At 34.7% G+C, this 56,785-nt stretch overlaps 6 protein-coding genes across 13 annotated transcripts; 3 read left to right on the forward strand and 3 right to left on the reverse strand.

The window, feature by feature from the left end:
- The first annotated feature begins 1,353 nt into the window (after window positions 1-1,353).
- On the forward strand, window positions 1,354-21,743 carry LOC133315215 (1,4-alpha-glucan-branching enzyme 1, chloroplastic/amyloplastic-like). 4 transcript variants are annotated; one of them, XM_061516788.1, is made up of 14 exons: window positions 1,354-1,537; window positions 2,103-2,222; window positions 3,158-3,350; window positions 3,748-3,817; window positions 3,909-4,178; window positions 4,825-5,731; window positions 5,906-6,022; window positions 6,158-6,220; window positions 17,473-17,580; window positions 18,282-18,383; window positions 19,431-19,498; window positions 19,646-19,727; window positions 20,218-20,334; window positions 21,147-21,743. In XM_061516788.1, exons 1-14 carry the CDS (start codon window positions 1,472-1,474, stop codon window positions 21,453-21,455), a joined length of 2,592 nt encoding a protein of 863 aa, XP_061372772.1. In that variant the 5' UTR covers window positions 1,354-1,471; the 3' UTR covers window positions 21,456-21,743. The 4 variants fall into 4 exon arrangements, with proteins under 4 accessions (XP_061372772.1, XP_061372771.1, XP_061372773.1 ...); XM_061516787.1 differs by having other exon boundaries at window positions 1,355-1,537; window positions 3,140-3,350; XM_061516789.1 differs by lacking the exon at window positions 1,354-1,537 and adding an exon at window positions 1,584-1,906 and having other exon boundaries at window positions 3,140-3,350.
- Window positions 21,744-22,058: 315 nt separating this feature from the next.
- On the reverse strand, window positions 22,059-22,969 carry LOC133315268 (uncharacterized). Its single transcript, XM_061516863.1, has 2 exons — window positions 22,771-22,969; window positions 22,059-22,667 (listed from the first exon to the last, which is right to left on the reverse strand). The coding sequence occupies exons 1-2, from the start codon at window positions 22,877-22,879 to the stop codon at window positions 22,150-22,152; spliced, it is 627 nt and encodes a 208-aa protein (XP_061372847.1). The 5' UTR covers window positions 22,880-22,969; the 3' UTR covers window positions 22,059-22,149.
- A 4,806-nt stretch (window positions 22,970-27,775) lies between these two features.
- On the forward strand, window positions 27,776-33,977 carry LOC133315251 (metallocarboxypeptidase A-like protein TRV_02598). Of its 2 annotated transcripts, none has more exons than XM_061516839.1 (11): window positions 27,776-28,002; window positions 28,473-28,530; window positions 28,617-28,727; window positions 28,983-29,120; window positions 29,599-29,668; window positions 29,747-29,802; window positions 30,021-30,146; window positions 32,285-32,424; window positions 33,132-33,204; window positions 33,285-33,359; window positions 33,542-33,977. In XM_061516839.1, exons 1-11 carry the CDS (start codon window positions 27,851-27,853, stop codon window positions 33,857-33,859), a joined length of 1,317 nt encoding a protein of 438 aa, XP_061372823.1. In that variant the 5' UTR covers window positions 27,776-27,850; the 3' UTR covers window positions 33,860-33,977. The 2 variants fall into 2 exon arrangements, with proteins under 2 accessions (XP_061372823.1, XP_061372824.1); XM_061516840.1 differs by having other exon boundaries at window positions 27,938-28,002; window positions 28,473-28,534.
- A 136-nt stretch (window positions 33,978-34,113) lies between these two features.
- LOC133315250 (pentatricopeptide repeat-containing protein At5g42310, chloroplastic) lies at window positions 34,114-39,007 on the reverse strand. Its single transcript, XM_061516838.1, has 5 exons — window positions 37,207-39,007; window positions 36,549-36,701; window positions 36,378-36,449; window positions 35,752-35,940; window positions 34,114-34,545 (listed from the first exon to the last, which is right to left on the reverse strand). Exons 1-4 carry the CDS (start codon window positions 38,947-38,949, stop codon window positions 35,830-35,832), a joined length of 2,079 nt encoding a protein of 692 aa, XP_061372822.1. The 5' UTR covers window positions 38,950-39,007; the 3' UTR covers window positions 34,114-34,545; window positions 35,752-35,829.
- A 1,656-nt stretch (window positions 39,008-40,663) lies between these two features.
- On the forward strand, window positions 40,664-48,780 carry LOC133315228 (uncharacterized). The gene is made up of 21 exons (XM_061516809.1): window positions 40,664-40,810; window positions 40,900-40,970; window positions 41,053-41,130; window positions 41,242-41,373; window positions 41,852-41,902; window positions 42,002-42,130; window positions 42,250-42,372; window positions 42,489-42,566; window positions 42,830-42,919; window positions 42,994-43,116; window positions 44,093-44,176; window positions 44,723-44,821; window positions 44,974-45,168; window positions 45,860-45,935; window positions 46,192-46,295; window positions 46,377-46,636; window positions 46,768-46,854; window positions 46,939-47,169; window positions 47,386-47,464; window positions 47,606-47,669; window positions 48,315-48,780. The coding sequence occupies exons 1-21, from the start codon at window positions 40,720-40,722 to the stop codon at window positions 48,431-48,433; spliced, it is 2,364 nt and encodes a 787-aa protein (XP_061372793.1). The 5' UTR covers window positions 40,664-40,719; the 3' UTR covers window positions 48,434-48,780.
- A 1,271-nt stretch (window positions 48,781-50,051) lies between these two features.
- LOC133315246 (uncharacterized) lies at window positions 50,052-54,173 on the reverse strand. Of its 4 annotated transcripts, XM_061516829.1 has the most exons (8): window positions 53,807-54,169; window positions 53,350-53,439; window positions 53,145-53,225; window positions 52,415-52,546; window positions 51,746-51,964; window positions 51,256-51,348; window positions 50,428-50,575; window positions 50,056-50,329 (listed from the first exon to the last, which is right to left on the reverse strand). In XM_061516829.1, exons 1-8 carry the CDS (start codon window positions 54,062-54,064, stop codon window positions 50,304-50,306), a joined length of 1,047 nt encoding a protein of 348 aa, XP_061372813.1. In that variant the 5' UTR covers window positions 54,065-54,169; the 3' UTR covers window positions 50,056-50,303. The 4 variants fall into 4 exon arrangements, with proteins under 4 accessions (XP_061372815.1, XP_061372813.1, XP_061372814.1 ...); XM_061516831.1 differs by lacking the exon at window positions 51,256-51,348 and having other exon boundaries at window positions 50,052-50,329; window positions 53,807-54,173; XM_061516830.1 differs by having other exon boundaries at window positions 50,058-50,575; window positions 53,807-54,168.
- Between the last annotated feature and the right edge of the window lie 2,612 nt (window positions 54,174-56,785).

The following is a 56,785-nucleotide window of genomic DNA, read 5'->3' on the forward strand; positions in this document are numbered from 1 at the left end:
AATTTAGCTGAGTTTTATGAAGATAATCGTTAGAAAACATATTGTACAAATATCATTCTAGCATTGATGTCCCCCTTGAATTTTATGGACTCCTGACAAATAAAGAGAGACCAAGCAAAATACCTGTACAAAAATTTGTCTTCAGAAACAGTAAGTTGCACTAATCAAAGTCATTAACATAATAACATTATTCAATGCCTTCATGATTATCACTTGCGCAAATAAAGATTGTCTTCCAAGTTACAAGACCCAGACAAGATAACTACTATTACCATAACACTATTATCGAGAGTCGAACCAATTAAAATATGAAACCTTACCTTTAAAATATTAAAACTTTGTTATCAAAAAAAAAAAAATATTAAAACTTAAAAGAGATTAGTGTTTATAATATTATACGAGATAATTTTATTTCCTACACACGTAAAAATGTATGAGATCTATATATTTCTTCTTCTTCTTTTCACATAGCCCCACATAGATCTCACATATTTTTATGTGTATTTAGGAGATAAAATTATGAGCTTGATGTTTGTCATTTAGGAGAGAGATAGACACAAAATGAAAATCACGAGAGAGAGAAAGTGAGAGATTTTTTTTAATTTAAAATATCAATAAAAAAATTTATTCTATATCTATCTCTCTTTAAAAATGACATAACTTTACGTCATTTAAAATGACAAACACTTTTTCATAAAATTATTTCATATAATATGAGAAACTTAATCCCAAATTTAAAAGGTAGTTTTTGCATGCAAGTTTTACAAACTGCTATTTTTCCAGAAGAATAATAAAACTGCTATTTTTTATTGTTGAAAGGTTATGTTAAAAATAATTTCATTTAAGTGAAACTAACTTAATTATTGAAAGATGGATATTGATTTAGCCATTCTAAAAAAAATGACAGTAATTTAATTGCATGACAATAGAAATAAGAGATTGAACATTTTACACCAATATAAATTATATTTTAAATTTTAATTATTAATCACAGATTCTCATATGAATCTAACGATTCAGTTGAGTAATAAATCAAAATAGTTTGTAAACTAGATAAACTCAGTTTTTAATTATAAAAAATGAATATGAATATAATTATTAATAATAAAAAATACATTAATTTAATCTCTTAACTTTGTGCTTTATTAAAAAAATTGAATTGATGTAACCCCATGCTTTGAAGAGCTGCAAAGAGGAGGAGGACGCGTAAAATTTGAACATATGGAAATTCGTGCGCCGTTGCTTGCTTCTTCACGTGGCGGGGTATCATATGCTTTACTTGGCTCGGTTTCTTCTTTGTAGTTTAGCAATGAAAAGACGGTTAAGGTTAATAATTTGTGCCAAAGTAGGTCCCTGATTCTGCAAAAAGCTACTTAACACTAACACCCCTCTGTTCTTCAACACTCCTCTCTTTCTCTCTCTTTATGGAGATTTCTTCAAGTTGAAGTTGGCGAGCTTGAACTTTGGGGAGATGATAACCTCTTTGGGTCTTAATCCTCCACTTTCTGCCTCTTTAAGCATTGGCTGCACCACTCACGTAATTCATTAATTTCAACTTTTGGTTATCATTTCTGGTTTCTAGAAATTTCATGTCGTTTTCCCGGAAGCGGTTTTGATTTCAAGTAAACCAAACCCTAGATGGGTAACAGTTCTTTCCAGAAAAACTAGCGCGTGATATCATTAGCCTGAGATATACTGTGGGTTTTACTCTCAGACATCTCGTTACCTCAAGTTGTTGTTTTCTGGTCTTTAATAACTAGTGAGTAGTGAGTGAATCATCTTTTTTAGTTCTTTTATCGATTTATCGTAATGAGGTTCTGAACCGAATTCTAATTACCACAAGCACCACCCTATGTTTGTCAAAATCCGATATTGGTGACCGCATGTTCATGTTCAAAACCTGAGAGTAAGCAAAACTAAATTATTGGTGTTAGTGATTTAGACTTTGCAACTACTTGCTTTTGCTCTTGCTACATAATCTCTCTCTAAATTTCTTTTTTGTTTTTAAACTTTAGTGATCTGGACTATTAGGCTTGTTACTACTGTGTTTTGATTGCTTACATGTGCAATGCTTTATAATTTTCTATTTTTATTTCTGGCAGACCTCGAGAAATAAGCAGCATCTTCAAAGGCAAAAGCCTGTAGATCCGACTCTTGGCTGTAAGATCCCACATGGATGCAATGGGTTCAGTTTTGGATCAAGAAGATCAATATATGAGAGGGTATATTTGACTATGTTTGATGCCTCTTATTTAAAGAATTCGGTCAAGATTTCTTGAGAAACTTTTATGTGAATCTGCTGTCTTAAACGATATTCAGTGTCGTATGGAGTTCATGCATACGATGCATGGCCTCGAGATATAAATTAAGATTGCTTCATTATATGTATAGGGTGGCAAACTTTTGTTGGAATCACTTTTGTTTTAAATATAAGGTTCATTGTGTATGGCTCTGTGGGGTGCAGTTCCTAAATGTGATTATGGAGCCCAAGTTCATGTTTGGGTGAGCCATCTTCATTTAAAGTTCAAACATGAACATGTTAAAAGCAACAACTAACAAATTCAATGTGTATATGGTATTTGTTAGAATAGATATGATTAGATATGTTTCAGTAAAGAACTTTGGGATACACCACCCCAAAAGCTAGCTCAAAGGGTGGGAGTGCCCAAGGCCTTATAAACTCCACATTAGTACATTAGTTGGCTCATACAACCAATGTGGGACTATATATCTCAACACGCTCCCTCACACTTATTGGGCTTGTAGAGTGGATGGCAAGGTTTGAATCCGAGACACGAGGCTCTGATACCATCAGTAAAGAACTTTGGGATACACCACTCCAAAAGCTAGCTCAAAGGGTGGGAGTGCCCAAAGCCTTATAAACTCCACATTAGTTGACTCATACAACCAATGTGGGACTATATATCTCAACAATATTGAACTTTGCTCAACTTTCTTCTTGTATCTTCCCAGTTAGTAGTGAATGATCAAAGGGAATTAATGAAAATGACATGAAACATTTGAACTCTTGTCTGACTGACTTGCTATATTTTTAAAAGAAAATGAAAACTTGTGCATGTGTCATCTATATATGTGTTGCATGTGGATAAGTTGTTTCAGTGTGTTTTCCTTCAACTAGTGGAGCTCTGGTTTCAAGGGCATAGCTGTTATGACAGATGACAAGTCAACAATGTCATCCACTGAGGAAGACTTAGAAAATATTGGCATCTTGCGTGTTGATCCATCCCTAGAACCATACAAAGATCACTTCAAATATAGACTGAAGAGATATGTAGATCAGAAAAAGCTTATTGAAGAATATGAAGGAGGTCTTGAGGAATTTGCACAAGGTGATATATACTTGTTGGCATTGTCTCACTTCTGTTATCCTTTTCTACATATCTGTGAATACAAAATTGAGATGGCTGCTAAGATTTTGTGCATACTACAAACTATATGTCCATGATAAAATCAGGGGTTATTACCCAACTGATACTTGGCAGTGAGTGTCAGTGGTAGATAAATCACTTAAAATTATCTGGTATGCATAAGCAAACCTAGAATAATGTAAATTTGTGTGAACAATCAATTGTTTATGTTGGACACATCAGCTTCTTGTAAACAAATTCATTTACCTGTCAACTGGATTGATTTTTATTAAAATGCCTTAATAATCTGTTGGATTGATTCTAGTTACATCTTTAATATAATGTTTCCTTTTCTTTTCCCTTCCCCCTTCTCTCTTAGGTTATTTGAAATTTGGATTTAACAGAGAAGAAGGTGGCATTGTGTACCAGGAGTGGGCACCTGCTGCTCTGTGAGTTATCTCCAGGATACAAATTAGTCAACTTTGTTTGTCATTGTTTTATTTAGTTTTCTTTTCAGATTTTATACTTCTTTCAATGCAGGGAAGCACAACTTATTGGGGACTTTAATGGGTGGGATGGTTCCAACCACCTGATGGAAAAAAATCAATTTGGCGTTTGGAGTATTAAGATCCCTGATGCTGGTGGAAATCCAGCTATACCTCACAATTCAAGAGTGAAATTTAGATTTAGACACGGTGATGGAGTTTGGATTGACCGCATCCCTGCTTGGATTAAATATGCCACTGTTGATCCTACCAGATTTGCTGCGCCATATGATGGTGTCTACTGGGATCCACCACTTTTAGAGAGGTCCGTTGACTTATTATCTTCAATAAAGAATCAAGCATCGCATGTGAAGGATCAATACTAAAAGGGATTTTAAAGCATGCCTCATATTAACTGATTTTAAAATCATGTGAATTGTTTCTTGCATTTTTGGAAATTCTAATATTTTTATAGGAATGAATTGAACTCTTTTCAAAAGAAATATTTTAATTGAATTACAATTAATTATAAAGTTTGGATCAAAATATACATGATTATTTCAGTTGAATTATAAATGAACTCTCATCTTTGAGACATATATAAACTGCAAATGAAAGGTGAAATATGATTTATTATAAAATGAATTTAATTCGTTTGCTAATGTGTGTTATGATAGAATTCATGTACAACTGAAAGGAATTCCGAATTTTTTAAATTCTATGCACACTGCCATGTTTTGTTGCTCTTTTCTGTCTGATAAAAAAAAATCTGTTGTTCAGGGTTTTGTTTGCAAGAGAAAAAGCGGAGAATATCTATTGCATTATATGTAAACGTTGTAAATTGCTTAACCATGCCAATGATCCTACCATTTTTTAATCTATTTGTTATCTATATTTTCCTCAGTCCACTCTTGGTCAAGTTTGCATGAAATTATCTCAGTTTTGTGTTCACCCTCTTGCTTGTTTTGCAGGTATCAGTTTAAATATCCCCGTCCACCAAAGCCTAAAGCTCCACGGATATATGAGGCTCATGTGGGAATGAGTAGCTCTGAACCCCGCATAAACTCTTACAGGGAATTCGCAGATGATATTTTGCCCCGTATTCGGGCAAATAACTATAATACAGTGCAGCTGATGGCTGTGATGGAGCATTCCTATTATGCATCATTTGGATATCATGTAACAAATTTTTTTGCTGTGAGCAGTAGATCTGGAACCCCTGAAGATCTTAAATATCTGATAGATAAGGCCCATGGTCTAGGTTTGCAGGTTTTGATGGATGTTGTCCATAGTCATACGAGCAATAATGTTACTGATGGACTCAATGGCTTTGATGTTGGTCAAAGTTCACAAGAGTCTTATTTCCACACTGGAGATAGAGGCTATCATAAATTATGGGATAGTAGACTCTTTAACTATGCCAACTGGGAAGTTCTCCGTTTCCTTTTGTCTAATTTAAGATGGTGGCTTGAGGAGTTCAAATTTGATGGATTTCGATTTGATGGAGTAACATCAATGCTGTATCATCACCATGGAATCAACATTACGTTTACAGGGGATTATAATGAATATTTTAGTGAAGCTACAGATGTGGATGCTGTTGTCTATCTAATGCTGGCTAATTATCTGATCCATAGTATTTTGCCAGATGCAACTGTCATTGCTGAAGATGTTTCTGGCATGCCTGGACTTGGTCAACCTGTTTCTGATGGGGGAATTGGTTTCGACTATCGTCTAGCCATGGCTATCCCTGACAAGTGGATCGACTATGTGAAGAACAAGAAAGACAATGAATGGTCAATGAAGGAAATCTCTTCGAGTTTGACAAACAGGAGATACACTGAGAAATGTGTCTCTTATGCTGAAAGTCATGACCAGGTATGAGCATTGCCAATTTTTATTAAGTGTTACCTTTGTGATGGAAATACTATAAGAATTTAGGCAAAGTTATAATTTGTGAAAGCAAAATGATGGAAACTACAGTGGACAGGTAATCAAGAATTTTATCTTATGCCAGCACTATCAATGTTTTTAAGTTTTTGCCTTGTGCAGGCAATTGTTGGGGACAAGACTATTGCTTTTTTACTAATGGATGAAGAAATGTATACTGGCATGTCTTGTTTGACCGATACTTCTCCTACCATCGAGCGAGGGATTGCTCTTCACAAGGTTGTTTATCTGATCATAATGACTACTGGACTATATCACTCATATGGAAATTGAATCACAAAGCTGCTAATGCAATACATAATTATTGTTGCTTTATAATTTCCTTGTAGTTATTGTTATCTTAATGTTTTGCAGATGATACACTTCATAACCATGGCATTAGGCGGAGAGGGCTACCTTAATTTCATGGGCAATGAGGTATGCATACTGCTTCACTTTTCTGCCTGCAAACCTGCAACTCACTGTTATAGTATGGAGCACCCGATCTTTATACTTTTATTGAATCAAATGCAAATTGTTTATGAAAAAAGGGTTCCCCCTGAGGTTTTGATATATTCTTCATGATGCTGAAAGCTCATAGAAAAGTGGCTAAACAGAAAGTTGGGATTTTACAAAAGAGTAATCTTCTGATTCTCAATTTCTATTAACAAAATAACAAAATTCAACTCCTAGAATAAGGGTCATAAACACCCTTTTATAGACTAATTACAAATTGATTCAAAATTTAAAATCCTAAAATCCTAAAAATAAGGAAAATTCCTAAATTAAACATAACGACAACTGTTGTAAATATTAGGTCTTTTATTATTATTAGTATTTGTTGTATTGGGCCAAGCCCATTAGGTCAAGAATTAGGGTTTTTGGTCTCTATAAATAGAGACCTCTTTGTATCATATTATTTCACAATTCTAAAATATATCAGAATACCCTTTTTCAAGTTGGTATCAGAGCCTCAATCCAGAGGGCTCTGCTTCCGCGCCTACGAAACCTTTCTATTCTTTTTCACGTCTCTCGCTGCCATCAGCCGCCACCGGAAATTTTTTTCCGGGGACCTCTTGGACCGAGACGACCATTGCTTCACTGTTCCTCTTTCTTTTTCTTGTCTATTACACAACCAGAAGCAAACGTTCACATAATCAACGTACAGAACCACCGTACAGAACCTGTTCATCGCGATTGTAACCTTTTTCCGGTGGATTCTTCACTCCGAACAGCCACAGAAACCATCGCGCTCGCCGGACGACCTTCGCCTGAAAAACCCAGCACCATCGGAGGTCAGACGCGCCTCCACGCGCCGCCCTTGTCTCTGCGCGTGAATCCCACGCGCCACCAGCTTCACCGGCGCGTGACAGCGCGTGACGGTGGTTCTCGGCCGCGGACCACCACGGTTCTGATCGTCTCTCCAAGCCGGTTCTGGATCTGTGCTCTCTACTTTGATCGGACATCGTTTGGTATTTTTTTTTCAGAATTTCTTGGCTTCTTGGAGTTTGTTCTTTCACCAATTTCTTGCCTCCGACCAGATCTGATGTTTGGTATTTGTTCCTATTGAAAAGAAGTTTTTGTATATTGATATTGAATAAATTACATGAGTGAGTATTTATACAAGAAAGAATCGCTAAGAATGACTAAGCGATGACTAATCAATCCTATCACAATCCTAATCACAATCAATTCTAATCAATCACAATTAATCCTAATCAATCATAATCAATCCTAATCAATCATAATCAATCCTAATTAATAGGAAATAAAAACGGAAACATGTTTGAATTCTAATTTTCTACACTCCCCCTCAAGTTGGGAGGTAAATATTGATCATTCCCAACTTGCCAATCAAGTCTTCGAATGCTGGACGGTGTAGGCCCTTGGTAAGGACATCTGCCGTTTGCTCTTTGGTTGGAACATATATCAAATGCACACTTCCATCATCTAATTTTTCTTTGATGAAGTGACGATCAACTTCCACGTGCTTTGTTCGATCATGATGCACAGGATTTTGAGCAATGCTAACAGCTGCCTTGTTGTCACAATATAGTTTTATTGGTAGGGAATATGAAATCTTCAACTCTTGAAGAAGTCTTCTTAACCAGATTCCTTCACAAACTCCATGAGCTAAAGCTCGAAATTCTGCTTCAGCACTACTTCTTGCAACCACTGTTTGCTTTTTGCTTCTCCAAGTAACAAGATTTCCCCACACATAGGTGCAATAGCCTGAGGTAGATCTTCTGTCTACTGATGAGCCTGCCCAATCTGCATCAGTGTAGATTTCAATTGTCCTTTTATACCCCTTTTTAAAGAATAATCCTCTTCCTGGAGTATTCTTGAGGTATCTAAGCACCCTATAGACTGCACTAAGATGCTTCTCCTTGGGTGAGTGCATGAATTGACTAATCATACTCACCGCAAAGGCAATGTCAGGACGCGTATGAGATAAGTAGATTAGTTTACCAACCAATCGCTGATATTGTTCTTTATCCACCTCATTCCCATCTTCAATACCTAACTTGGTATTAGGTTCCACAGGTGTCTCAGCAGGTTTACACCCTAACATTCCTGTTTCCAACAAAAGATCTAGAACATATTTCTTTTGTGTTAGAGTGATGCCTGTTTTGCTCCTAGCAACTTCCATACCAAGGAAATATTTGAGAGTGCCAAGGTCTTTGAGTTCAAATTGAGCTGCTAGAAATTTCTTCAAGGTGTTCAATTCCTCAATATCATCACCTGTAAGAATTATATCATCTACATATACAATAAGAATAGCAATTTTACCATCCTTAGAGTGTTTGTGGAAGAGAGTATGATCAGTCTGTGCTTGAATGAAGCCTCTTCTTTTGACTGCTTGTGTGAATTTGTCGAACCATTCTCTGGGAGACTGTTTCAATCCATATAGAGACTTTTTTAGTTTACACACTGATTCATTTCCCCTTTCAAAACCAGGTGGAGGATCCATATAGACTTCTTCATGTAAGTCACCATTTAGGAATGCATTCTTCACATCTAACTGTTGCAGAGGCCAATCTAGATTGGCAGCAAGAGATAAGAGAACTCGGATGGTATTGACTTTAGCAACCGGAGCAAAAGTCTCATGATAATCTATCCCATGAGTCTGAGTGAAACCCTTTGCAACCAATCTTGCCTTGTATCTGTTGATGCTATTATCTGCATTGAATTTTATTGTAAACACCCATTTGCATCCTACTGCCTTTTTTCCTTTGGGTAGGGTCACTATCTCCCAAGTTCCATTTCTTTCTAAAGCATTCATTTCTTCAAAGACAGCATCCCTCCATTTTTTATCATTGAGAGCCTCATGTATATTTCTCGGTATCTTTGTACTATCCAACATAGTATTGAAAGCACGAAACCCTGGGGACAACTTTCCATATGAAATATGATTAGAAATAGGATGAGTAGTACAAGATCGAGTACCTTTTCTGAGAGCAATGGGCAAGTGTAGATCATTTTCACCATGACACTCAAGTATTGGGGTGCTGGAACTAGAACATGGTTCAGAATCCTGGCAGTGTAGAGGCTCTGGGTTATTCACACTTTGAGGAGGCTTTCGCCTGCTATAAACTTGTCCCCATGTTGAGGAGGCTCCTGATGGTGAGGATTCTGTAGCTCCCCCTGTTTCCAAAAGTAGAGGTAATACTGTGGCATTAATAGGTTCCCATGACTGATCTTCATCTACTCCTATAGACTCCCCCTGAAGAGAAGTCGAGGGGAAGAAAGGGTCATTCTCAGAAAAAGTGACATCCATAGAGACAAAGACCTTACGAAGAGAGGGTGAATAACACTTATAGCCACGTTGAGTAGGAGAATAACCAATAAAGACACACTGGAGAGACTTAGGATCAAGCTTAGACCGTTGATGGGAGGGAATATGGACAAATACAACACAACCAAATAACTTGAGAGGTAAGGAGGAGACACCTCGGAAGGAAGGGAAGATACGAACAAGACTAGAAAGAGGAGACTGAAATTTCAGAATGCGAGATGGCATTCAATTTATCAGATACGAGGCAGTGAGAACTGCCTCTCCCCAAAGATATTTAGGAACACTCGTGGTAAACATAAGAGCCCGAGCAACTTCAAGGAGATGTCGGTTTTTTCTTTCCGCAACTCCGTTTTGTTGGGGTGTGTCAGGACACGAGCTTTGGTGAAGGATGCCATGTTGGGAAAGATATTCTCCAAGAATAGAGTTAAAATACTCTTTGCCATTATCTGTACGAAGAATTTGTATAGCAACTTGGAATTGGGTTTGAACCATGGCATGAAATTTTTTAAACACGGATGCAGCATCGGACTTATCCTTTAGAAGATACACCCAACAAACTCGAGAATGGTCATCAATGAAGGTAATGAACCATCGAGTACCTGAAATATTTTTAACACGGGCTGGACCCCATATGTCGCTATGAATTAAGGAAAATGGGGAAGAGTCATGGTGAACTTTAGAAGGATAATGAGCACGAGTATGCTTGGCAAGTTGACAAATATCACAAGAAAACAAACTTGGACTTTTATTAATAAATAAGTTTGGCAACAACTTCTGAAGATAAATAAAATTTGGATGGCCTAGCCTACGATGCCACAGCATAACATCATTACATGAATCAAAAGGAAACATAGAGTTTTTTTCTACGAAAACAGCTTCATGAGTCACATCCTCCTCAAAGTAGTAAAGTCCACCATCCTCTCTAGCACTGCCAATCATCCTCTCCGAGTCCTGTTCCTGAAAAACACAACCATGTGGAAAGAATTTAGCAAAGCAATGCAACTCAGAGGTGAGCTTGCTAATGGAAATGAGATTACAAGTCAGAGAAGGAACATAAAGAACTGATGTCAAAGTAATCAGCTCAGAAAGTTTAATGGTTCCGTGTCCCGCAATCTGGGAAAAACTGCCATCGGCGATCTTGACCCGAGAAGGTTCAGAATATGGAGTGTATGAACAAAACAAGCCAAGATTACCTGTCATATGATCAGAGGCTCCAGAATCAAGGATCCAATGATTTTGACTATCAACATGGAAAGTTGTACCTTGCTGGACCACATGACTAGTGGCCTTAGGAGGTTGCTCGTGGTAATAAAAAGAGTGTTTTGAGGAAGCCATGAATAAAAAGAGAAGGGTTGACCGTTGATGAAAAATCAAGTTTTGTAAACTTTTGATCTGACCTCTGGAACAGGAAGGGGAGAAGCCGGCGAGAAGGTCTGTGCAAGTCGCGACGGAAAAAAAACGTCTGGAAGGCGGCGCGTGGTGGCGCGTGCAGCGGCTGACGGCGATGGGTCCAGCGACGGTCGACTCGTCGGATCCTTCTGAGTCGAATGGTCACCTCACTTTTTTGATCGGAGGTCAGTAAACTAGGTTTCTGTGTTGGACAGATTCAAGGCGGTGTTTAGGAGGTGTTTGACGGTGATGGAAGTGTTTGGATGGTTATTTCAGATTTGAATTAGGGTAGGAACGAACCCGCTTTGATACCATATTGAAAAGAAGTTTTTGTATATTGATATTGAATAAATTACATGAGTGAGTATTTATACAAGAAAGAATCGCTAAGAATGACTAAGCGATGACTAATCAATCCTATCACAATCCTAATCACAATCAATTCTAATCAATCACAATTAATCCTAATCAATCATAATCAATCCTAATCAATCATAATCAATCCTAATTAATAGGAAATAAAAACGGAAACATGTTTGAATTCTAATTTTCTACAGTTCCGGTATTTGTTCCGGTCACTGTGTTACTGTTTCGGCCGCTGTGTTACTGTTCCGGTCAGATCTGACGTTGTTTAGTATTTGTTTGTGATTTTGTGGCTTCTTGGAGCTTTTCTTTGACCATTTGCTGTGCAGTATGGCCTCTTCTCAAAGGAGTTCTTTTTCAAAATTTTATGATGGTACCTCTTCTAGACCTAAGAGAAATGATCGATGGTGTTCTTATTGTAAAAGAACAGGTCATATCAAGGATTTATGCTTTCGCCTTTATGGAAAGCAAACTGTCTTAGAAAAGATGGCAAGGATGCGTGGTCAAGCGCATTTTACTTCTTCTGAAATAACCCCTGCACCTAATGAGACCCAATCTGCATTTCGTCCAGATGAGTTGGAACGACTCCGAACCATTCTTGATTATCTGAGTAAGCCATCTGATACTAGTGCTTTGGCTATGACTGGTATGAGCTCCAAAACTCATTCTTTCATTTCTTCATGTAATGATTTTAAACATTCTTGGGTTGTTGATTCTGGTGCTACTGATCATATGGCTTGTTGTGCTGACTCCTTTATTTCTTATCATCCTACCATTGGAACTCATACAATATCCATAGCTGATGGCTCACATACATCAGTTGCGGGTTCTGGTGACATAAATTTACAGCAGTCCTTACATCTTAAGGATGTTCTTCATGTTCCTAAACTCTCCACGAATCTTCTTTCTATTCACAAAATTACAAAAGATTTGAATTGTACTGTAACCTTCTTCCCTACCCATTGTGTTTTTCAGGATCTCGCCACAGGGAAGACGATTGGTAGTGCTAAAGAGCAAGGTGGGCTGTACTATCTGGTGTCACAATCTCCCGCAAATAAAGTAATAGATCACACATTCATGTCTCATGGTCAATCAACTGCTGATTCTTTAATTTGGCTGCATCATAAGCGTTTAGGTCATCCTCCATTTAGTTTACTCAAATCTTTATTCCCGTCATTGTTTTTGTCTAAGTCTGTTGAGTCTTTTCATTGTGATGTTTGTGAATTTGCTAAGCATCATCGTGTGTCTTTTCCTTCTAGTATTACTAAGAGTGTTGAACCTTTTGATCTTATTCATTCTGATGTTTGGGGTCCTTCTAAGGTCCCTCATTCTTCTGGAAATAAATGGTTTGTTTCTTTTATTGATGATTACACTCGTGTCACTTGGGTTTACTTAATGCGTGAAAAGTCTGAGGTACCACAACTGTTCTTTCAATTTTATAAAATGATTGAGACTCAATTTTGTAAAAATATCAAAAGACTAAGGATAGATAATGGTACTGAATATGTCAATCACTCTTTTTCCCAATTTATACAAAATCAAGGTATGATTCATGAACTTACTTGTGTAGACACCCCTCAACAAAATGGGGTTGCTGAAAGGAAAAATCGTCACCTTCTTGAAGTTGCTCGTGCCTTACTGTTTCAAACACATGTACCCAAATGCTATTGGGGAGATGCCATTCTTACTGCAGCGTTCTTGATCAATCGTCTACCCACTCGGGTTCTCGATCATGTAAGTCCTATTCACTCCATGACTTCTTTTTTTCCTTCTGTTCCAACTTTGCAAAGTCTTCCTCCTCGAGTGTTTGGGTGTGTTGTCTTTGTTCATATTCATAAACAGCATCGCAGTAAGTTGGATCCTAGGGCTCTTAAATGTGTCTTCCTTGGTTATGCTCCTGATAAGAAGGGCTACAAGTGCTATCACCCTGGAAGTCGGAAATTTTTTGTTTCTATGGATGTTACATTTCAGGAATCTGAGTCCTTTTTCCAAGGTCCTCATCTTCAGGGGGAGAATAATTCACCAGAAGACTCATCACCTTCCTTCTTTGAATCTTCAGTGTCTACTTCTTCACCTGTGTCAGTGTCTCTTCCTCTTGTTCCTGTTCCTAATGTGTCTACTTTTTCACCTGTGTCAGTGTCTCTTCCTCTTGTTCCTGTTCCTAATGTGTCTATGTCTGATCCTCCTGTGACTGATCCTCCTATGACTGATACATCAAATACACCAGAGATACGGAAGATTGTGACACCTGAATTGGTATATCAAAGAAGGAAACAGCCCACATTGCCTCAACAGCAACCTCAATCGTCTGAACCACTGGTAAATCCTGAATCTCATATTTCTGATCATGATGTTAATACGTCTGATGACTTACCCATTACTACTGTTTCTGATGACTTACCCATTACTACTGCTTCAGATGATTTACCCATTGCTTTAAGAAAAGGAAAAAGATCTTGTTCCAAGAAAACTTGTTCTTCCTGTCCCTCTTGTACTCAATACCCTATCTCCCATTTTGTTTCCTCTGCTAATCTTTCTGTGCAGCACAAAAGCTTTGTTTCAGCACTAGATTCTACTTCAATTCCAAAATCAGTACATGAAGCTTTGAAAGATGGGAATTGGGCTCAAGCCATGCAAGAGGAGATGAATGCGTTGGAGAAAAATAAAACATGGGAGGTTATTGATAGACCCAACGGAAAGAAAGCAGTAGGGTGCAGATGGGTTTATGCCCTGAAATATAATTCTGATGGCACTCTTGAGAGATACAAGGCTCGATTAGTCTCCAAAGGTTACACTCAAACCTATGGCATTGATTATGAAGAAACCTTTGCTCCAGTTGCAAAGATGAATACAGTGAGAATCTTGTTGTCCCTTGCTGCCCATTACAATTGGGATATAAATCAATTTGATGTGAAAAATGCTTTCCTCAATGGTGAGTTAGAAGAAGAAGTCTACATGGAAATTCCGCCTGGTTTTGATTCTGTGAAGGGGGAAAATAAAGTTTGTCGATTAAAAAAGGCCTTGTATGTATTGAAACAGTCACCTCGTGCTTGGTTTGGAAGGTTTACTAAGGTTATGATGACCTTAGGATATAGACAGAGTCAAAGAGATCACACTCTTTTCTTCAAGCACTCCCAAAATGGGAAGCTTACTGTGCTCCTTGTATATGTTGATGATATTATTATCACAGGTGATGATTTTGTGGAGAGACAGATTCTGCAGACACGACTTGCCTCTGAGTTCGAAGTCAAAGACCTTGGGAAACTAAGATATTTCCTAGGGATAGAAGTAGCTCATTCAAGCAAAGGAATTTTTATCAGTCAGAGGAAATATGTTTTGGATCTTCTCAAAGAAGCAGGGAAGCTCGGGTGTAAACCCTCTAATACTCCTATTGAGCAGAGTCACAAGATAGGCTTTGAAGAGGAGAGTCCTCCAGTTGATAAAGGACAATATCAACGGCTAGTTGGAAAATTGATATATCTGGCCCATACTAGGCCAGACCTAGCTTATGCTGTTAGTGTTGTCAGTCAGTTTATGCACGATCCAAAGGAGAAACACATGCAGGCAGTAGAGAGAATTCTTCAGTATCTTAAAGCTACTCCTGGTAAAGGATTGTTATTCCGACGTGATGGTAATCTCTCTTTAGAAGTCTACACTGATGCTGATTATGCTGGATCCGTGACTGACCGTCGTTCTACCACTGGTTATTGCATGTTTCTTTGCGGTAACTTGGTGACATGGAGAAGTAAGAAACAAGATGTGGTTGCCAGATCAAGTGCAGAAGCTGAATTTCGAGCTATGGCTCAAGGCATTTGTGAGTTACTGTGGCTGAAAATTGTACTTGATGATCTCAAAATAAAATGTGAGGGACCTATGAAGCTGCTATGTGATAATAAGTCCGTTATTTGTATAGCTCATAATCCAGTTCAACATGATCGGACTAAACATATTGAGGTCGACCGCCATTTCATCAAAGAGAAACTTGATAGCGGGTTGATTACCACTCCATACATTCCCACTGGGCGTCAATTAGCTGATCTATTGACAAAGGGACTTCCTTCAGATAGATTTCAAGAACTTACTAGCAAGCTGGGAATGATAAATATCTATTCCTCAGCTTGAGGGGGAGTGTTGTAAATATTAGGTCTTTTATTATTATTAGTATTTGTTGTATTGGGCCAAGCCCATTAGGTCAAGAATTAGGGTTTTTGGTCTCTATAAATAGAGACCTCTTTGTATCATATTATTTCACAATTCTAAAATATATCAGAATACCCTTTTTCAAGTACAACTAACCTCTAAAAATAAATAAATAATTACAATTAAATCATTCAAAATACTTCCCAAATCTTATATCTCAAAACATGCCAAATGTGTTGCTTTTCTTTTCTTGTCAAACAAATCACAATCATATCTGATGCTTCATTTAAACTTGGGTTTGATTGTTATTTGTTATATTTCAAATTACTTCTTCTTTTAACAATTGGGCCATATTTTTTGGGCCACAATTCTGGTTGACTCTGAGTTTCATGAATCAATAGTTGGGCCATGTGCAATGGGCCAACTGTAAGTGCATCATTCTCTCCCACTTGGAAAAGATTCGTCCTCGAATCTTGTTTATCTCCACTGATCTGAATTTCTTTAGACAAAAATTCAAATGATAAATCTTCCTCTATTAGATCTTCATAATCTGATTCACCATCGGATTTATTATAGACTGGATTATCATCATAAACTAAATCTTCATCATAAGATGGATAATCATCATAAATGGGATAACTATCAACGATAGGATAATCATCATAGATCGGCTCATCATCATAGATTGGATCATCCTCAAAAACTGGAATGCTGATTTGCATCTCGATATCTTGAAAAGTGGACTGATTTCCAAGTCGTACTTTCCAATTCATTCCCTGGTTTATAATCCCCAAGAGATTGACGTCCTCTTCTTCGTCATCTGATGCGTCATCTAATTCCATTCCTTCTTCGGATTGAATGCCCAACTTTGTCCACGCAAGCCGCCGCTCCAAATATTGACAATATTGACTTTCCATGCTCTGCACCTCCATAAGATTTTGCTTCAAAATTTGAATTTTCATGCATATCCGCATGAGTCGTCGCTCCAAATCTTGAATTCTCTTTCTCTGTGGCAGCACACGTAGTTGCTTCAAAACTTGGATTTTCTTGTCCAACGCTTGCTCAAGTTGTTCCTTCAAATCCTGGATCCGCCTTCCGAGCTCTTCATTTTCTATGTCTCGCAGGTCAATCTGACGCAGTTGTCTATATTCTTCAGAAACGAATCCACGTTCCCTACCCTCGTGACCCCGCCGCCGTCGACCTCCACGATTCTGTTCAGCCATTGGTTGAAGGCAACCAGGCTGTGATACCAAATGATGCTGAAAGCGCATAGAAAAGTGGCTAAACAGGAAGTTGGAATTTTACAAAAGAAGAGTAATCCTCTGATTCTCAATTTCTATTAACAAAATAACAAAATAACAAAATTCAACTCCTAAAATAAGGGCCATAAGCACCCTTTTATAGACTAATTACAAATTGATTTAAAATTCAAAATTCTAAAATCTTAAAAATAAGGAAAATTCCTAAATTAAACATAACGACAACTAACCTCTAAAAATAAATAAATAATTACAATTAAATCATTCAAAATACTTCCCAAATCTTATATCTCAAATCATGCCAAATGTGTTGCTTTCCTTTTCTTGTCAAACAAATCACAATCATATATGATGCTTCATTTAGACTTGGGTTTGATTGTAATTTGTTATATTTCAAATTACTGCTTCTTTTAACAATTGGGCCATATTTTTTGGGCCGCAATTCTGGTTGACTCTGAGCTTCCTGAATCAATAATTGGACCATGTGCAATGGGCCAACTGTTAGTGCATCACTTCACATGCACAGAAATGAAATGAATGCTTCCACTTTTTTTTTTTAATTTTTTGTGTGTGTGGGTGGGGGTTGCAAAAAGCTGGCCCCTTACAGAATTATTTGCATATTATTTATTTTCTATTACACTTAAGCTTATTCTAAGTTGGAGATGTTTATGCATCTCGCTCTCATTGCTATAGTTGTACCATGTATTATCATTTGTTAATTTATATCATGAGGGCATTTTTAGTTTGGCCATCCGGAGTGGATTGATTTTCCAAGAGAAGGCAATGGATGGAGTTATGACAAGTGCAGGCGTCAGTGGAATCTGTTGGATACAGATCACTTGAGATACAAGGTAGTATTTATTTATTTATTTGTGTTTTGTGGTGGGGGAAAGGCTATAGATCCCGTACATTTTCACTTAAAACATAACATTGACATCTTTTTGTGGCTTCATTTCTCGAGAAGTGGGGAATTTTCAGCAAGTTTAATTACTTGACATCAATACAGTCCATAAGTTGATGTTGCGCCTGTACGATTCAAGCTATATTTTTTCAAGATTAGCCACTTTTGAATCTGACTGTGTATTATTAACCACTTACTGAAATTATTAAAATTATGAACAAACCTAATTCCTTGTTGAATTAGGTTAAAACAAACCAAGCAAATAGAAATTGTAAGATACAATATGAGAATTACTTGTTTACGTTTTTCATATTTTAATAGATTACAAGAACATGATATCAACATACACGTAATTGGCATTTGAATTTTCAGAAACTTTGGAAATTCATAAAATTTTAAATTTCCATTAGGATCAGAATATTGGTGTTTAGCTTTGTGTTCAGATAATGTGCTAGGGCTTCAGATAAGGTCATTTAAATGTGGTAAAAGATGGGCATTGTCATTTTGCATATTTTGCATGATGCGGAAGGCACCTATGTAATCTGATTTTGTGGAGCTCCTTTTTTTCCCGTTTTGCAGAGCTCTGTTTCTTCTCTTTCATTTTTGCAATTTTGTAGCTTGTCTTTGAGATACATTTTGGAACTTGTGCAGTTCATGAATGCATTTAACAGAGCAATGAACTTGCTTGATGATAAATTCTCGTTCCTTGCATCAACAAAACAGATTGTGAGCAGCACAAATGACGAAGACAAGGTGCATATGCCCCCGAATAATTGTACTATACTCATTCATAATCTGATGTTTTATAGTAGTCAATTAAGAGAAAGAGATTGTGGCTTTTTGACCCTTTTACCCTTCATTAATTAATTAATAACCATTTTGTCTTTCGTTCAAAATTATCTACCGATCTGTCCCTCTTTAATCGATTAAGTTAAAGATTTAATCGATTAAATGGTCAAAACTGTAAAAAATGGTTGATTTGAAGATTTAATCGATTAAATCTTCAACTTAATCGATTAAATCTTCAAAAAGAAACAATAAGACATTTGAGAGGCTTCCTACAATTGTTTTATGGCCCAGACAATGTCATTATTGCAATTTTTTGTCCACCTCCTAAAGCCCTTTCCTTTCAATTTTTCATTATTGCAATTCCATGTCCGTACTCACAACAAGGGTCTGTTTCAATTCTCTCTTTCTTCTCTTCCTTTATATTCAATACACCATATCATAACTTTTCAATTTCTGAAAAAGCAAAAAAACATGGTACCTAAGAAGAAGAATAATGAGTGGGAGTCACTGATTCCTCTCTCGACCTTACCTCTTCGTCTATGCATTTAATAGAGAAACCGCACGGATTCAATGGCAGGCTCTCAAATGTCATGAAGCCTCTCAAATGTCTTTTTGTTTCTTTTTGGAGATTTAATCGATTAAGTTAAAGATTTAATCGATTAAATCTTCAAATCAACCATTTTTATCAGTTTTGACCATTTAATCGATTAAAGAGGGGTAGATTGGTAAATAGTTTTAAACGAGGGACAAAATAATTATTAATTAATTAATAAAAGGTAAAAAGGTCAAAAAGCCAAGAGATTGTCTTATATTAAGACTGATTAAGATAGGACTGCCTGCAAGAAAATATACATATATGCATTGTAAACGTAATGAAGAAGGTATTTCTCAAACATGAGTGATTATAGAAAATAAAACTATTAACAAGTCATTGTCTACTACGAGTTAATTTCAAGTTTAACTCGGTGATATGTTATAACTAAATGCCTAATGGTCTTTTTTCTTTTACAGGTTATAGTCTTTGAGCGTGGAGATCTGATATTTGTATTCAATTTTCATCCAGAGACTACCTATGAAGGGTATGGAATATGTATTCAATTTTCATTTGTGTGTGGGGAACTTATTTGTGCCAAGTTGTGTATTTGGTTTTATGCATAGTAGATGTTCTATAAATATTGCTGTAATAACTATTGTTAACCGATTTGGCTGAAACGTTGCACTTACAGGTATAAAGTTGGGTGTGACTTACCTGGGAAATATAGAGTTGCACTGGATAGTGATGCTTGGGAATTTGGTGGACATGGAAGAGTAAGGAGCCCTGATCTCTCTCGTAGTAAACATAAGTATCATCAGGGGTAGATCTACGTTCAGCCCTAGAGGGGTCATCCTCTCTTCCCCAAAATATATCTTGAAATTGCAATAGCTTCCATTAAGGTTTTTTTTTTTTTTTAATAAATACAAACCATTAAAATTTTATTTTGCTCCCCGAACCTTATGTTCCACACGAGTATAATGATTTATTATGCATTGATTGGCACTTATGAGCAGCGGTGAGATTGGGGTGGGGGGAGCAACTAGAGTGAAAAAAGGTGGAACCAACATGAAAATGAAATCATATATGGTAGTGATGGACAAAATGGCTTTAAGAAGTGAGGAGAAAGAAAAAAAATGGGAGGGGGCAGTTGGCTCATGACTCTGATTTTAAAAGTTCAACTCAGTTGCTATTATTCTATGGTTCCTGAATCCTTGTCATTTTTTTTTTCCTCTTGTGCTAAAGTTGACCATTTTCCACTCGTAGGTGGGGCACGATGTAGACCACTTCACATCCCCAGAAGGAATACCAGGAATTCCTGAAACTAATTTTAATAATCGCCCCAATTCTTTCAAGGTCCTCTCCCCTCCTCGTACCTGTGTGGTATGTTTACTATTGCCCTTTAAAATCCCTCTTTTACTTTTTTTTTTTTTTTTACTGTCCTCTTATATCCGATTCATTTGCATAATTTATTTTTTGCAATAATAGTGTGAAAGTTTGAACCTACTGACTTATTGCACATTACTAACTAGTAACTTTATGGCATTTTTTTTTTTTTTTTTGGTAAATGCGTTTGTTGTTTTTTAACCAGTACTCTAAGGAGTTAGGACAGTCGTTTGCAAAACTCATTTTAAAATATAAAATGTATTAATTATCTAATTGTTGATTTTTGTTTTGTATTGACTTGTTCCCTGATTTCTTAGAAGAAAAATGCTATATAGTATGGACAATGTATACGTATACTCCCAGAAAGAGGCCAAATAGGAACCATTTACCCACTTTTTTCTCATTTACCTAGGCATCCGGGCTTTGTAGCAGCTATCTTCTTAAAATTCATCAACTGTTTGTCTCGAAAACATTGTATTCTACTAAAAAGTTATAGCATGATTTATTTTAGGTAGAAGAATTTTTATTTTTTTTCAGTTCTTTCCCAGGAGAACAATGAATTTCTGCCCAAGGTTCACTTTCCATGTTGAAATTACATTTGAGCTGCGAAATTTAGCATTCCATTTGTTCTTCCCTACAACAATGTGAATTGTTAATTTAATTTGGCTGGAAATGGGAAAATAATAGGATGATTGCCTTGTGGTTGGTTCTTGTTATGTCAAAATTAAGTTTGAGCTTGTAGTTAAAGCTTTTCTTTTGCTCTTCCCCGCAAAACGTGAATTGCTAATTTAATTTGAAAATTTCTGAAGGTATATTATAGAGTGGAAGAAAGCCGAGACAAAAACAGTAATAGCAATTTCGCTGGGGTAAAAGAGACATTTTCTGCGGCAGATGTTGCAAAAATTCCTCGTAAATCTGCCTCCATAGAAAGTGAAGATAGCAATTTGGATAAGGTGGAAGAGACATTAGCAGCAGCAGGTGCAGATGTTTCAAAAAATCTTGATGAATTGGCTTCTGTAGGAAGAGAAGATAGGAATTCGGATAATGCGGAAATGCTTGAGGAAACAGCTTCTGTTGAAAGTGAAATTGTTCCAGAACTCGAAGATGCAGACAACTGAGGAAGATTTTCAGTTGTGAATCTTAACTGTTTTCACTTGGCGTTATTCCGGTGTGTGGATAAGCGGGTTCTTGGATATTAATTATTCAAAGAGGAGGGAAGGGGGATGAAAATTCGGGAGACAAGTTTATCCGTTAAACCATCCTGTATATAATGTATAAATATATGCATATTACTACAACTCACGAATGTTAGTGTCAGTGGTTATGGTTATGTATGCATACATATTATTATCTTGAATTATTTTTCATAATCTTGATACAATTCTCCTTTTTTCCCCAAAGTTAAAACTTATCTGTCCAATCAAGAAGATCAACAGAGTTGTTAGTAACATTTAGAGAAAAATTTCGACCAAGAAAAAAAAAAAAAAAAAACTTGCTGCAGTGGCTCTTGGATGTTGTTTGTTTCTTTCTGCGCTTTCTTTCATTCGGCTTGTTCAAGTAATTCTCAAATCTCAGTCCAAAAAAAAATAAAAAAATAATAATTTGCAAATCGGCTAAAAAATTTATCTATCAATCAACGTATATGCTTAATGTGGATTGGAAAATCATCTCAAGTAAACATCATTCACTTCATTCCATTGGTATGCAACAGTACCAGAAACTTGAAACAAAACAGAGAACAGGATTCAACCCAAAATCAAATTAAATCAAGTTCTCAATCCAAAAACAAATAAAAAAAAATTGCTAAAAATTTCAAATTCTTCCTCCACCTCTTGCTCTTGTCTTCTTCTCCCCACAGATAACAGATTTATCAAAACTCGAAGCGCGGGGAGGTTTCTTATTTTCCTTAGTCATGCTTCTGAGATTGTACCTTGGAGTTTCACTCACCTCCACGGAGTAAGCCCTAGAAACAGATTTTCTCAGGCTCCCAAATTTTCTCGAACCACTCTTCTTTCCAGATTCAACGGTAACACCAAGAGCATGAGCATGAGCTGGCTTAGCCTTCCCTTCATCCACCGTCATTCCCTTCTTCCTCTTAAGCCTCTCGTTCCTTCTAGCAGAGTATTCATCATAAAACCTACCCCTCTCAAACAAAGAATGTTGGTTCAGACCGCGAGAGTTTGCAACAGTCACATTCTCTGAACCTGCGTTCCCAAATTCATCCCGAACCATCTTTGCCAAAGTCCGTAATTCACACGAAATCGTGCGGTATTCAGGTCGAAGATCCATGTCCGGAGAGCGAACTGGTTTCTGAGATTTGGTCAAAGAACCTGTTTCAAATCCACCAAAGAAAAAGGATAAATTAAAAAAAAAAAAAACAAGAGTGGACCGCAAAAACAAAAGATGAACTTGGTAATGTAAAAGAACAAGAACCTGGTGGGGTTTGAAGAGAGGTAGAGTTTGACGACTGAAGAACGCGGCGTGTTCGAAGATGCATCGGCGATCGAGGGCGTGGAGGCTTCATCTTTGATGTTGAGTACATCGCTGAGAGATAACACAAATCCAAAAGCAGTGAGAAACGAGAACGGTGTCTTTTTTTTCACTGTGGCATGCTCTCTTTTATTTTATTGGAAGAAGGGTGTGTAGGTTTGAATCAGAGACAGATACTGAAGAGGAGCGTTTGTAACGATCATATTTTGAATCGGACGGTCGAAAGTAACTGATTTGAAACGGCGAATTTGGCCTCATTATGACATCAGATTCTCCTTCCAGATACGGCTTTGGCCTCTTTATTTTTATTTATTTGCCTTCCTTCTGTATTTATGATAGAATGATTTGGATTTGGATAATAAATAAAGGAAAAAGTGTTTATCATTTTAAATTTAAATGATACAAAGTTATATCATTTTAGACATAGTTTGGACCAAATGCTTATGTGATCTAAATAGTCTTATGCTTGAAAAATAGAGGGAAAAGTTTAAAATCTTATGTGGCTTGTTCCATAATTTTTATATATTCTTATCACTTATTTTTCATTTTTTTTATCTAAGTCTAATAAATATTAGGTTAATATGTTTATTTTGACCTTATGAACAATTAAAAAAAAAGGTAAATAATTAAAAAAAAAGCACAAGGAAAAAATAAAAAAAAATTAAACCACAATGGGGTTTTTGAACTTTTTCTCTATAATTATTAAAAAAGAAAAAAATATAATATAAGGAACAATATGATACCATTGAAAATAAAGGGTGTTCTGTTGAACATAATTTACATGTATTTTTATATTTGCCTTTTATATGTGTATTTTATATTTGTCGGTTGTTGTATTTGAATAGATTAGTTTTATACATGTTTATAGTTACTTAAGAAAAAAATATTATTATCTTAATAATTTAGTTTTATTTTTATTTTAATTATATCTATTCATTTTTTAATAAGTTAAAAACTAATATTTAAAAAAATATTAAGAAAATAAATCTATTACATTTAAAAAAAATAAGTTAAAAACTTTGCACTATCTAATCATAATTTAAATACATTATAAAAGTGCCATAAAAAACTTGATATTCATCTCAAGTCACAGTTCAAAAACTCTGGTATGGTTTAATATCTGGGTAATATTTTTCTTATTTAATACGAGAGAAGTTTTGTTTTCTACATTAATAAAAAATATGGAATCCACAAATTAAAGAAAAAAAAAAAGAAAAAGAAATTGCAAACACATTTTTTTATGTCTATATGACATGAGATAGTTATCTCATGCAATTGGAGAAAACAATTTCCCTTAATATTTTATCAGTTATCCTTTTATACTTCTTTCTTTTAATCAACTCACTTCTGTTGTGTTCTTTTTTTTTTTATTCATCGGTGGAAAATGAATAAATTAACCTAATATTGGCAAATCTATTAACGGTAAAGCTTGAAATGATCTAAATCATTTTCACCCATACTCATTCTAACAAGTTTTATAACAAACAGCACAATTACATACTAATCCTTTTTTTTTCTTTCTTGGAAAGACATACTAAATAATCACAACACGTGAAAGTACGGACTTAGTTAAAACATATTTTTGTTTCTAAAATTTTCAATTTAGTCAAAGCACGTTTAATTACTTTTTTATTTTGATTCTCATAATCTATTGTCACTAACTCACTATAATACCATCAGTTAATGTTATAAAGTGCGTTTGCATAAAATGCTTTTATGATAGCACCTATTTTTAGATCTTTTATTTAAAAAAAAATTAATTTTTTTAGAAAAACATTAAAATAGTTTTTGTTTAGCTTCTTTTTCCAAAAATTTATCTAATTAATATATTTTTCAATTATATTTTCAATTAAAAAGGTGTTTTTTCTTAAAACCACAAATAAATGAACTCATAACACATATATAAAGACTAAATTGAAAATGAATATCATGAACAAAGATAAAAAAATACTTTATATATGACAAGATTTTTCATTTAATCCATGTACTTTACAGTAATTATATCTTGATCTTATAGTGTTATGTTACAACGGTAATTGACAACCAACAATATTGAAAATGATCGTAAATATAAAGAGTATATAAATTTCCCAAAAAAAAAAAAAGATTATATACAATTTTTTATATAAGAACCGATAAAATTGAGTCTCAAAATTATACATATTTTTTATACATCAAAATTACATTTTAACCATAAAATTTTGTTGTGTTATTGAATTAATATGATTGGCATATTAAGAGAAAAATAATGATGTGATACTTTATATTTTGATAGTATACAAATTTTACGAATCCGGTAAATCAAATTTGAGTAAAATAATAAAAAATCAGTATCACTGAATTTTAATTCACAGTTGAAAAATCAAAATATATCGGTGAATATATCGGTGAATTATATGATAACACTTTTTTAAAAGTTCATAAATATATTTATTATAGATTAAGATTTTTTTTTTTATCAAATATACATTCAATTGTTACAATAGTGTTTTTTTCTTCTTTATTATTGATGGTATATAAATTTATATAAATAATGAAAATTTGAAGCAATTGATATAATTAAATTTATTATAATTACTAGGTTAAAATATATCTTTAATTACTACACATATTATTTTTTATTTAATTTTTATATGATTTTATTTAATCCAATCTTATATGGATACTTATATTAAAGGTTGTGTTTTTTATTATTATTATTATTGCTATAACGTCATAATATATGTTTTATAAAGTCAACTTGCTATAAATGTAAGGGATAAATAACAATCATGTTACATGAACAAAATTTTTGTCAGACAAAACAAAATAATCAAACAGGTCAGTGGAATTTTAATAAGCTGAATAGTTGGCTGCCTTTTAACATTGTTGAAATCATTCGTAGTATCCTCCCTCCCTTGGAGGAAGATGGTCCTAACAACAGAATTTGGGAGATCCAAAAATCTCATTCTGTTACTGTTGGTGCTATTTATGATTTTCTGTATACTAATGAAGATATTGATGATGAATCTAAGAAGATCTGGAGCATGCTTTGGTCTTGGAAGGGTCCCCAACGTATTAAAATTTTCGGTTGGAAGTTATTGCATAAAAAATTGCTAACAAATAGTATGATTTCTTCTTGGTATGGTGGAGATGGGTTGTGCAATTGTGGTAGTGGAGAGCTGGATACTATTATTCACTCTTTAAGAGACTGTCACAGGGCTAAAATGGTGTGGGAGTGCCTTGTTCCAGCTAATCATTCCGCTGATTTTTACACTGCTTCTGTAGAGCATTGGTTTGATTTTAATTTCGGTGTGGATCTTTTTCAGAATCATGACAGGTGGTTTTCGACCTTTATGGTTGCTTGTTGGAAAATATGGAGTTGGAGGAACCTGTTAAACCATGGCCGAGAGGTGCCTCCGATTGGTTGTAGAGTGGAAACAATTAAAAATCTTGCTAAAGATATCGAGTTGGCTGCTGTTCATCACAAGTTTCATAGCTGTAATCCTCATGTCAGCACTGTTTCAGTTTCTTGGAATTTTCCTGAGGAAGGTTTTGTAAAGGTGAATACTGATGGTACTTCCCGTGGCAATCCTGGTTTTGCTGCTTGCGGAGGAATAATTAGAGACTCTCAAGGTAATTGGTTGGATGGCTTTGCTTTCAGGTTGGGTCGCTGCTCTTCTTTTAAAGCTGAATTGTGGGGTATTTTAAGAGGTTTGGAGAGGGCTTGGTGTAGTGGTTATAGGAGAATTATTTTAGAAAGTGATTCGTTTATGGCAATCACTGTGCTCACCAATTGTGGTGTGGCAGTCCGTGAGGTGCAATTGGTTTCTCGTATACGGACGTGGCTTGGTAAGAGTTGGCAGGTTCGTCTTCAACATATCTTCCGGGAAGGCAATACTTGTGCGGACTGGCTAGCTAACTTTATGTTGGATGCTTCTGAGTAAGCTGAGCATTGTTTTTTTAGTCATCCTCCTTTGGGTATTCATAGTTTATTTATGGGTGATTTAGCTTCTGTAGGTAGGGTTTGTGCTGTGGTACTCCCTGGTTAGTCTCTTTGTTTTGGGTCATTGTTTTGGCTTTTAAGCTTTTTATTTATCAAAAAAATAATAATTGAATACAGTGCTTGTTCCAAATTTTTTATTATTATTTATCTTGTCATTTTTTGCTGCAGAAAAAAAAAATTACTGTAACAGGACGAAATGAAAGCCCTAAATATAATTATATGTAAAATGTAGAAATTACACTTTTTTCGGAATAAATATGATGTGTGGATTGATTCATTTGGATTTTATTGTATGATGATTGATGGTGGCACCCCCTGTAACAGAAGAGGGATGTGAGCTTGCAAAGTTTCTGAGACTCAAGACCGTGATGGAATGTAATTAGAGTAAGGAACTCTTTAATTATAGCAAAACTAATAAAGGATCACACATGTTAATATGATTGTGGGAGGATGGGTGAAGATATTTCATGATTTTGTGGAATATCCATAGTTGGTAATGCATAAGAGATTGAGATGGAACATAAGAAATTAAGCTAGATATGTGGTTTAATAATATAATGATCCGACCAACATTGAGAATAAATATAATATATGAAGACTAAAAATATATTTTAACCTATATTTTTAGTATTTATATATGATATTTATTTTTAGTTTAATATTTACACTTTATTATATTATGACTCCAATAAAGGGCTGTTATAATTTCAATTTAAATAAAAATCATGAATGAATTTTGTAGTTTAAATTTTAAATAAAAAATATTAATTTTAATTAAAATGACCGTATATTAAAAAAGACAAATATTTTTTCAATAACAAAAATAAATGAATATGTGAAGTGACCTGTTAACCGCGTTCCATCATCGAGATCGTGGAACGTGGAAAGAAGGAAAAATATCAAACTCCGTCTAAAAAAGACATATTTTTTCAATTATTCCCTCGTAGGTCTGATTCAAAGAAATTCAAAGACGTCGAAGCAGAGTTAATAACAGCAACAATGAAATGAAATGAAATAGATAACCTGTTGATACTTGCCATGGCTGATCTTCTTTCTCTCTCATCTTTTCTGTTCTCAATCAGCATCTGCTTCCTCGCTTCTTCCCCACTTCACCTTTTTGTTAATGGCGAACCAATCAATCTCACTCAACCTCCAGTTACGCCAATCAACTACGATCTCTACCATTCCAGGTAACTCCCCTAGCCATTAATTTCTCTGATCTACTTTCCTCTTTTTTCCTCCTTAATTTCTCAGGTTCGATAGATTCGAATCGCATGCTTTTAATTTCGTAATTCAATTATGGAAATCGCTGTATTTTCTACTTTTCTGTTTTCTATTTTTTTTCCCTTTTTGGTAGTGCAGATATCGTTTTATATGACCGTTAAATTTAGGTTGAGATTTTGTTGAATGAATCTCAAGGACGCTTTCTCAATTGATATTTTGCCGTCTTATGTAGAAATTATTCGTCATATTGCCTATGTGCATACTCTCCTAATTGTCACGCTCTCTGAAATGCTTACATAATTCTTGTGCTTATGAATATTTGTTTGTTGATGAAGCGCTGAACTTGACGAAGCAGTGGTTTTTAAGCTATTTTGCCAGTTCAGTCTTATTATAAATTATTTATTTGTTTATTGAACCCTTTCGTGGGATTCTGCAGTGGCGATTTGATGGAAGAGATTAGTGCCTTGGTCCATCGTCACCCGGATAAGCTCACCGTAGGTCATTTATCATGTATCTAGATTATCTATAGGGTGTCACTATTCCAGGATACACAATTCTTATATTTGATGTTTCTGAATAGATGGAGACAATTGAAGCTGGAAACAAAGGCTATGGTGCTGAGGTTGCTGTGGTTACTTATTGCAAGGGAAAGAGAGAGGTTGATGAGAGGTCAAAGTCTCGGATCCTTCTTGTAAGTTTTCTACATTCATTGGTGTTAATGACAAACTTTCATGTGACAAGGGTTTTATTATCTCAATTCTCAAACAATTGTATGTTAGCCCCTAGATTTTTCTCCAAGTGTTGAATGCCCAAAAGGGGAAGAAATTGTGATAATATAATTACAATTGGGTGTTCTTTAAGATAAAGCTATAATTTGGCATGTAGTGGATAGTTATCTCAAATTGGTTATTCTGGTGTTTTTGACAGATGATTCCTTGTCTTCCAGAGTTTCGGGCAGCATGGAAGGGAGCTGATCACCTCAGAACTTGCTTTAAGGATTTTGTCTATTCTAAGTGAAGAACAATTTCTACCCAGCATGGATCAAGCTTCCTTAAACAGTACACTTGACAAGCTTATCATAAAGGTAAGTCCAAATTTCTACTATGAGTATGTGATAATCATAAAATCTATTATGGAACTGGGCTAAGACTATCAAGATGGTTGTAAAGTTTCATAATAATTCATTTGAAGTATTACGACTCTGTCCCAATTGTTCCACATTTTATGCTATGCAGGCATTCTGCATTACATTTCATGTTTTGCTAGACAGAGTCATTATAATCTTTAGATATCTTTCATCCATTTGTTGAGGTTTTAGACTTATTAAGCACTTCTACTTGAGAAAATTATGTAATTCCATTTTTTTTTCTCTTTAATATGCTTGCACATCTTTATGCTCAGCCATTTATTGCCACTCGATTGAAGGAATTTTTATGATATCTATAGTTGTACATTGAAGTTATTTTAGTTAGAAAAAATATGAGAATTAGACGTAATTGTACCAGTCACTTCACCGGAGAGATTTGGTATCTTCATAATGCTGTTGTCTAATTATTTATCAGGTGGTTCCAATGGAAAACTTGCATGGCCGCAAACTTGTTGAAGCTGGAGATCTCTGTGAGAGAAGAAATGGTCTTGTATTCCTCCTTTATAATCTTTAGTGTAATGATTCACTAGCTTTGAAATGCCTGAGTTTTTATTATGTAACAGGCAGAGGAGTTGATCTCAACCGGAATTGGAGTGTAGATTGGGGCAAGAAAGAAAAGGTTCATTACGCGTCTTCTATCTCCTGGTTTATACTATAGGATTTTATTAATTAATGGTGTTTTCACCTGTCCATTATCGCCATATGGAATTTCTCATTCCTCTTTTTGTCTGCTTGTCAATCTATGCACTAATCTCTTTCTTTTCCAGCATTATGTCAAATTGTTTTATATTTTTTAAGCATCTCTTTTTTCATTTTTATTATTGGTCCAATCAATAGGATTATGATCCATATGAGGAGAATCCTGGATTTGCTCCATTTAGCGAGCCTGAAAGCCAAATCATGAGGAAACTTGCCATATCTTTTGAACCACATGTATGGGTCAATGTGCACTCTGGTATGGAGGTAAGTTTAGCTCATTTTTCACTTGTGTCTAAACATCAAATTGATTTTTCCATACATTACTTATCCATATCTGTGCTTTAGTTCTGGATCTGCACAGTATTATAACCCAAGCAGGAATTAGAATTTGTAATTGAATTGCACCACAATTCATTAGTGATCTAATAGATTCTATTAGTATTACACGTCGATTGCTTTAAGATCTTTGAAATTTATTCTTTTATTTGATGGTTAAAATATATAAAGCTGCTAATCCAAATTCCTATTTTAGTGTTTGGAGAACCTGAGTGGCTTACAAATCACCTTGCTTTTCAAATATTTTGCTGAAAAATGTAACAAGAACTGGCATTAATTGGGATTTTTCCAACCTATGGACGTTACAGTTGCTTCTTTCTAAAGAATGAGTTTTTTCAAGAATTAACCCGTTTGAGCTAACATGGTAAAGTAGCTTATAGGCACATGAAGCTAATTTCTGGCTCAAAAAATGACAACTGAAATACATTTGACTTGATACTGGTTCTGACTTTTTTATTTTTATTTCTCACTCCCAAGTAGTGTTATTAAACCCGACCCGGACATCGACCCCATCGGGGTACTGGGTTATTGGTCGGACCGGTTGACCCGGATATATATAAATATATAAAGATGAACATATAAATTTAATTATATTCTCCATATCTAAAACAAGTTAAACAAGGTTCACTAAATAAGCTCAAAAACATGAAGCACAAATAAATAAAAATGCATGTTATTACTATGTCAATTTAAATTGCAACTCAGAATCCCCATAAACATACCTCTCAATGACATTGAATTCATATTTTTCAAATTCATCTATATTGAAATGATACATGTCACATTTTCTTAATTTATTATTCCGCAAATTGCTTTAGTATTGGAAGCTGAAATTTGAGGTCATTGTAAAAGAGTATACTAGCAAATAAAATTACAAAATGTTTTTAAAATGAGTTCTACTTTTTTTTTTTTGAAAGATGAAACAATTTTGGTTTTTTGTTTTTGTTTTTTTAAATGTATGACCCGATCGGGTCACCGGTTTTGACCGGGTCCGATGCATGACCGGTCTAATGCTTGACCCAAACCGGTCTGATGATCGGTTCGCCGGGTTCCGGGACAACCCAGTCGGGTCGGGTCGGGTCGGGTTTCACAACAGTACTCCCAACACAAGCTTCACATTTAATCCTTCATTAAGCGATCATGTGCACTAGTACTCTTGTACTATTCCTCCTCTTTAGCAACTATTTTCTTGAAAACCTTCTCATTTTAGGAAAGATGAAGTTTCAACTGGAATCAAAGTTATGCTTTAGACTCCACCAAGATTTGTTGTATTTTTATGCAGCCGAAACTTGTGATTACTGATATAAATTCTTGATGATCTCTTTCGGAAACAGAGGAAGTAGTAGTATAATTATTAGGGTAGGCATACATTATTGACAGTACGTTACTTGACTATTCTCTTTTGCTCTTACCAGGGAAAGGATTCAGGTTTAGCAATGTGGGAGCACATGACCCCACTCAATTTTTTATTTTTTTTAATTACTACAGTGTTAGAATAAGAGGGTGAGCTTGGAGCAGTGGTTAAACTGCTCCTTTATGATTGAAAGGGTTCGATTTTGAAAAATAGTCTCTTTGCAAATATGTAAAAGTAAAGATGCATACAAGAATTGCTCTCACCCTATCTTTGCTAGTCGGGGATTTATTGGAAGTGTTTTTCTTTTTACTACTATAGTGTTAAAGTTGTCATTTAAGCCTCGTTGTCTTTATTCTTTAAAACTTCGCCCTATCATGTTACTATTTTTTCTCATATGAAGTAAGAGATTGTGTCTTGTCCCTGCTATCCAAAATTTATGGTTCTTACTGTATTATTTACTACTATCGTGTTTGTTATTAGTTGCTGCTTTTACATTACTTGACAGTACATTAACTTTTATGCTCACAAGGGTACTAAGTTAAGACACATAGATTACTTGTCAGTCATATCTTTTTTTATATTACTTTTTGGTTCTTTCTTTCTTCTTTTGTGTCAAATTAAATTAATTTAATTTGGTGTACCTGCTATGGAACCATTCATATATCACTTTTTATGATTATTTTCACTGTCCTTCTTCCTCGTTCCTATGCAGGCTCTTTTTATGCCATATGATCATAAAAATACTACACCTGATGGATTGCCATTGCAACGGATGAAGTCATTGCTTGAAGAAGTAAACCATCTACATTGCCAAAAGCGTTGCATGATTGGGTCTGGAGGCGGTTCTGTAGGGTTAGTTTTTTTTTTTTTCTTTTTTAATCCGAGGACTGGCACAAATTTCACAAGGACAAATCTTTGCATTTTTTGTATGTTTTCTTCTGTTGTATATCTTCTCATTGCCAAAAACATGAACGGTTGGTTACTTCGGTGGTCCTGTAGGGTTAGTCGATTTCTGGTGAAATATGATTGATGACTGCAAAAATATTTCTGTGGCTATATGTTTTCTTCTACCTTCTATCCCTGGCTGACAAGTGATGTCCATTTCAGTGAATGTCATGAAAGAGGAGAAAAATTGAACATTTCAGTTTTTCAGTGTCCTTTTTTTTTTTTTAATGCATCGCCACTTATATATATGAAACTAAACCGGATAGTAAGGTAGTAGAAACACCTTTGTTCAGAACACAGTCAACCTATAATGACCTTAACTTATTGGTTTGCAAGCTGTACTCAAATGGCACCTGCTTGGTGGTGCCTGGAATTGACCTTTTAGGACCTCAAATACTCTACTGCTTTTGATAATCTGAAGTTGTAAGTGATATAGCTCAGCAGCACCATTTTTTTGGTGCCAAAGGTTTGAGAATGAAAACTGTAAATTTTAAAAGTACAAAGTAAATTATCTGTTTCAGTACCTCAAGTTTTTGGTCTTTTGAGGTGGTCATATGCCATTGTATTTGCCATATACGTCATTCCTTCCTCAAGTTTAGCACTTTCTTGTCCAGGTATTTTGCACACGGTACAGCAACTGATTTCATGTATGACATTGTGAGGGTTCCCATGGCTTTCACCTTTGAGGTTTGTCTGCTGGATCTCTTCCCATTTGGTATTAGCAAATTTGATTTGGTTATGCCCTTACATCTTGTGTTGACTGGCAGATATACGGAGATGGAACAGCCTCATCAAGAGACTGTTTTAAAATGTTTAATCCCACTGACCTTGCTAGCTACAATGTATGTTACTTAAAAGCTTCTCAGCAATGATCACTCCTTTTGTGTTTAATTTGAGTCTTGTTTCCTCTTCCTTTACTCTCGAGTGTTTTTTTTTTTTTTAATTTACAATTAAAGAGAGGGATATAACATTGTTAAAAAGTTGGAACGGCAATGATTCTAATGTTTTATGTTGTCATTTTCAGAGAGTTCTCAATGACTGGTCTGCAACATTCTTTACAATTTTTAAATCGGGGCCACTCCACCTCGGTGAGATCCATTCAGAAGCGTCTGTCTTGAAATTGGATAAGTTGGTATCAATAGATGAATACCTAGATGGATATTTAATGGAGAGGAGAAATAGATACGGAAAGAAGATGGAGGTGCTAGAGCTTGGAATGCAAGAAATAAGAACTTATTTCAGGCTCTTTTTATTATCTTCAGTGTTACTAATGTTCATGTTCTGTTCTAGAATTTCAAAAAGTAAGTGCAGTAGACCAATTGTTTCTGCTATGCCTCTCTAAAATTAGATCGTAAGTGAAAATTGTATATCCAATTTTGAGAAAAAATAGTAAGTTAAATTGTTGACTGTATTACTATGTAACGCACCTTTCTTTCGAGGCTATATAATTTGATTCTTTAACGTGCCCAACTCAGGGACCGGTCGGTTATGGTGTAGTAAACGAATGAAGTAGCAACATAACGCTACTGGTGTAATTGTCTGCGGCATGTCCGCATTCAGGCACAAATAATACAATTACATAATGACAAGGTCTTTGTCTCCATTGTTATATAAACAAATACAATAGCAGTTTATTCATCCGACTTTCGACGAAGAAATAGCATGATTCAGTGCTCTATGTAACTACAACGAGTGCAGAACCACATTGCAAATGTAAATGAAATGCTTGCACACTCACTCTTCCTTTTTCTTTTTATAATGTAATCCCATTTATGATCATGAAATATGCATCTTACATATAAATTTTAAATTTTACTTACATTAAACTTATTAATCCCAAAGATTGATAGACACATTAGTACAGCATTAGGGAAAGCCAATTAACTTTCTATGCGTTTCTCTGCATGAATATTTTTTGGGGGGTACAGAAGGGAGTTCCATGTCGTGATTTCTGCAACTTCTTTTCTTATTCAAGCACTATTGGAGAGCATACATATCCAGGATGAGCTGCGCGCCATCTATACTAGTCTGTAAAACATGAATCATAATATTGTTATTATATTAACCGAAGAATTAATGATTTCATCATAATTTGAACTTTCCAAACAAATAATACAGTAAAACAAACATGAAAGACTCCAAAATTGTTTATAAAAATAATCACACAACCACCACTAGGGGTGAAAATGGGCCGGGCCGGCCCACAGGAGCCTACTGCTCGGCCTATGTGAGGCCAGACCTGGCCTAATATATTTCATAAAATAGGCCGAGCTTAGGCCTTGAAAAAGCTTGTTCAATAAAAAAGCAGTAGGCCCACTTTTACAAGGCCTGACCTATAAGCCTACAGACCGGCCTCTAACAAAAGATAAGAATGTCTTGAAGAAAAAACAAAAGATATAAATTTAATCAATTGTAATTATTTATAACTTAATTATATTCGATTATATTTTAATAGAAATCTAACTTTATTTCTTATATAGGAGGAACCAACATCTCATCATGTTAAATTATGTATATGAATATACTAAAAGATTTTTAGGAGAGGTTATACTTACTACAAACATCATGATGTGTTTGTTGGATTGATGTAATTATTTTAATTTACATAGTATGGATTTGTTTGTTTGGATATAATGAAATATATGTTATTTAGTTTGAGCATTTTGCTTTTGAAAGTGACTTAAATGTAGATTGTATGAGTTTTGTTGTGATTCATGATTCTGTTTGGACGTTGAAATTATAATTTTTAGTTTAGCAACAGAATTTGAGTATTCTGTAAAGTTGATTCATGGTTCCGTTTGGAAGTTAAAAATTAACAGGCTAATGGGCTGGGTCAGGCCATTTATTTTTTTATAAACGGGCCAAGTCAGGCTAACAGTTAGACTCGTAATAGGCTTGGGCCAGGCCAAATTGAAATTTTTTGGCGTAGGCTTGGGCTTTTCGGGACAAAGCTTGGCCTAGCCCAACCCACTTTCACCCCTAACCACCACCACTAATTACATTATTAGCAAAATATTAATATTTTTGGACCGAAATAATGAGTTTTAAATTCATATTTTGACGGACAAATACATCTTTTTTGTTGGGTGTATGGTTGGAAATTAGGAAGTGCCAATTTCAGACTAATTTCACGGTTGGCACAAAAACCATAATGCATTTACCCAGAAAATATTCACTTAAAAAATAAGGCCTGGCATGTAATTGTAAGCAGAGACGCTGCAAGTTAGCTCTAACCTCCAGAATTATAACCAAGTACACCAGGTGAGCAAAGTTGACTCTGTTTTGGCTTTGTGAATGTGCTTGATAATTTAATTATGATTTCAGTGTCTGCTTCATGTATTTAAGAGCAGATCGCAGCATTGCTCTAGCTTTTCTATCTGGAGTGCACCCTGACATAACCATTTCTTCATACACAGATGGAACCTGAAACCCAAATAATGCAGCATAGTAATTGTGCAATGAAGTTGATTGACCTTAAGTCACAAATAAACTAATAAACAGGGTATACAATTTTCACCAAAGTTGTTTTTATTCAATGAAAAATCACAGTATCATCCATGTAAAGGATAAAGTGGAAAATGTGGATGATACTTGACCTGTCACAGACATGGCAAAAGACTAGACCTGAGTCAATTTATTAAGTTGAAACTTGAAACATTGTTATTTTCGTTGATTTGTTTACAGCGAGTCACCATAGATCAGGGACTGCAAACCAATATAGACAATAACTCCAGAAAAAAGTCACACTTGGAATTCTAAGAAAGTACGGGCAAAAAAACTGAGAATTTCCTTTGATGAGATGCAAGACTAAAGGAACATAATAAAGGATAAACTTACTGCGATAATGTAATATTATGTACCTTATGGAACTTGTCAACACGAATCAAAGCTTTCATAAGCGTAGTATAAGTAACTACATCAGGTTCCAAGTTCTGTAATTAATGTGAACAAAATACATTAGTACTTAACCAAAGACAAATAACATCTAAAATGTTTAGCCAGAATAGGAGAAAAAGAAGAAAAAAACACACATTTTCTTTCATGTACTGCAGTACAGCAAAGGCTTCAGCATCCCTTCTATCTTCACCGAATGCATTAATTAATGAATTGAGAGATAAACAAGAAGGTGTCAGACCCTCAGCAGTCATCATCCTGAATGCGTTTACTGCTTGTTCAGACAAACCCTGCCAAATATTGCCAAAATTATTACTTAACCAATCCACTCATCAAAAGAGTTAAGGATGAAATTCTGAACAAACATATGGTTCATTTTCGACCTAGTCCCAAAGCTAGTGCTTTAGGTTTTTCAATGGAAGAAGAATAAAGAACAAGAGGATTGAGAATGTAACTTTAGATTTTTGAAAAAACCTGTCCAATAGTGCTTGATCTCAATGCAAAATAAGTACATAGATGAACTTTTTGAGATCTCATGGTTCAATTGAGCAATTTGATACAAAATTGTAAACTGTCTTAGTCTTCACTCATGGAAATAGTAGATAAATGAAAGAAATATATTCATGCTAGTAAGGTCTTGACAGGTAAAATTTCCAATGGACTTTTTAAGTTATATCAGTTCATAAATAATGCAATCAGAATATTGGTCATTTACGGAGCAAAGATTAGATTAGCAAGCATTAAATTATATGTGGGGCAGTTGTTGATAGAATTCAAAATCACAGAATAGCATACCCTTTGTGCATAGGCATTGATTAGGGCATTATACATGGTGGAAGTCGGCATGAATCCCGTAGATTTCAAGACCTCCAAGCATTCTAATGCGTCATTAAATCTTCCTGATTTTCCATATATATCAACCAGAGTTGTGTATGTCACTGAATTGGGTAGTAATCCCTGACTCTGCATTCTGGTTAACAAGTTAGTTACTTGGTCCCATCTTTCCTGTGCCCCCATGGAATTTATCATAATGTTATAGGTCATGATGCAAGGTGAGTATCCACCCTGCTGCATTTCCTCAAACAACTCCTCTGCTCTATCATGGCGCTCCGACTTACAATGACAATCGATCAATGTATTCCACGTAACAGTGTCAGGTCGAATCCCCTCCGATAGCATTCGCTCAAACGTTGACATTGCATGATCAAGACAATTATACTTCCCAAAAGTATCTATCAGCACATTGTAAAACTGCCTATCAGGTTGTATCCCACAGCTCTTCATCTCCTTCAGAACTTGAAACGATTTCTGCCACTCCCCTTTGTCGCGAAAACTCGCCAAGATTCTACTATAAACATACGAATTAGGCTGCAAATTGCTTGCCTCCATCTCTTTCAACACAATCCTAGCACTCTCCCATCTTCCTGCTTGTGCATATGCATCAATCAACAGACTATAAGTGTGCTCATCCGGCAAAACACCACCTTTTTCCATTTCAGACACAATAAATTCCGCATTTTTCAGAGAACCCGTTTTCACATACCCTTTAAGGAGTGCATTATAAGCCTTTGTCCTGGGTTCCAAACCACTTTCTTTAATCTCCTCAAACAACGCTTCAGCTTCTACGGTCCTACCCGAATTTCCCAATGCTAAAATAACAGCAACAAAAGTTGCTGATTTGGGGCTCAAGCCATTACCCTGAGCCATAGCAAGAAAATGCATAGCCCTAGTAGGATCACCGGCTTTTGAGAAACCCATTATGATATCATTGAGTAGGTGACTATCAACCTCAATCTTATCACTTTGAATCTCTCCATAAAGCTTCTGCAAAATTGGAGCATCTATTCTGTTAGAGCGAGTAAGGGACTGAATGATTGAACTGTAATTCATAAAATCTGGATGGAAACCGTCGCGGCGCATCTTTGAAATTAAGTTCAGAGCCTTCTCAAGGTCACCATTACGAGCACACGCGCTGATTAACGCGTTGTAGGTCAAAGGAGTTAGCACTTGTCCCTGAGAAAGCAAGAATGCTTCGTAAAGCTTTTCGGAGCGCCCAAGCGCGTGGATTAGAATGGAGTAGAGCAACTCGTAGGAGAAGCAGAGGTTGTGTTTCTCGACCCAAGAAACGACGGCGTATGCCAATCCAATGGAATCGGAAGAGGAGCAGAGAGATTTGAGGAGCGCGTGCCAGAGTGGAGCTGGGACGGCTCGGTAAGATTCGGCGAGTTGGAACTCAGTTGAGTCAAGTGAAGTCGGGGAAGCCGAGTTCAAGTCGGAATCGGTGGTGGATGAATTGGAATCGGAGAGAAAACGGAGGAGGGGAGTGAAGTCATAGTGGCGGTTTTGAAGGGAAAGAATGTCGTTTGGACCCTCGTCCACGATGATTGGTCTGAATGATGAGAAGTTTGCGGAGGACAGCGGTGGTTGGAAGACACGGTGGTGGTGGTGGCGGTGATGGTGGCGGTGGAGGTGGACGGGGAAATAATTGACGTGGATTGAAGGGAACGGAGTAGTTAGTTGCAGTGGCAAAACGAACATGTTATCATAAATTAGTCACTGATAGAGAGAGAGAGTGAGAGAGAACAGTGACTCCCGATTCCCGAAGGACGAAGTTTGTTTATCCCTGAGGTTGCACTGTTGCAGTAATACACATTTGATACTTTTTCTTTTCTTTTCTTTTTTTTATGAAGATATCATACTTCAAATCTAAGGTCGTTAAAGAAAAGAAAAGAAAAAAACTGAACTTTGCTTTGCCAATTTAACGAAATGGAAAAGTTAATACTAATTTTTAGAAAAAGCTTCTCATATATTTTTTGGAAAGATATATGTTTCTTATTTATATCCTCAATTAAAAATTTATTTTAAATTTTAACCTTTATTTTAAAACCAAGTATTCTTCTCTTGCCCTCCCCACAAAAGAATCACATGAGAGAGTTACGTTTGATGAATATAACATGGAAAGACTAGTGAATATTAATATATTAAAGACATTATGAAATTATTTTTTTCGGTAGACATATAAATAAGTATTTAATATATTGTTATATAAACATCTTAAAATATTTTAAGTATATTATCTTTTATTTCTGTAATATTTATGTTTATTTTAATAATATGGAAGTCTTTGATTATAAATAAAATTTGTATAAATAATTTTATTAAATTACTTATTTATTAACTTGAGCTTTAAAATTTATTCTTAAACTGTAAAAATTATATAATCCACCAAATACTTTTTATCTTATTTTTTAAGCTTTTATGTTTAACTTAAATAAGTAAATTTTTAGCTTAACTTCTTAATAGCAGATTCATTATCTTCTCTAGGACATGCATTTTGTGAAAAACATTTCATTTTGTATCATAGACCAATATTTAACTTGTTTGTTTCGTGTAACAAGATTTACATTTGTGGCTAATATTATTTAATGAAATAAATCTCGTTAATATTTATTGGGGATTGAATAAGATATTATATCTATATTTTTTCATACCTATTTTATTTATTTCTATCCATACCGTTAAATAAAATCTTAACTGATCATGGGAGGAAAGAAAAATGTGAAAATTGATTGAGATTGTGATCTAACAAAAAAATATAGAAATAAATATAAAAAAAGTAAACATAATATCTTATTTCATATTTATTCACATAAATTTTAATTTAAGCGGCTTCAACGATAATTTTAATATTTTTAAAATTCGCAACTAATTTATGAGTGTAAATGATTTATGGATCAAACAAATAACTATAACTGTATTTTAGTTCAATTTTTCAAAAGTTTAGTTTAAAAATAACTTTAGGTTAAAAAATCAGTCCAATAAGTCACCATAATAATTCCAATTATTTTTGAGGTTTTTTATGGGAAAAGATCATGTAAAATAAAAAAATTAAATTTATCTCATTTTTGATAAACACTATGTTAACCCTATCAAAATTTGTGGAAATTTATCGTGATGGATTTGAGATAGTTTTTTACGAGATAAGGTATCGTAAGAAAGAAAGAAAGAAAAATTATATTTATCTATTTTTAATAAACATTGAATTAGTGAAACCCGTGTGAAAATAACAAAATATTATAGGTGAGATAAATTCAAGTAAAAAGCACCCATCAACTTAGCATGAGTAGGTTGGTCCGACCGGGTCTTATTGGGGATGGGTCTATGTTGGTCACCGGTTTATTATATATCGGTTATAATATAAATCGCTTGTTAAAACCCATGCGGCTAAATCCCAAAATAGGGTTTTGCAATTGAGATCAAAAAGAGAGGGAAGAGGGTGAAGTGCTGTAAGCTACCACTGCGACCACAATGGGAGGTTCGCGAGTTCAAGTCAATAAGGCTCACAAATCCCGTTTCTCTTCTAAATCTTCTCGCCATCTTCACAAAACCTCTGCCAAAGGTTAGTAATGAATTGATATTTTTATTTTTATTATTATTATTTTCCTTTTTGGCTGAATTAATGTTTGGTTTTTCAACTGGATTGTTTAGATAGAATCGCAAAAACAGAACGCAATGTTGGCAAAGGAGCTCGTGCAGCTCGAATTCAGAGAAATAAAATGGTATTTGTCTCTGTTTCTATGTCTCTATTGGCTCATTATGCGTTGCTTTTTCTTTCGGAATCACTGATTGGTAAATTTACAGATACGTGAACAAAAAAGGGCTGCTATTTTGAAAGAAAAAAGAGAACTGAGTGGGTCGACATGTCCTCCTCGAGTGATAGTGAGTAAACTATGGCTTCTTTTGAACCGAATTGGACGTTTATTTATTGGATACTCTTTTTAAACTCTGTTTATATGCCCTCCTTTTTTTTCCAACTTTTCTTTCTGACAGGTTCTCTTTGCCCTCTCTGCTTCTGTGGATTTAGAATCACTTGCTGTTGATCTCTTATCATCATTATCTGAAGATTCGTCTGCGGTGCTGTCAGGAACAGTTGCTTCTTCTGAATATAGGACAAGAACAACGGTATATTAGATTGCAGCCTTATTCTCCTGAAATTAGTAAATTTGTTGAGAGGTGTTTGTATATTTTATTTTGTGAATTCTATATAAGAAGCCATAGACATGTTTATTGGAGTACAATGTTGCTCCGGCATATTTAAATATAAGCACTGGTTTATTTTTGTCTTCTATATAATGAATTTAAATGAGTATTTATATAGATACAACATGGATCGGGTTAATAGTTTTTTTTTTTTTTTTTAAATCCAAGTTTAACACTTAATAATTATTTGTAATGATATGGAGTTATGAAGATCAGAGTTTATTCATTCTCATATCTTAGAGGATAGACCTGCACCTGGTTAATTGGAAAATAAGCGCAAAAGTTGTAATTTATACTTATATTATATGAATACTTAATGATGCTTTTGGTATAGTCATTTTCCTAAGTTTATTATGGTGGATACGATTTTGTAATATTGACCCAATTTTCTGTGCTACAGGTACTAAAAGCACCTCATGGTGATCTAGTATCATGCATGGAGATGGCTAAGGTATTATTTGTTATATTTGCTTTGTTTCATGGATTTAAGTTCAAGGGTGCTGAACATGTGGGTCTTGATAACAACTGTCTGATGCAATTTATGTTGCAGGTTGCTGATCTACTGGTTTTTGTGGTCTCAGCAGAAGAAACTGATTCTGACTACATTGATTCATTTGGAAATCAATGCCTTTCTGTATTTAGGTCTCTTGGTTTACCAAGCACTGTTGTCTTTGTTCGTGTAAGTTATGATGGATCTTATTTTTTGAACTTGTGAAGTAATTTACACGAGCTTACAATCATTTCATGAATAAATTGAGTTTTAAACGGTTATATGTAATTCTCATTTTGTGCCTTCAGGATCTACCCACTGAGCTTAAGCAAAGAAATGAACTGAAGAAGAGATGCACGTCTTGTCTTGCCTCTGAATTTCCTGAGGATTGTAAATTTTATCCTGCTGATACAAAGGATGATCTTCACAAGGTAATGATTTCACCCATTGTTGGCCTGAAAATTCTGATTGTACCTCCTGAACTCATCACACGTTTGTTCATTTTGATGATCTAAGCTTATCTTCCTTCCTCTCTTTACAATTGCAGTTCTTGTGGCTCTTTAAAGAGCAAAGGCTTAAAGTTCCTCTTTGGAGAACTCAACGACCTTACCTCATGGCTCAAAAGGTTTGGATTTTTCTGATCCAACTCTGAACTTCTAAATTAACAGTCTATCATGTTGGTCTTGAACATGTTATTGAGATAATTCATTATATTTGAAATTTTGTAAGCCCAAAGATTATATTTTAAGACAAGGAGCTAATAAAGATTTTGATGATCATATATATCTTTATTCAAGAACCTTCTGTAATTTGATCCTGATGTTGATTAATGCTATCAATTTATTTTTTTATGTTGACTTTATCATTGTTTACCACCCTAAATTACAGGTTAATGCAGTGTATGATGGCAATTCTGAAAAATGCACCCTCCTTCTCACCGGTTACCTTCGTGCTCGTAGCCTCTCAGTGAATCAACTGGTAGTAAGCAAGGTCATGGATTTGCATTTATAGTTGCATTGATTTATTGGTTGTCTCACATGCTGTTTTGTCAGGTTCATGTTTCAGGTGCTGGAGATTTCCAATTGTGTAAAATTGAAGTTCTTAAGGATCCTTTTCCTTTGAATTCAAGGAAAAATCTGAACTTAATGGATTCAGATGAAAAGCGTGATATGGAGGTATGTGCTTTTGCCCAGTTTTCGCAACTGAACTTGTCATTAAACTATTAAAGGAAGAGGCTTAAGGTTTTGAGGTTCAACTGGGTTTTGTACATATATTATGTAAATATATACCAATATGTTTAAAATATAATATACGTATGTTAAGTATATTAATAAAATCATGTAAATGAATATTGAAATATATGTATATAACAATGTTAAATTGATAAGTATTATACTAACTAGTCTCTTTCTCTCATATATGGTAGTCCCACATCTAATAAGTAAAAGGGAATAGGTAAATTAATTTTCCTTTGATTGATATTCAATATTCAAACTACAACGCACCGACACTTCAAAAAACTTGACGTGTCGTGTCTGACACTCCCCAACACTCTAATACGCGCTGCAGAGACTCAAAAAAGGGTTCAAAGATTGTGTTGTGTTGCGTTTTTAGTTCCAACTATTAGATTCGTTGGACTCCTATTACCATTTTATTAAGTTTAATATAAATATTTGTGATATCTTATGTTTCTTTGTAAAATTGATGAGTATTATAAGTTTAATTTCATTTTTTTGTTAAATTATCTACTATTAAATATAATATGCATTATATAAATTAAAAATATTATTTAATATCAAAACGTATCCTAACGTGTCAAAATCTAAATTTTTTTAGAATTAACGTGTCGGAGTGTCGTGTCGTATTCTTTATCCTTTGTCTGTGTCGGTGCAACATAGTATTCAAATGACAGTTTTTTGTCAATCTGAAATCACCCATATCCCTCCCCCTCTTAAGTTTGATGTACTGAAACGTTAATATCTGCTGTTCATGCAATCCTTGGATATTGTGATCTTTCAAAAAAATTTACCCTTTAATATCTTGCTGTATTTAACCATATATTTATATTTACGTGTTTGGGATGAAGTTGTTCATGTTGATGTATTTATGTGTTTACTTTTTCCCCACTTTTCCTCCATTTTAATGTTTCAGGTCATTGGTTCTCTCGTTCCAGATCTTCAAAACCAGGAAGCTTTAGTTGTTGAGAATATACCGGATCCTCTTGCTGGAGAGCAGGTAATAATAAAATCTCATCTCTATAAAGCTTAGTTTATTTGTTGATTTTATTTTTATACTATGACAATATTCTTTGCTATTGTATTCTCTCTCATTCTTTCTCATGTTATCTTTTTTTAACATTGCCTTTTACTTGGTGGAGTTTGGTAGTTCATCTTGCTAGATTTGGAATCTCTGAAAATTGAAAGACAGTTGAAAATTTCATGCTGGCAAGTTCCTGTAGTTTATAGGCAACTTCTCTCTATGAGTGTTCAGTATTATTTGAGTACTATTATAAATCAACGCATTGCTTCAGATGGTTGTTATTATTTTTTTTCTTTTTTTCTTTTGGTGGGGGTGGGGGGACTGAAAGAGTACTACGATTATAGTGGTTGTAAGATTTGGCCGAACCAAAACCAACTAATGCCCAGCTCTGATTAGTCAAAATGACCTATCAGTTATTGCCACTTTCTGAGCTGAGAAAAAGTCCCCCTGCCCCCATGTTTATTTATTTTGTAATATCTTTTTGTTTAATGTCTTGGGTATGATTTCATTTCTTGTTACTAGACATGGCCAACAGAGGCTGAAATCGCGGAGGCTGATGAAGATCAAAAGCAAAAGAAGATAAGAAAGAGAAGTCTTCCTCGAGGAACTTCAGAATATCAGGTTTGAACTTGTTTTCTTGATTCACTAATTTCTAAGTGCTTTCTTGTTGCCCTTTTTATTTTAAATATTTTAATGATGCTTTTTTAAATGTTTTGCCTTCCAAATATCTAGTATGGAAATAATAATTATCTGGCTTTTATTTAAATTTTCAGGCTGCTTGGATTGTTGATTATTCTGATGAGGAGTCAGATTGTGACAATGAAGATGATGATGGCATGGTGTTGGATGAAATGGAAGATGGGCTTCCTGGTCGAGAGGGAAACCAGTATTTAGAATTCGATGGTGATGAAGCTTCACTTAGATTTGGAGATTCTGAGGAAGAAACTGACAATGATTCAGTGATGATGGTGAGCTTCTAAAACGTCATTGGTCTTTGGCCTCATTGGACAGTCTCTGGTCCTTTATTTTATTTTATTCTGGATTTGAACACTTCAAGCATTGGACAGTGCTGCTTTATCAATTAATCTTGCCTATGTTGCACAACGTATATTCAATTATTATTGTGAGCTTTGAGTTAATAGTAATTTTAAATATGTTAAGGAATTGCAATATGGTAATCCTGGCCCATGGCTAGGTGTCTGATTAGCTTTTCTTCTTTTTAACGCGCGCGTATGTATTGTAGGGATTTAACTGGTATAAGACTTGATACACTTACACCACTGAAAAAAGCCTTAAAGAAAATGATTTCGATCAATCCAACTGTTGAGTTACAACTAATTATGTAGATCCTGCATGCTAGATTTTAGGAAATTTAAATATAACATAAATATACGATCAAGTAGTTGTTATTTTTGTTTGTCTGAAAAGTATATTATTCATTAATTTTAAAAAACACTTAGTGGTAAACAAAGTTGAAATCTATATTAAATTTTATGAGCATGTTGGACATCTACAAATTTTCAACTCAGTGGTAGATTTTGTGAGAATTTCATCCAACCAACAGTTATTCATTTGTGCAAGACTAATTATGAGTTCCATGGTGTCAGTGGATCCTAATCTATTTCATCACTATATGATTACTTTTCTGTTGTATTACAGGAAGTAGATAATTTGACTAAAGAGAAGATACAAGATGAACTTAAGGAACTTAAAGAAGCGCATGCCGCAGATGAGGGTGCTTTTCTGTTCTATTCTTATTAGTATTTATTTGTCACGGTTGCCTTTTTAAAAGAGGCATCAATGTTTAGCCTGCCCGTGTCTAAAATTGTATGTAAATTTAAATTCGTTTTCTGTTTGGTTTATACTTTCTTGTTCCTACCTTTTGTACTTTGTTGGGAGCCAGAGCCTATGGATGATTTGTAGTTGCATTGCTGATATAATGATATTCTTTTTGATTTGTTGCTTGTCATTTGTTTATTTTTTTGCTGCAGAATTTCCTGATGAAGTGGATACACCATTGGATTTACCTGCTAGGAAGCGGTTTGCAAAATATAGGGGACTCAAATCCTTTAGGACTTCTTCATGGGATCCTAAAGTATGTCTATCTTTCGGAGATTCTTTATAATAAATCATTATCTCTAACAGCAAAAAAATCTGATATTCCTAATGATATCAGGAATCTCTACCCCAAGATTATGCCAGAATTTTTGACTTCGATAACTTTAGAAGAACACAAAAACATGTTCTTGCTAAAGCTTTAGAATCGGAGCAAGAAAACAGGGAGGACTGTATTCCAGTTGGCTCATATGCTAGGCTGCATATCAAGGAAGTGCCCAGTGCTGTTGCTTCTAAGTTATGTGTGCTGGCAGAGACAATTCCAATTACAGCATGTGGCCTGTTGAAGCATGAGTCCAAAGTATCTGTCCTTCATTTCAGGTGTTTTTTTCTTTATAATTTTAATATTTTCATTGTCAGTGCTATTTGGTGCCCTACTTACTATAAGTTGTGTTCCTTTCTGAGTATTCAAAAAGGATGAGTCATGAACTGAAGTCACTTGTGTTGTTTAGTGTGAAGAAGCACGAAACATATGAGGCACCCATCAAATCCAAGGAAGAGTTGATATTTCATGTAGGGTTTCGGCAATTTGTTGGCAGGTATGGTATTCAATTTGAACAACCATGGCTTATAATAGATCTTGAGGAAAAAATCTTTAGGGGGTAGTTGTTAATTTTTCGCAGGCCAATTTTCTCAAGTGAGTTCATAAATACAAACAAGAACAAGATGGAGAGGTTTCTCCATGCTGGGCGCTTTTCAGTTGCTTCAATTTATGCACCAATTTCATTTCCTCCTCTTCCTTCAATAATCCTTAAGAGATCTGGAGAGGATGCTACACCTGCAGTGGCTGCTGTTGGCTCACTGAAAACCATTGATCCAGATAGGATAATCCTTAAGCGGGTTATTTTGACAGGGTATGTCTGTTGATATTTGTCAAGACCCATCGTTTGAAAACCTTGCATATTACTTTACTTCATTGGTTCTATGTTCTTTTTGATTGACGTCTCTCCGATACTGATTCTGGGATGGAATTTAAATATTACCATTTCAGAGTTGTATGACCTTTATGAAAATTGATGATGGAACTTATGCTTTTCTTATTTGAACTCTTTAATCATTTTGTGGTGCAGTTACCCCCAAAGAGTATCAAAACGTAAAGCCTCTGTTAAACACATGTTTTATAATCCAGAGGATGTTAAATGGTTTAAGGTGAGAAAATATGTTTACCCCGTTTCTGGAATCTTTAGATTTTGCTTGAGTGATAGTGCAGAGTATTGAAAGAGCCTACTATCTTATAAATTTTCTCAATTGTAACCCTAATTGTTCTTAATGTGGGTGTGGTGATTGCAGCCTATAGAGCTTTATTCCAAACGTGGGCTTCGTGGGCGAATTAAAGAACCTGTTGGTACACATGGTATGTTGGTTATGTTAGAAAGCTCTACCATAAATCTTACGATAAACATTCTGGCAGCTAGTCATTTTAATAAAATCACTAGCTGCTGAGGATGTACTTGTGCATTCCATGATTCTCATTATGACCCATTATTTTGATCTATTTTTCATAATTTTCTTTTCCCGAAAAATTCTTGTTCCATTATAGGATTTTGTTATGCTACCAAATTGAATTTACCTCCTACCCCAAGATCTTCTTGTGCTTGGACTAGTAGTATATGGGGACTAGTGGAAAAAGTTGAACTAGTCAGATAAAATACAATTAAGATTATTAGATCTGCCCCACTATTGAATATTGATTGCAATATTATGTTTGAAAGAGTAATGTTACACAACTCTTGTAAACACAATTGTATCCATTTTTTCATCCGATTTCAAATGGCTTTTCCTTGGGTCCTATGAGGATTGGTAAATGAGTATCTAAATTTCACAGAACTAATGATAATCAATTAATCGTTTATTATTTTGTGGATTAAGGTTGGTACTTTATAGTTTTTTTTGGTTGTTAAGTATTTTATGTTTTTCTTTTCATATTTCAACGAGTCAAATATACACAGGAATGATGGGATATATGATATTTGATCCTATTCTGTTTATTGTTGCTCAGGAGCAATTAAGTGCCTTCTCAATGGGGTTCTTGAACAGCGTGATACTGTATGTATGAATTTATACAAACGTGCATACCCGAAGTGGCCAAATCATCATTTTCCCCTTCAAGACTTTTGATGGGATGGCAGTTGAATTCTGTTATCGGTCAAGGAATTCAGAAGAAAGCCAATTGTATATTGTTTGGGAATGAAGCTCAGGTTCAGATTGACTTCCTTGTTTGGAGGATGGAGTTTAGGGACAGTAAAATTACTCTTTAATTTTTCACCGCTAGATCTCCCTTGCTCGTGTGCACGTGTGAGAGAAGATAAATTAATAGATATCAGAATTTGTTTTTTAATTTAATTCCTTTTTGTATTTACATACAAAGATACTGAGGGGTAGTATGTATTCACATATTATGTTTCACATATTTCCCTACGTTCATGGATGCTTGCCTAAATTTGTTTATTTTTTAGATGCCAAATATCAGACCTATCGTTTCAGTATTGGGTGAAGTTCATTTCAATTACAACGTCATGGACCTCAAGAAGTTATGGTGTACGAATTCACCATATGTTGTAGCTGTTGATTGGTTTAACTTATAGTTTATGGTACAACTCAGTTGTTATTAAACTTCACCTTTATATAATTCATTTGGGAGAAAACTACTGGAAAATATCTATCATGAAATCCACCAAAGAAATTGCCTGTGTCAAATACAGTAGCTTATAACGCCCATATCGTATTGGGTAATGAAATGAAAGTATTATAAAATTGGGGAAAAAATTTCTCATGTTATAGGAGAGTTGTTCTCTCCTACAACTGACCTTTCGATTTTTGTACAATATTTTTTTTTATTTTTTATTTTTAATAGATGTGTGTCTCATGCAAAATGTGTCTATAGCATGAGATACATATCTCCTGCATGAGAAAATCGAAACCCTATAAAATTAACCAACAACATTGCTGTCTTTAAAACTTCTCAAGGCAAGGAAAATGGTATAACTCAATGGTAGAGTGTCCTTTGACGTGGTGGAAGTCATCAGTTCGAGCCTGATTATCTTTAAACCTAATGTGCATTTTTCTATTTGGATGCCATGATTGAATGACAACTAAGAATGGATAAAAGGCTCACGGGATTGACGGAGGTTTCGAGGGGGGGGGGGATTGAAAGAGAATTCCAAATCAACTTTGTCTACAATGCAACTAGGAATCTCATTGAGTTCGATCCTGACTCAAGATGAAAGAATGCTTTACACGTGCAAGTTGGACGGGAAGTGGTGTTTTCGATGGCAGATGAATGAGTAACACGTAAGAACCTGTTCTTACGAGAGGAACAACAGCTGGAAACGACCGATAATACCTGTAGGCAGAGGAGCAAAAAGAGGAATCCGCCCGAGGGGCTCGCGTCTAATTAGCTAATTGGTGAGACAATAGCTTACCAAGGCGATGATCAGTAGCTGTCCGAAAAGATGATCAACCACACTGAGACACGACCCAGACTCCTATGGAAGGTAGCAATGAGGAATTTTTCGCAATGAGCGAAAGCCTAATGGAGCAATGCCGCGTGGGGTAGAAGGCCTACGGGTCGTGAATTTCTTTTCCTAGAAAAAAAGCAATGATGGTATCCGTACCATGATATATCTGGAATAGTAATTTAGTGAAACAAAAATGCTTGTACAAATCATCAAAGTAATTCCATCCCCAACAGTCCAAAGATGAAAATCTAAGTAATACTCTAACCATTCATGAATATCACAACAAATATGATTAAAACGTTTATAGCTACCACATAAATAAGTAGCTGTGCTGCACCTACAAAATGGGAGTTTGATAAGATATATAATAAAGATATACAAACAAGAACCAATCCCATAGTTCAGGACTTAGACTGTCAAAGAAATCAAATAAAAACCAAAAGATAGAATCTTGTGAATATAACTGAATAAAATACTATTAGCAGACCAATAGTTCAGGGCCTCTGAAAAATGCAGCCTTCTCCTTTAGGTCATGACTGGGCCTTCAGCCAATCAACTAAAAAGTGCAAAATCTAGTTAGGGAACTTGGCTCCAACTTGGGGACAGCAGTATTTTTGATGATTGACTTTATCAACACTGCTTAAACATTTTCACCTGGCGGCAATTCAGCCAACTTTGGAGGAGTGCCGAGTACTCTCTCCATGTCATAACGAACTTCAATATTGCGAATGCTGTACCCAACCACCATCAACCAAGAAAGCAGTTTGGCAAGTTCAGATGCACTAGTCTCGGTCACGCTAGTCTATAAATCAGGATTGAAGCAAGTTACACAAAAATCCCAAACGATACTACTTGCAGTAATAACGAGCAAAGAGAAGGCTGTTCACCTCCTCACAAGAATCACATATAGGTCCAAAAATCAATTGGAAGAAATCTAGTTCTGGTTCAGTTCATATAAATAAAAATCATTACCAATTTACCTAAAATCTATCACAAGACCAAATTATTAGTCAGGAAATCTTACCCCTGTATGCTTTAACCCCGTTCGCACAGTTAAAGAGCACATGCTACAAGTTCAATAATTCAAACACCCTTATTTGAAGTATTATATATTTTATCGTCAGGTAGCAATGATTAGTGGAGTTGCTGTCAAATGTGCATTCCTGAGCAACTTTCTGTTCAATTAATAAGAGTCTGATTCACCAAAAAAAAAAAATAAGAGTTTGAACTTTGTACCCAAAAAAAAGGAATTCCATCTTCCATGTAAACACTTAACAGACATACACCCCCTAAGAAAGAAAGAATTCCACAATTAAAGCATTCAATGTTAACCCAAACGATTATGGTGAGTAGGGCAATAGTAATTTAAAGAAGTTAGACAACTTTGACAGAGGACAGGGGTCAGGTGGAATGAAGTCTCCTTTAACGATGGGATTAAGAAAAAAGACAAAAAAAGGAGATTGAGATACTGAGGAGGGAAACCTTCATTTGGCTAGGATCTGAAACAGCTAGTAGGCGCTTTATAAATGTGTTCATTGCAAACACAACGTCCTCCCCAGCACTACTAGTCAACTCCTACAAATAATTGAAGTGTTATTATGGCATATAATTGACATATTACAATAAATGATGCTTCTAAATTCTAAGAGGAAAACTTAAATTCGTTAAGTTGAATAATCTGAATGGGAATGTCAAATTTATATATAACTAAGTGATGAGTACATTAACACTGAACCAATACCTTGTTCTGAACAGAAATGCAATTTCAGAATGTTCAATACTGATTCAACAATTGCAGAAATCAATATTCAATGGACAATACATTTTGCATTAGCCCACATTTTCCGAATTAATCCCAATTAGAGCTACAGTACATATCAACATGTAGAAACTTATATGAAGCAGACAGCACACATCAGCTGGATAAAGGCAAATAAGTACTTTATATTTGCAAAATGTAAGTAGAATTAACCTTCAAATTTCGAGGCTCAAGAGATTTTAGGTATTCCAACAGTTCATTTTGTGCATTGCTAGATTGTCTCCCAACTTGGAGATTCAGCTCCTCAATCTCCGCTTCAAGTAATTCAATGTACTTTTTAGCATCTATTTTCTCGGGCCCAGAAACATTGTTCCACCGAATGACTTCACCTGAAACATTCTTCTGTGTACCAGGTGCATAGTCAGGCATATCCTGCAACGTTTTAAGAGTATAAATTAAAGAATATATGAACTAAAGCATTCTCACTCTGAATTTACTTGGTGCCATAGTGATGCAGTCTCTAAAGGCAAACACTATGGATACTTAGCCGTCAAAGCCATTTATTCAACACCAAATTCCCAAGACTTAATCACTTCATTCTAAGGCCTGAAACTAACCATCCTAATAACAAGATTATCTCTTTTCTGCTAGTCCACACAAAAGACTAAAGAAAGTCCTTCACAATTTCTTCTTTCCTCTAAGGCACCCCAACTGGAATCCTAAATAGGGAAAGGTAGTAAAGGACAGGAGACTACTGGACCAAAAGGTCCAAATAAGAAGTCATCTGACCACCAGAACAAGTAAAACTCACCCTTCCAAATATCCATGCAATGTCTTTTGAATCACAGAACCCAAAAAGAGAAGGAAGAGACATGATGTTACCTTTTTATCATGCACATCAGGAAGGGCAACCTTTTCCAAACCTTCTTGCAACTCCAAACGGTATTGCGCATTCCTGAACATGTACCCAGTCATCATGACACTGTACATGAGCTGTGCAAGGTTTTCAGCTACCTAAATAAAAAACCAAATGATTCAACTAAATAAGTAAGATGCATGGAGCAAGATAAAGCAAAAAGGAAGAACAGCAATTCAACCCAGCTGCATGGTTCAATATCGCTTTGCCAAATGGACCACCTTGTGCTAAAACAATGTTATTCTTCCACCAGCAGAAAAGTCATTAGTATCAATAATGTTTCTCAATAAACTCAGACAAGAAGTAATGTAAGGAGAAGAATCTATAAAAGGCTCTGAAATTGGGGTTTACTACGCAAAAAAAGTTAACAGATAAGGGAAATAAAAAGATGGCAGCAAAAGTAATAAGTATAATTTTGAATTTTTAAAAAAATTATGAATTTTTAGCGTTTTACTAAATAAATAAAAACAAGTATGATTGCACAGCCCATATAAAGGGGGATTGTAATTGAAAATCAAAATTTCAGGGACTAGTACATCAGGCAAAGCAAAGTCTCCCACTTCATAGAAACATTTCATCAAAGCAACCATTATTGTCTATCCACCCAAATATAACCATCATAGCTTGCAGAAACTGCTTATCATTAAATGATAGTAAAAGTTAAGCTAGCAGGGAGAAAACTCATAGAAATCTTACAGTGGTAACTGTTACAGCAAAAAATTGAGGGGGCAATGTTCCAATCATATTTGTCACTGTTTGTCGCATTGCATCCACAACCTAATCACCAACAGCAGTTTCAATCATCAAAAGAGTATGGCATGAACAAACAATAACCACTCCTACGGGGCAATCAATAAACAGTGATCAGTACCATGTTCATAGCAAGACAACAACACCATACCTGTTGAGGTGCTCTTTTCACAAACAATTCCATAAATTCTGGCTGCACGTTCTTAACATATTCCAGTAAAATTTCTCTCCTGCTCTTTGACTGGTGATTTCAGAACGTATAGTCACTCATCAGGAACACAACAAGATAACTACTTAGACAGTAGACACGATTACATACTAGGAATTCTTTTCTTAAAAAAATTATTTTGAGTATTCCTAGTTTAATTTTATATCTACCAAAATTATGAAAAATAACATTGAGGCACTGATAGTGATCCCCAACAACAATAAGTAGTAGGGACGCAAACATGATTCTATCTATGCCCTATGCATTCAATCAGGTTCACACAAACCTACTCCAAGGGCATTCTTTGAAATAATAATATATAACATTAAAAATTAATACTTTTAAATTTTTATTTCAAAAATAAAAAATGGGGTAGATAGGGGTAAGATTGAAACAGTACCAGAGTGCCATTGGGGGGCTTGGAGTCGCCAGCAGGGTTAGAAGTGTCATTTTTGGAGGAATCATATGCTTTAACTCTCAAAGCAAATCTTCTTTTATGCTTTGCATTTCTGGGAAAGCTAATTGATGAGTCAGAAATAGTTCGGAAAGATACAAGAGATGTTGAACATGACGACGAAGTAGAATTCGAAGAAGAAGAAGAAGAAGAAGGGAGTAATTGAGGTATAAAGGAGGGTTTCCCTGTGAACAAATACATCATCGAATAATTTCAGCTATCACCTCTCTCTGTACCATACATAATACTTATTTCAGAGTTCCCTTGGAAATGGAGCGGCATTGCTTTGGTTCCTGCTTCCCAGGGATGAGGTACGCACGTGCTTTGCACCTGCCATGTACGGATTAAAAATTTTCTTAATTTCTTCCATTTCTGTTTTATATTTTATATTTATTTTTTGATTCAATGATTAAAAAGGAATAGATACAGCATCATTTTGTTATTATATAGACTTTTTAATTGACTCTTGGATCAATATTACGCTCATAAATAATTAATAAAATATTGTTTGGTATGATTGGTTGATGTTAAAAAGATATTTCTTTATTGTTATTAAATTGAATACAATCATTTTACCATTCAATTTAATTCTCAATCAAATAAGTTTCTTTAACATATACGGATAAAAATGGTGACAAAGCACATTTTATCGACAAAAAAATGTATGATGGTTTAATTAATAAATTCGTTGGAGGGTTGTTTACAAAATTAATATTATCAAAAAAATAATATTTAAAAAATTTACTTAAATATTTTACTTGGCGCTTACTGCTTATTAAAAAAAATACCCAAATAAGGCGCATATCATATCACCGTACGCCATTTGTAACTTTTTTTTTAAAAAAATTTGCATCTTTTTTATAAATAAAATAATATTTTATAAACTTCCATGATAAATTTAATTATGTCAAATTTGTTTATTTTTTAAAAATAAGTCAAATTATGTCTATAATTTAGCATGTATGACTACGAAAGATTGTGAAAAAACCGAGAGAAGAATAAGTACCGGTGGTCATCTCTTTCTAAATTTTAATTTTTTTTTTATTTTATATATAAAATAAGGGAAACATTTTTCTTATGTTGTTATAGATAAATTATCTTATCTTAGTGAAACAAAATTATAAAAGAGACCTACAAATAATTGAAAAGAGAAAAAATAGATGTAGACCCACATTTGTTATGAGTGTGTAGGAATTTGATTTATCTGATATTAAATGAGATAAATATAACTCATAAGATAAAGCTATCTCTGAGAAATATTTTTTTCAAAACAATTTTTTTAATAATAATAGCCTATTACTCTATTAGTACTAATAATTAATCCCTCCCTAAAAAATATTTATAATAGTTAGTGTAATACCACACAAAAAAAATTATTGTTCAATAGTACTGTTCATATGAACAGTTCCACCGCGCAAAAAGCGCCAGAATGCCGCAACAAACGTCACAAACTAGAAATCGATATAAAATTGATGCTGAAAGCGCCATGTTGTATTACCAAGTATAAATTCTAATAAAATGAAACAGTATCTTGTGGAGACACCCTGTAAGATAAAAATATCTAAAAAAAAATTAGGTAATGATTACTTAGTTAAATGTTAGTTAGATTTTAATTAAATTTTGGTTAGTTTTGTTAAAATCTAACTATGTGCAATAATTACTTTAGTCACCAGAGTCAAAATATTTATCTATATAAATAGGTACACGCCTGATAAAGAAAGAAAAACAAGAAAAGAGAGAAAGCGCGTAACAGAGAAGAAAAGAGAGAAGAGAGAAAAGAAAGAATAAACGAGAATAGGAAGAGATGAAAGAAAATAAAGGAGAAAGAAATAGAGGGAAAGAATAAGGAAATGAGAAAATAAAAAGTAAGGTAATATTGAGAGAAAATATCATTATCATAATTTTATTCTTTTTTATTTATTTTATATGTAAAGATTATATTTTGAAGTTATTTATTTAAAAGTTATGAAAGCATCGTTACTTTGTCCAATTATTTCCTTATGAATCTTTTTTATTATTTTGGTTTATCTTTTATCTTTGAATTTGTAAATTTATTCATATTAGTTATGATAATGATTTAGAATTAAGATTATATAACCAAGAAATTTCTTCAATACCAATAGGATATTAGCGAAATATGTGATCGTTTACTGAATTATTATGATTGACTGTCCACTAGGGATTAGATAGTTATATGATAGGGAATATCTTATCATGGCTTGAGCTCCGCTATATAGAACCTTTCACTTACAAAACCCACAAAACTTGAACATTAGTCATTTCAAGTAAAGACTAGATGTTCCTTTGTATCCAGAAACCCACAGAGGTTTGAGTATGTTTGTACGTAGAACCCACAAAGGTTTAGGTAGAATACACAAATGTCTGGGTATGTCTAAATGAGGAACCCACAAAGGTCTGGCTTATATTTATTATTCATGATGTTATTTTTTTATTATAAATATTTTTTGGAGAGTGATATTTTTCACTGAAGTGCATAGATTGATTATAGTTCAAAAATCTCAATATTACTGAAATTTATCTCACATGTGTTTGTTTTTATGCTAACCTTTATAGTGAATCAACAGGCCAGTATGTGTAGCTTTGGAGTAGAGTAAAACACTATAGTTAAAGACTTTGAAGACTGTACGAAGATCAATGGAGTGACTGACGAAATAAAAACATTTATTGTCAATTTTTTTGCTAGTCTCATTTCTTCTCGGTTTAGATATGATGTAATAGTAAATTTAATTTTTGACTAATGTATAATTAAATTTTAAATATATTTCATTTAAGATATGATTTAATAAGTAATTTAATTTTATTATTACGCTACGCTTAATACTATGCAATGTTAAACACTAGTGCCTAAAGAGGTGTTACAATTAGTATCTTCGATTAATCTTAATAATACTTATAATATTCAAA

This window comes from Gastrolobium bilobum, unplaced genomic scaffold (assembly GCF_033153095.1).
Source record: "Gastrolobium bilobum isolate Gb01-03AN ecotype WA unplaced genomic scaffold, APGP_CSIRO_Gbil_v1 utg5152, whole genome shotgun sequence".
Classification (NCBI taxonomy): Eukaryota; Viridiplantae; Streptophyta; class Magnoliopsida; order Fabales; family Fabaceae; genus Gastrolobium; species Gastrolobium bilobum.

What these genes read in the sequence shown, in the direction of transcription:
- LOC133315228 (XM_061516809.1), top strand. Translation starts at nt 40,720, where the DNA reads ATGGGAGGTTCGCGAGTTCAAGTCAATAAGGCTCACAAATCCCGTTTC. An exon ending in CATGCATGGAGATGGCTAAG is followed by an intron (nt 41,903 to 42,001) that starts GTATTATTTGTT and finishes TTTATGTTGCAG; the next exon opens with GTTGCTGATCTACTGGTTTT. An exon ending in GAGGAACTTCAGAATATCAG is followed by an intron (nt 44,822 to 44,973) that starts GTTTGAACTTGT and finishes TTAAATTTTCAG; the next exon opens with GCTGCTTGGATTGTTGATTA.
- LOC133315251 (XM_061516839.1), top strand. Translation starts at nt 27,851, where the DNA reads ATGGCTGATCTTCTTTCTCTCTCATCTTTTCTGTTCTCAATCAGCATC. An exon ending in TACGATCTCTACCATTCCAG is followed by an intron (nt 28,003 to 28,472) that starts GTAACTCCCCTA and finishes GGGATTCTGCAG; the next exon opens with TGGCGATTTGATGGAAGAGA. An exon ending in CCATGGCTTTCACCTTTGAG is followed by an intron (nt 33,205 to 33,284) that starts GTTTGTCTGCTG and finishes GTTGACTGGCAG; the next exon opens with ATATACGGAGATGGAACAGC.
- LOC133315215 (XM_061516787.1), top strand. Translation starts at nt 1,472, where the DNA reads ATGATAACCTCTTTGGGTCTTAATCCTCCACTTTCTGCCTCTTTAAGC. An exon ending in GAAGATCAATATATGAGAGG is followed by an intron (nt 2,223 to 3,139) that starts GTATATTTGACT and finishes TCCTTCAACTAG; the next exon opens with TGGAGCTCTGGTTTCAAGGG. An exon ending in GATCCACCACTTTTAGAGAG is followed by an intron (nt 4,179 to 4,824) that starts GTCCGTTGACTT and finishes CTTGTTTTGCAG; the next exon opens with GTATCAGTTTAAATATCCCC.
- LOC133315268 (XM_061516863.1), bottom strand. Translation starts at nt 22,879, where the DNA reads ATGTACTCAACATCAAAGATGAAGCCTCCACGCCCTCGATCGCCGATG. An exon ending in CTCTCTTCAAACCCCACCAG is followed by an intron (nt 22,668 to 22,770) that starts GTTCTTGTTCTT and finishes GATTTGAAACAG; the next exon opens with GTTCTTTGACCAAATCTCAG.
- LOC133315250 (XM_061516838.1), bottom strand. Translation starts at nt 38,949, where the DNA reads ATGTTCGTTTTGCCACTGCAACTAACTACTCCGTTCCCTTCAATCCAC. An exon ending in TCAATGCCTATGCACAAAGG is followed by an intron (nt 36,702 to 37,206) that starts GTATGCTATTCT and finishes AATATTTGGCAG; the next exon opens with GGTTTGTCTGAACAAGCAGT. An exon ending in GTGTTGACAAGTTCCATAAG is followed by an intron (nt 35,941 to 36,377) that starts GTACATAATATT and finishes TTTGGGTTTCAG; the next exon opens with GTTCCATCTGTGTATGAAGA.
- LOC133315246 (XM_061516829.1), bottom strand. Translation starts at nt 54,064, where the DNA reads ATGATGTATTTGTTCACAGGGAAACCCTCCTTTATACCTCAATTACTC. An exon ending in AGCCCCCCAATGGCACTCTG is followed by an intron (nt 53,440 to 53,806) that starts GTACTGTTTCAA and finishes TGAAATCACCAG; the next exon opens with TCAAAGAGCAGGAGAGAAAT. An exon ending in GTTGGCTGAATTGCCGCCAG is followed by an intron (nt 50,330 to 50,427) that starts GTGAAAATGTTT and finishes TGCACTTTTTAG; the next exon opens with TTGATTGGCTGAAGGCCCAG.